Source organism: Podarcis pityusensis (assembly GCF_964106645.2).
Source record: "Podarcis pityusensis genome assembly, chromosome: 3".
Lineage (NCBI taxonomy): Eukaryota > Metazoa > Chordata > Lepidosauria > Squamata > Lacertidae > Podarcis > Podarcis pityusensis.
The window spans coordinates 45,535,671-45,607,759 of record NC_138026.1 but is presented as its reverse complement, the minus strand read 5'-3'; the positions used below and the strand labels follow the sequence as shown (position 1 = coordinate 45,607,759).

At 41.8% G+C, this 72,089-nt stretch overlaps 2 protein-coding genes across 2 annotated transcripts in view; both read right to left on the bottom strand.

The window, feature by feature from the left end:
- Positions 1-29,578: 29,578 nt before the first annotated feature.
- FHL5 (four and a half LIM domains 5) lies at positions 29,579-57,074 on the bottom strand. The gene is made up of 6 exons (XM_080997542.1): positions 56,825-57,074; positions 45,083-45,262; positions 40,008-40,182; positions 35,200-35,369; positions 33,421-33,607; positions 29,579-29,963 (listed from the first exon to the last, which is right to left on the bottom strand). The coding sequence occupies exons 2-6, from the start codon at positions 45,239-45,241 to the stop codon at positions 29,812-29,814; spliced, it is 843 nt and encodes a 280-aa protein (XP_080853668.1). The 5' UTR covers positions 45,242-45,262; positions 56,825-57,074; the 3' UTR covers positions 29,579-29,811.
- A 4,818-nt stretch (positions 57,075-61,892) lies between these two features.
- Positions 61,893-72,089, bottom strand: part of UFL1 (UFM1 specific ligase 1) — a 25,460-nt gene continuing 15,263 nt past the window's right edge. The window contains exons 10-19 of the mRNA XM_080997535.1: positions 71,960-72,089; positions 70,941-71,061; positions 69,111-69,233; positions 68,080-68,200; positions 67,183-67,349; positions 66,124-66,254; positions 65,152-65,232; positions 64,701-64,786; positions 62,919-63,099; positions 61,893-62,141 (exon numbers count right to left, since the gene is read on the bottom strand). The exon at positions 71,960-72,089 is cut by the window's right edge and continues 50 nt beyond it. Coding sequence (XP_080853661.1) covers positions 61,926-62,141; positions 62,919-63,099; positions 64,701-64,786; positions 65,152-65,232; positions 66,124-66,254; positions 67,183-67,349; positions 68,080-68,200; positions 69,111-69,233; positions 70,941-71,061; positions 71,960-72,089 — 1,357 coding nt within the window. The 3' untranslated portion in view covers positions 61,893-61,925. The remainder of the gene's footprint in view (positions 62,142-62,918; positions 63,100-64,700; positions 64,787-65,151; positions 65,233-66,123; positions 66,255-67,182; positions 67,350-68,079; positions 68,201-69,110; positions 69,234-70,940; positions 71,062-71,959) is intronic.

The following is a 72,089-nucleotide window of genomic DNA, read 5'->3' as shown; positions in this document are numbered from 1 at the left end:
AAATCTAACCTTATGATGTTCACAGTACTATCCAGTCCTTTCGTATTATTTTTCCACATCTCTTGTTGTTATTTTCATATATTTTTCCTTTCTCTTTGTGACCTCTGATAGTCTCAGCAAGCTGGTTAGAACAGTTTGTAATCCTGCGTGGATATTATTTTTTTTTATCCAGTAGCCGTATCCAGACGTTTTCCATATTAACATCACTTCCATACATCAAAACAGTCTTAGCGTCATTAATCTTCACCAATCTGCCTCCTTTCTCAAAACCTCTGAGGAGATTCACTAGGAATGCAGTCTGAAAACAAATCCGTTCTTCCTCCTGGCTATAAATCCTTTGGCAAGATGATGGCTCCGAATTAATCGCTGCGCCATTCCCAAAAGCTCTTATTGCTTCTCGGTCTCCATAAAGCATACTTTTGGTTAAAGTTTATCTCCACACAGACCTTAATCATCCTGCTTGGGTCAGTTCAACCGACGGTTCTAATGAGGAGGGGTTCTTGTAAATCACATAGAAGGAAAGTAAAAAAGGTTCCCCCCCCCCATTCAGCCCCGTTGTCAACATACCCCGCCTTTGGTGTATCTTCATCGTAAAATATTCCTGTTTCTCCAGCCTGTCGTCTTCTTTCGCAGAGGTCACTTAAATTAGCAGACTTCACTCCCCTTCTTCACTTGAAATATGTGCATTTGCTTCTTTTGTAATTAATTACTCCAAATTGCTGCAACTAGTACATGATCAGAGACAGCGTCCAGGAGAGCCGATGTCCACACGGGGGCATTCTGCTTAGGGCCCTCACCCCCTTCTTTCGAATTAGGGGGTGATTTATGGGCACAGCAGGCAAGGGCAGTGTTCCCCATTTCCTTGGGGCAACAAGGGAGGCTGCCTACTCCCATAACAGCCTCTTAATTACCCCGTGTGGCTCGGAGAGATGGTATTGTCGGCCATCTTCCAATGCGTCCCCTAGTGGCCCCCGTCTTCATTGAACTATCAGCAGTGCTCAGTCACTGCCAATTCAGATGCCATTAGTGAAATCCAGTGTATTAGGGATTTTTGTTCCAAAGTACATCACTTTGCATTTGCTTGCACTGAATCACATATTAAATGTATTTAGCAAACTTGGTCATGTCACTGCTATATAAAATATGAAACTAGTAACCCCCCCCCCTTTTTAAGTAAGTGGGGTATATCTTAATTTTTCCATGGATGTTAGTTCTGTCTCATTTCATGCTTAACTAATTTCTTTGATTACTGTTGCTCCACCTCTTTACCAGATTGCTCTTTCTTTTTAATAAATCATTTCAAAACCATGTGGTTTACTTCCGCAGTTTACTGATTGGTGCAGCTTATTTCTCACCGCATATTTTAGGTTTGCTTGGCACATTTTAGTGACATAACATTACAAACAGAGGAAGTTATAGTCAATTTCCTCCTAATGTGCAGCTGAAGACCTTTCTTGTTGCTGGTGCTCATGGCAGGTTGATTCTACACTGATCCTAATAAGCACTCTCTGAGGAATTCATTATTTTGAAACCCATGCCTAATAAGAGATGTTTTGTGCTTTTGAAGTTCAAACTAATTTCCACGAAGGCCGCCATCGCTAAGCAACAGATTCTGTTTGGTGCCTCTTGAGGGCAAAGGCTACAGTGCCTATATGATGTGAATCATAGTTAAAGAGTCCATTAAGTGGCACTAGGGCTGCTCTAGTAAGGGGGGATAAATCATCCTACAGTGCTCTAAAACCACTACAAATGATAAGCATACCAGTGAAAATGTCACTTTAAAAAATAAATAAACAATCTTATTATTGTCTCAGAAATTGTCATTGGTTGAGTTAATGTGATGTCCTGGGAATAGTCATGAATATTCTGCTAAATGGGGAAAACTAGTCAACAAATTATTACAATAAATTACTAGTATCTATTGACTTTATAGCACATCTTTTCTCCCCAATAAGCCCAAGGTGGTCATCAGATACACAATTTAAAAACAAGAACAAAGCAAAAACATTATAAAACAGTTAAAACATTATAAAAACAATTACAATTTAAAACATCTGAAAGTAGTTACAGTTAGAAAACCTTTCATCCAATGGCAGCGACATCAACAAGGCCTCACCTGCCTATCATAGGGTCCAATATGGCTGGTATTGGGGAAGGCATATACCTTCAGTATACCTGAAGGAGCATCTTCACCCCCATTGTTCAGCCCAGACACTGAGGCCCAGCTCCAAGTGCCTTCTGGCTGTTCCCTCAGTGTGAGAAGTGAGGTTACAGGGGACCAGGCAGGGGACCTTCTCGGTAGTGGCACCCACCCTGTGGAATGCCCTCCCATCAGATGTCAAGGAGATACAGAACTATCTGACTTTTAGAAAACATCTGAAAGCAGCCCTGTTTAGGGAAGTTTTTAACGTTTGATGTTTATCGTGTTTTTAATTTTCTGTTGGGAGCTGTCCAGAGTGGCTGGGGAAACCCAGCCAGATGGGCGGGGTAAAATTAATAATAATAATAATAATAATAATAATAATAATAATAATACTTTGGTCCCAAGCCACTGCAGTGCTTTCAGGAACTGTGTCACATGGTCCCATCAGGTTGCCCCAGTTGCCATCCTAGCAGTCCCATTCTGCACTTGCTGCAGCCTCCAGACCACTTTCAGGGGCAGCCCCATGTAGAACACATTACAGTAGTACAATCAGGAGGTCACTAGAGCATGGACAGCTGACGCCAGGCTATCGCTGCCAGGAATGGCTACATCTGACTAACTAGCCTATGCTGGGCATAAGCACTCCTAGCCAATGACAGGTTGGTATCCATAAGTTTACTACAATTAAAATTGCAACAACAACATGAAACCGCACTATCAAACAAAACACAATGCAATGCAAATTTCACAAAACAACAAGTAGCCTTTGGAATATAAGTAAGCCAAGCAGGAAGGTAAGTTGTACTTGAGCAGAAATTTCTAAATCAGAAGAACCTGGGGAGACAAGGAGGTCATGGAGCCATCGGCCCAGGTGAAAGGAAAAGGGAAAGGGAAAGCACTAATAAGCAGATAGCCGAGAAGAACTAACTTGATGGGAGGTGCAGTGGAAGCGACAAAGGGTTAGAGAGACTTCACATGGGATCAATGAATGAGTGTACTTGTTGAGAAGAACAGAAGAGGAGTCTAATTTCCAGAATGTAATTGGCAGATTGACATTGAAACATTGACATTGTTAATTTACGATGCACAGAACCCAACACTGTGTGAGTAGACTTCACTGGTGCAATGGGTCTTCTTGCTTTTCTCCCATCTAGTTCAGAATCCTGTTCTGGCCAGCCAGATGTCCGCGGGAAAGCAGATTTTGTGGGTACATGGGGCCTGCGGAGGGGAGGAAAGGAAGATGAATCAAAGTCATATCTATCTGCATGACAGCACAGGATACAACCCAATATCTTTATTTTTAAGATAATCTTGATTGGTAAGGTAATCTTCAAGTAGATTATTAGGTCTTTTTCTGGCACAGGAAAGGTTCCCTTTCAACTCAGCAAACAACCATGGAGAAAAATGCTGCTAAAATCTGTTGACTGGATGAATGAACCTTTTGCAATCAGCCATTGCACATAAGGACACTAAATATAGTCTATGCTAAAGAACACCCTGAATTTGAAATATTTTGAAATCTGGAGCTATTTGTACCCAGCACTGTGCTAAATAAAGTGAAAGCACTGCTGACAAATCCCAGCGAAGTATTATTTATATCTAGCTGATTCCGACAGAGTGCCAGAAAAGATGAATATCTAGGTGACCTTTTGGAAAATGTAACAAGCTGTCATCAAAACTGGCACTAATTGACAGTTTCAACAGGCGGATTTATTTGAGCTGAACACTCAGCAACCCAGCTAGCTCTAGAGCACCAGTTAAAACAAAGGTGCTGGTGTGGAGACTGCAAGGACTTTGACTGGCTTTACATCTACTGCCTCCTCCAGGTGTTCTGTGCCAGTTTTGAAAGTAAGTCAAAACTTAACATTCCCACAGAATACCTGGTTGCACTGCCAGAACTACAGGGGAAACACAATTAACTCTTCAGGAAAATGGGAACATGCTGAACTGAAAAGTTGGCTAAGCTTAAACAACTCGGATTTTAATGAATGTGAAAGCTCAGCCCTAGAAGTCATCATTTTCTGTGCCAGGTCAAACAGTGGCATGCTCTACTCTAGCAAAGGCAAGAGCCCACACTGACAAATGTCGTTTGAGAAGTCATTTACCAATTCTCTTAAGGCAAGGGGAGAATTTGCGTTTGATTTTCCTGAATATATGCTTACTGATAGTCAACAAGATACTAGAGCCATGTAGTTCAGGGATGAGGAACCTGTGGTTCTTTAGATGCTGTCTGGCTCCAGCTCCCTTCATCCCTTACCATTGGCCCTGATGGCTGAGACTGATGGGAACTAGAATACAACAGCATCAGAAAGACAGATGGTCTCAATTCCTGATGTACAATGATCCAGGATGCTGTCAGACGGTCTTTGCTTGTGTCTGTAGCTTAGTGCTCTGACGAGTCACAATTAGTCCTATTTAACAGGCAGAAGGCTTTGTCCAGATTCATACCTCTTTTACAGTGTTCACTACAGAGCACTCACAACCTTCTCAACTTCCCTTACCTATGCCCATCTACTTCCTTCTTGCTAATAGTTCACAACACCAGGGTTACTTGCTCCTGGGGTTTATAGCTTTTCACTTCCAGTGCTGCCAGATATGAGAATCAAAGTCCTTGATGGGAAGTAAAATACACCAAGCAAAACATACAAACTGGAGATTAGAGTCAGCATTCCCAAGGTATGTCCTGTCTTCTTTCAGCCTTTTTGGAAAAAATGTGTGCTGGACTCTCGCTACAGAAGCTGCTTTCCTGGCAGCCGCTTGTGCCTATTTAATTAGGATCCCAATCAGTGCAAAGTGGGAAAAATTTGACAACCTGATTGCAGCATAATGATAGCTGACCCACTTCTCCTTGCATCCAGTTGCAATAAGCATAAGAAGCTGTACAATAGCATTGTGTCATCTATATTCCATTTTCTTTAATGTATTTTGTATATTATTTATTTGATTGTAAATAAAACCTCTAAGTGGTTTACAAAAGATAGATAATGTGTATTAAAATAGTTGATAAAGGCCAAGGCTAACAAGTTGGGTTTATATTAAAAAATCAAAATAGAAATAAAACCAACAGTTTAAAATATGCATTAAAACATGTCAGCTTTACATGTCTGGGTAAACAAAAGCATATACCTTTACCTAAAAATAAACTAAATTCTGCTGCTTCCTTTTGCCTTATTGAAACAAAGTCTTCTAATATACATGTTCAGACATGGAAATTTTTAAACAAGCATTTCAGTTAGGATCGTATTACGTAAAACACATAATTGCTTTAGTTTAAAACAGCTGTACTGTCTTTCCTGGTGACATTCAATATTTATGAAACTTACATAATTTCCTATAGATTCACATCATGTAATGTAAATAATATGAGAAATAATGTAACTGAGCTTGTTGTTGTAGAAATCTTTGTGGAACTAGGTTTCTTCACAAAGATGTTTTTCACACACATAACCCAACTGCCTTATTTTAGGGTTGTTGTTTCCCCCCAGTTTTCAAGACATGCAAACTCCATTTGAATCTTGGTGAGTATGGCTAACTTTTGAATGTGAATATCTGTAATATTTTAAACTTACTTTGGAGTTAGTTGTTCTGCCACCAGCAACCATTTTGCCCTGTTTGATGGAAGTTGGAAGGAGCCTTTGCAGGTTACCTAGCAACTCTGAGATGTGCTTGCCAACCTGGAAGTAGCTGGTCGACCAAAGTATATTTTCCCTGTCTTGTTAACTGATGACTGGGGAAATGACCAGGGATGAAACAAGATGCTAGTAATGGCTCTACTGGGGACCTATCAGTAGTAGAATTACCTGACCATCTGTTTACACGGTATATTTCTCCCAACAATTGCACTTGTAGTGGCGTGCTATGTATTTACTGAGCGAGACAGCAAAAATAAAAACCTGGGAAGGAAAAGGAAAAGGGGGGGGGAGTAGATTGGATAGCTGACAATTGTGTAGGCAGAAAGATTTTAAACAGATGGTAAATTAAATATGTTAATTTCTGATTTCCTGCCCCATGGTAAATATTTGAAATCATAAAGTGATATTTTTTAAAAGTTCAAATGAAAAACAAATGTGTTTGTGTCTGGCAAAAATGGTGTAATGGTTGAACTCTCAGAATCTTATCCTGGCGTTATTGAAATCCACAATGAAATTCTGACTATGGTTGGGAGGGCAGAACGGTTTTTAGCTAAGAGATTATTTGACACACATCAACAGAATTTGCTTTTGTAATAGGAGAAGCAACTGTGAAATATATAAAAGGTTGATTGCTAAACTCAGTCAGCATCTTTTCCTTTCTGCCTTCCTGAGCTGGAATGCTGCCTTTCAGAATATAAAAGCCAAAAGTTGCATGGGCAGTGTGCCTTCCGATATGTGTATTAAACTTGCTTCAGGGCATATCTACATGGTCTGTGTAAACACTCCTGCTTGCTCTGCATCTAGTGCGTTCCCACTGCTGGTTTGGGAAGCAGTATACACATGACATTAGCCACAATTCATACCTATCTTGTACCTACCCTGTTGTTTCTTATGAAAGACAGCATTTTGATGTGTTTTCCCCAGACAAGCTTCAATATGAATTGATAAAATGAACCCACATTTTAAGCTGGCAACATGCACACAGCCCTAGGGTTCTTGTATGGAAACAATATCAAATACACATCCATTTCCCCCACCCCAAATCCTGCCAAGTCTTTAGACTGGTTTGATTGTCCAGCTATCTGTGCTGCAGTTGGGTTTTAAAAAAATTCTTTAGCAGTGCACAATGTTTGTTACCATGCAGTTCTTCCTATGTAAGGCATGGGAGCAAAGAACCAGAGGATAATACATAAGAACAGCAGGCAAAAGCCTTGGCTTACTAGGAATAGTCAAGCATATTACAGAGTGCTCAGGACATCAGCAGCACATTCTGTGCAAGTCTGGCATGAAAGGTACAATAAAACATTACAGACAGACAGTTCATCCACAATTTGCTGTACATGTCCAGAAGGGGCTAAATGTGACAAAAAGATTTCGTGTTTAATGATGTCCCCACCACTCCCTGTTTATGAAGTCACTGGTAGGAGAGGTCATCAAGAGGTCTGAAAAATAGTGTTATCAATATGCACATGAAACACTATTTCTTCCTGAAACAGAAGAGGTTGTATGGGTGTTGGACCATTGCTTAGTTCGATATAAGCCAATAAAGTGAAGATGAGTCCGGCTAAGATGGAAAGGCTGTGCATTGGTAGTTCTTGAGCCTGGGAATTAGGTAGATGGCCTGTCTTGGATGGTGTTGCACCTCCCTTGAAATAGCAGGCTTGTAGTTTGGGAGAGCTCCTGGAGCAATCTTTGTCACTGGAAGTTCAAGTGGCTTCACTGGAAAGCACTGGCTATTACTGGCTATGACTGTTTTTGGATGAAGAAAGCCTTGCCAAATGATCCATGCTAACATCCTGATTGGATAACTGTAACATGCTCTACGTGGGGTACTCTTGAAGACATAGCTAGTCCATAACACTGGGGCCATATACCAGTGGGTGGATCAGTGAATCATACCTTTGTACAGTAGGCGAGTTTTTACATACATTCACACACGTCTCTGAGAGGCACCACATCTAGCTGAGAGGCACCACGTTCAAGGACCACATTCCAAACAGGCAAACATACTCAAGGAGGCAGCAAAGCAGGTGTTGTTAGGGGTGTGGCCTGAAGAGAGAGGGTATGGCTATAGAGGGGGTGTGGCCTAGGGATAGTCCCAAGGGCCAGACACGAAAGGCCTGAAGGGTCACACTTGACCCCCAGGCCTGAGATTCCACACCCCTGCTGCAAATGATGGGTATCTGCTCTAACCCTGTGATCTGTATGATGAATAGCAGGTTTTTAAATTGAACTAACAGCATAAATGAATGAAGCATTCTCTAAAGTGGTGGTTCTTATATTGTGGGCTGGGGACCACGGGTGCTACAGTTCACCTTCTGGTCATACTTTCGTCAGCAGCAGTAGAGCCATGAATGTGCAGTGCATGAGCACCCATGAGAGTGGGAGGTGGTTAGAGAGAGAAAGAGACAAGAGTGGTGCTATAGTATACAAAGTTGGAGGGGAGGAAAGGAAAATGAGGATACTGAGGACATTTGGAGTGATCATCCAAGCACGAGAGAAGGAAGAAAAAGAATGGGAAGGAAGGAACTGAAAGGGACAAATGGACCGAAGGACGTGTTGAGGGCTGCAAATCCAGCAATTTCCACTGTGGAATTAGATTTTTAAAGAAAATGGTGTCACTAATATGATATGTGATGTGCCAATTTCTGGCCCAGGGAACCAGTGGCTTACCTTTGAGCATGTGTGCTTTCTCATAAAAAATACCTGTGCTTTCTCTTAGTATGACATTTCAGGGGGTCAGAAACCCCATCTCATTTTAGAGCTGAAGAACCAAACCCCACTGAGTCCAGCAAAAGACAACTCTCCCTCCTTGTCTCCTTTGTGAGCTTTCCAGACCACAGTGTACCCAAAACAGACAGCAGGTAAACGGGAGGCACTGAACAACTTAATAGGGCTAGATGACTCATGCAACTTTGCTACACCACTTGCTGCAGGAGGGAGAGGAAGCTATCAAAGACAGAGCAGGTATTGTGCAAAATGTTTGTGGTAATTGATAGCATATTGTAGCTTTGTAGGAGACTTTCTTTGAACCAAGGCCTTTTAAGGGATGTTTTGCATTGTACTTAAATTAACCAGTTCAACCAACCTGCGCATGGGACTTGCAGATCAAATCCAGCACTTCATACTGAAGAAACAAAAACAGCAACAGGCTAGGATTCCTGTTTGTAACTGAAAGTCCTGAACACATTTAGTTATGAAGGAAGGCCCATTGATTTCAATACAGTGATGTGCTTAGGATCATGGCCCAAGAACGGCTAACCATTTCATCAGCCAAGCTTGCCAGTGACAAACACTACAGAATTGTTAGCTGAATATACAGCTTCCACCTGCTGAATATACAGCTGAATATACAGCTTCCACCTGCTGAGGAGAAAATTGTTGCTAAGACTTTAATTACATACTTAGCTTTTATTTGTACAGTTCTCCCACTCAGTTTTCAGGCATGTAAGCAACATTTTCCTTATGACATTTGGAATCTCTTGATATCTACTTAGTAGCTATATGAATATCAGACTTTCAAGATCTTAACATTTGTTAAAGTCAATTTTAAACCAGTATGAGCTTTTTTAACAACAACAACAACAACACCATATTACCTGTATTTGTTCTTTGATATGCTTTTGAAATCTCTGGTACCTTCTCATTATTTTGTATTGATTTATATCCTACTTTTATTGCACTGTATTTCAATGCATATTTTTTTTAAAAAAGATAAAAGATAAAGTTGCATAGAAGGCCTAATAAAACCAGGCTATACCATCTTGGACAGAGGACCTTCTTACTTATTAAACTATAATTATTAAAGTTTCATTTGCACTAAAAAAATATTTTGTTTGTAGAAATACGTTATTTGCAGAATTGACCTTGAAGACTTCATCAGACATACCACCATTGGCCAAGCCTTAAAATGACTGCTCTGGATTTCTACGTTAAAATATTTCATCCGTTGAATCCCTATGATGCATTCTGGCTCATACAGCTTGGTAGCAAGTAACTCATTTTGTTGCTTAGCCATTTGATCATTCCCTCTACTCTACTCACGATTAGCCCATTCAGTGACCAATGGGAGCTGTCCTCTTGCTCTCATTGTCCACTCCACTCCAGCCAAGCTTTGTCTGCTCCAGTCCAGCCAAGCTAGGGAACAAAGACATTTGGTTCTGGCTCCTCAGGACCAATACACATTTCCCAGTCTCTTCCAGCTCTGGCTAGGTTATGGCATCTAGACATGATGAAGACTTAGTTATATATGACATCCATGCGGCTCTGCTTATGATTTTCCAGAAGACTTTCTCTGGTCTAGTCCCTCACACAGCTCAGCATCTTTACAAAGATTTCCCAAGGCACAGTTATGAAACCATGCTGAAAGTAGAACAGCCTGATTTGTACCACGCTTCTGGTTGCTGTAGCAATCTAGGTGCAGGTTAATGCCATGATGATTCACAGAGTGACGTGCCTGAAGAGAAGAAAGCTAAGTCTAGCATCCACTGCTTGCATAGTAGTCACCAGCAAAATTGCAAGGGGAAATAGACACAGGCCACATCTGTACCAAGCCACAAATGCTAATTTTTCAAGCCAGGATATCAAGCAGGTTCATGGAGTGCCTTTGCAGCCGTTTCGGTCCCCCCTTTGCGCATGTGACTGAGCAAACACTTAAGCACAGCTCCCCATTTGTGAACCCAGAAACTGCAACTAATGGCTTCCAAACATGCTAACTTTGGACCATGGGGCAATATCCTTGGTTTGTTTTGAAGCCATTAACCATAGTTTCCAGGGTTGCACATAATGGGAAACTATGGCTATGTGCTGGATTTCTAGTCCTGCTCTTTAGCCAATAAAGTTCCCAGAGCACCTTGCATCCAACTTGATATGGGTGACAGGGGCAGCTCTGTCTTAAAGTTCATGTAATATGTTGCCAGTTATAAAATGAAGTTAGGCAAAGGCTCACAGCTGTAGATTCTTATTTTCTGCATGCCTTAGGGATGTCATGAGCATTCAATCAAACATGCTTACAAAGCTGGTCAAATGCTTGCAAGGAGGATTGGTGTGACTACATCCCTGTGTGCTTGCTGAAATTCTGTGAACCAACTCCATTGCCTCCCTCTGGCTCATAGCCAGCTGCAAGGCTCCTGAAAAAAATTACCTTGATGCTCGCGCAAAGGATGGCAACAGAAAGATGAGTGAGGGAACCACAAATGCACACAAATATGTACTTTACTGAACCCAACACTTTTTGTGTTGGTGATTTTTCTTCAGGGGCACTGATTAAACAAAAAAGTTTTCTGTACTATCTCAGAGTCAGGGAAGATGCTGCAAATGAAGAATGGGTGTTTACAGTGTAGATACAGATCTGCAAAAATGTAAGATGAATGAGTTCTTCGCCCCTGTGAGTTCACCATACTGAAATGGTTATGGTGAATTCAACTATCTCATGAGCAAACAAGCATAAAATGGTAAAGATTAAAGGATTAAAAATGCAGATAAAGTAAAATGCTAGCTATGCAATAGCACTGAGAAAGGCATAATTGAAAAACTGGCCATTTCCAATTATTTAGCTTGAAAACTGGTTCCTAAGCAATTTAAAAGTTGTTCTTTGAAAGGAGGAGTAAATAATGTTGCCTTGATTAATTTTTTCTTTTTGCAGCAGCTTTATTCATCTGGCTATTTCTGACCTACCCTGTGTGGTAGGTGTGATCAGTCCTCTGAGGTAAACATTCTTTTACAAAATTACTTTTCTGCAGAACAATCAGCTGTCATTTTGTTCATTACGCTTTTCAAGATAGTGCTCAGGCTACATGAACAAAGCTTTTGTAGGAAGCCAGAAAGCATTCTACTAGATGTTTGGAAATAAACTCAAGAGAAGAATATGTGTAAGGATGCAAGATGTACTTTGAAGCTGTGATGTGCCTACCATTCAAGTTTGTAAGGCGTCGTTAACAGAATTTTGGTTTGGAGCAGAGCTAGACCTTTTTGGCCATGGGTCACAACCCAGGTGATGATATGGTTGTGTAGAGCCAAGGCAGAGCCAAGGCAGTCCCATGTAACTCCTACATTATATGCATTATATGCATGTTGATAACTGCTGTGCATTCTCATATTTACATAAAATATTGGTATGCTTATGGATCCTTTGCCTCTCATATTAAATCTTTTTTTTTTTTTTAATGATATTTATTAAGATTTTCAAAAATACAGAAAATAAAGATTAAAGTACATTCAAAACCTTATTTTCATACATCCACTTTCCGGGACTCCCCCCTTCCCCCACCCCTACCATATTCCCCTTTCATATTGTTGGCTCCACAAGCTCTCAATTCTAATTGAAACTTAATTTGTTTAGACCATTATTCGAATTTAAAATTTATACACTCCTCATCAATACCCCTAATAAAAGACAAAAGTTCTCTCCCCAGGGCCCACCCCATTTTCATTCCACAATTTCCCTTTTTTTAATGATAAAGACACCCCACACAATAGAAATATAAGAAATAAGAAATAAAAAGTATAATAGATGAAAAAGAGCCAATTCAGAAAAAAAAGTTGACAAGCCTTTGGATTTTAGTTCTCCCCCCCCTGTCCCCGGTTTAATTTCCCCCTGACCACCAAACCATGTTATCTGCCTGGAATTCTTAAAGTCCATAAATCACCTATTTCCCCCAACTCCTTGCTGGCTTTTTCTTTTTATAATTATTTTTTAAGACATTTAACTTCAAATCTTTAATAAAACTCCCCCCATTGTTCTTTCCAAGTTGTAGTCCAATTTCCTCTTGTTCCGCTGCTGAAACGTTCTAATTCAGAAGTTTAGTAACTCTACAGGGATTATTGTTATTCAGGAACAAAAACTTGCGTTCAGTCCCTTCCTTTCTTCAATAGAAAATTCTATTGTCTCCTTTAGCTGAACACCCTGTAGACAAAATATTATTTCCGTTTTGCAGCTTTCCCAGAAGATAACTAGTCCTGTAAAATTCCAATGGTATTTTTCCACTTACGACCATCTTTGTAATGTCCCGAAATTCCTCTAGGGGGATTGTTGTAACTTTGTTTTCTCTAGTCCAAAAGTCCGATTGTTATCCATATTTTCGCCATTTTGTATCCAAATTTTAACGGATTATAGCAAATTGTAACAAATTTAACCAGCAAAGTTCTCATAATAAAATCCTCTCTGCTTTCCGACTTTGACAGCTACTTTGACAGCTGTCAAAATCTCCGACTCTTTTCGCCAGGCTCTCTCTTCAATCACCCCGGTTCCCAGGGGGGGGGGGGGTTACGTTTCCCTTCTCCCTCAATTCTTCCTCCAGCACAGTTCTTGTAGTTCCCCATCGTGGAATTCTTAGTTTTTACCAGCAATACAAATCTTTTTGGACCTTGGTTTCCCCATCCTTGTTTTGGAAGGTTTACAGTAGGGAGGGGGACTGACTTCCTTTTTGGATCCCCCCCCGCTCGTGTCCAATCCGAAAAAAAATTCTTTTTTTTTCTCCTTTTGAACCCGGTTTCCAAATTACTCACGGGTTGTTGTTAAGAAGTCCGAATTTTCAATGGAAGAAGTCAGCGCTCTCCGCCGGATGGCATGCGGCTACGCTCGGCAGGGATAGCAGAGGACTCAAAGCACCACGCTTCTCCCCGGCACCCGATCCGTAGCCTTTAAAAAGGCTCCTTCACGAGTCGGGAGGGCGCTAGCGGTGCCAGCCGAGTCTCCATGTCCACGGCCCCCGTGGCCGTGGTTTTTAAGGGTCCCCGCATCGCCGGTGCGGTAGGACCCAGCCCCTGCCGAGCAGGCTCCCTCCGGAGCTCGGAGGGAGTCCGCCATTCGGCGATGGCGCCAACCCGGAAGTGCCTCTCATATTAAATCTTTATCATGTTAGCTTTATACTTCATAAGATGATAACAAGCAAAGTGCTCCCCTGTCTTTAGAAGCTCTGGGGAAGAAGAAATTAGAATATGTCCAACTTGTCATACACATGTATGACAAACTGCATCTTCTGAAATTCAGCCTGCTGTACAACAGTATGGCAGTCACTGCACCTGATCTTTGATCTACAGCTAGGATGGGGAAATCTGTCAATTTGGATTTCCCTTTGTTTCTCATTTTTACAAACTTTCATTCACTTTTCATTTCCACATCAGTCCCACCCTTTTTCACAAAAGACGTCCTCATGAAAATTCATCAACATTTTTCTGAACATTTCTCAGAAATGTTTGTATACAATTTCCCTAATATATGCATTTCTCCTCCAATACAATGCATTTTGGAATGTTATTGTCACTAATAAATGCATTTCCATGCACACTTTAATTTAGTATATGCATTTTTGTACATGTGGCTGCAGAAGTGGATACTGCAAAGGATGTCTCTGTTTTGACTTTTGTATTGCGTCAGAAAATGTGAATTAGGTAGGTTTGCTTTTAAATGCAAACAAAATCAAATTTCTCTCCCAGCTCTATCCACGAGCAACTTACAGTATTGAACACTGGGGCCAAACACAAGTCTGGGCTTCTGTCTACTAAAAAAAGAAAAACCTTTCCCCTTTAGCTGACATGATGATTTTCATCATTCAAATGAATAACTTCTGTAAAAAGAGAAAATAGGATGAATGGGAGTCATTCTAGATAGTAAACTTCAGAAGTAAATATTTAACCAAATATTTTATGGCAACTGTTTTTAAAGCAAAGGATAAAATTCTGTTTGATGCTTTTTTTCCTCCTTCAGGTGAACTACATTTTATTTTATGTTTGATTCTGCATGCATTTTGGGGAGGATGTTTATGGATCTGTTGTCAAGTACCTGGAGTGTCTCAGAAAGTTGGGATCAAATAGGCTTTTACAAACTGACAAGAATTTCCATCAATTGCAGCATAATAATAACAAGAACAAACTGGACCCCCACCCCCCGCCAATAAAGACACTTCTTATGGGAACAAGGCTGTAAGCTGTCAGATGCAGCAAAGACTTTGTGCAAACTAATGTATATTTTAAATAAACAACAAAAAGTAACTCTTTAAATAAATTCCAGCCGTCTGCCTGAACCTGTGTTAATCTGACAGCAAGTTGCTGTAACTAATTTACTTTAATTAGGCAGAATAAGGACCAGCATTTACTTTGCTTTTCCAGTTGGATCACATACCATCCTGTAGTGACGGTGTTTTAAGTACTCATCAGTTGTGGGGCTACGTTGTGTGTGTGAGTGACAGAGAGAGAGTTTGGAGGGGGGGTGCATTCCAGTTAAATACACATGGCCTCCCAAACATTGCTTGTCTCGTCAGTTCCCTAGGAAACTAGTCATATAGATGGAAGAGATTTCATCACCCCTCCCCCCAAAAGAGCTTTGCATTATTATAGTGCTGAATTGACTCAGAGTCAAAGGAATGGAAACAACCTTCCCTTCCTCTGTTTGGGATCCATGTAAACATACAAAGACCCCAAAACTTTTACCTTGTTGAGTAGATGCTGTCTGTGAGGGAAGCTGGTGTCTTAAGAACAGTGGTAGCCCATACATTGTCCTCTGGAAGTTGTTGGACTACAACTCCCATCACTCCCCATAACCTCGATCACTGGCTGTCCTGGCTGGGACAGAGTGACTGACAGGAATTTGGGCTCAAGAACACCTGGAGGGCAACATGTTGGTTATCCTAGTTCTCACTGATAAATGTAACATACATAGAAGCAGAAGTGGGGCTACTGCAAGTTCCACCCCACCTGCCAAGCTGCTTCTTACCCCACCTTTTCTTTACCTAATCGAATGTCTTCCTACCAGTGATTAAAAACAAAGACACAGCGAAAATATTCATAAAACTGAAAAGTGCCCAGTGCTGCCTGGGAATTCTAAGAAACCAAAAATATTGTGTGTTTTTTTAATGGATAGTGTAATTTGTGAGTTTTGAGGCTGTGTTCTCCCATACACATGCATGCTGATGCTCAATGCATCCACCGGCATCCAAATGTAGGTAAAAATCACCTCCTCTACCTTGGGAACCCATATACCAAGTTGGTTGGCAATATCTCGAAAGGCATCCAAATTGGCACAGTTGCAACCCATCATATCAATGTGGGTGAAGTCATGCCAAACAGGGCGATCATCTCTTCATAGGTGTCCACATCAGCACACCTTTATGCAGTGCCAACAAGCATATCATTCCTCTCATAGTGAATTCGAGTGACTGAGCATCTTAACAGTTTAAAAGCAGAATAGACAAATTCATGGAGACTATTTATTCAGTTAATGTATTTCCTTCCTCAAGGTGGTGCAGATGGTTCACCTCCCCATCTTATCCTCACAATAACCCTGTAAAGTACCATATTTTTCGCTCTATAGGATGCACCGGACCACAAGATGCACCTAGTTTTTAGAGGGGGAAATCAAGAAAAAAAAGATTATTCCCCCCCCCCCGAGCCCCAAAGAGCAAAGCTTCTCCCACAGATTCTCGGGGCTGCAGGGGAAGCCCGGGTCCCCCCCCCCCAGCCCCAAAGAGCAAGGAAGCCAAGACAGCAAGCAGGATCCATTCCGCTGGCTGTCTTGGATTCTGCTATAGCCGTGCAACCTCTCCAGCTGGGAGCTAAACCTCCCCAGCGCGGCTAAAGAAGCGTGGCTAAAGAAGCGTGGGACAGGCTGCCCAAGGCTAAAGAGGAAGCCAAGGCAGCGAGTGGGATGGATCGCGCTTGCTGCCTTGGCTTCTTTAGTCTTGCGCAGCCTCTCCCGGCTGGAGAGGCTGCGCGCGGCTATGGCAATTCCCCCACCTCCCGCAAAAGCCCACGAGGAGGGAGAAGGGACTGACGGGCTGCGTCAGTCCCTTCTCCCTCCTGGGGAAAAGCCCGCAAGAGCCGCATGAAGCCTTTTGGGGGCTTTTCCTGCCTGCCTCTCCCCTGCATTCGCTCCATAGGATGCATAGACTTTTCCCCTTAGTTTTTAAGAGGCGTCCTATGGAGCGAAAAATACGGTAAGTTAGGCTGAGAGACGAGTGAGCTCACCCAGTGAGCTTCATAGCTGCGAGGAGAATCAAACCCTGGTCTATGAGGACTATGTTCTACCTCCTGTGCTAGAGGCAGTAGGCCTCTGAATAAGTATTGCTGGGATTTGCAAGTGTGGAGAGTGTTGTGACACCTGGGTGCTGCTTGTGAGCTTCCCCTAGGTATCTGGCTGGCCGCAGTGAAAACAGGTTTTTGGGCTACTAGGCCTTTGGTCTGATCCAGCTCAATTTGGAAGTGAAAATGGGGCTGCCTCAAAATAAAGGAGCAGTTTCTAGCTTGGGATTCCACAGACATGGAAACATACATAACTCTATAACTACATAGCAAAGTGGAAGAAGTCCTAGTGGTGTGCCCTAGAAGTGCTGCGACCCCCTTATACCCTCCTCCTGTGCCCTCCCCTCAAAACCCCTTAAGAGCACTGCTCTACTTTTAGGGGCTGGAGGTATCCTACAATATATTCTTGGAGGTCCAGCTTGTTTATTCTGCTTAAACAAGAACGAAAAAGGTAAAATGTTATATACATTTCTTTCATGTACTTTAAAACTATTTGTAGTCCAGGTTTGGCTGCTAAAAGCAAGGTGGATTTAGCAACTGTGCTATCGCTCTGAATTAATTAGTTTACAGGTCACATCTCAACATCTGCAATGGTGAGAATATTCACACCCACGGTGGCAACAAATAGGCCTATTAAAATTCTTTGTAAATCCCTGTTCAGCAAAAATGGAAGGTGCGACGAAACTTTCTGTACCAAAGTTACTGGTGTGATTTTGGTAATGGGAATGTCATATTCAATTTAGGAAGCATCATAAAAGAAACAGAACAAAAGTAGATATTGAAGATAGACATTAGAATTTCCAGATAGAGATTGCATAGGGTTGACAGTGGCCTAAGAAAAGAAAAACGAACCTGGACCCTGTCATTCTCTTGTGCCTTTAAAAGCCACTTGAGCAGCAGGTGAAGCATCAAGGACCAGCATGGGGGAGCATACTGTCAAGAGAGTCCTGGATCTCTTCCTCCCTTTCACAGCTGCAACCGGATTGGTCCTTTGCCTCTGGCTCTGGCCAAGAGAAGGTGAGCAAGCAAGGAACATTGGCAGCGAGGAGGAGGAAGAGCAGCTGTCGCTGACTGCTTACTGATTGGTTCTGTCCGGCAAGCAATCAGGTGGCAGCAATGATGAGGCAGAGGAGGAGGAGCGATGAGCGGTTTGCCCAAGGGACCCCAGAATCATAGTTTGAAGTGTTTCATGGCATGGAGATAAATATGATCACTAGCTAATTCTTTGTCATTTAAGCTACTCTTAAATGCACAAGAGCAGGGTTTTGTAAAAAGAATTGGCAGCTTAACCTGGGGGAAGAATAAAGGAAGTTAACTGAAAATGGAAATGTATTCGCTTTCATGTCTTTTGCTTTCTTCTACCCTGATTTCTTTGCAGTTTTCTTTCACTGATGTTTTCTGCTGCCTGGGTTTGACTCTTGTGTGCATCCCTCCAGTTCGCTGACTAACATCAAGGTCTCCCCACGTAGTGAGTGGTGGCCATACTTACTACCGCTGCCCCCCTGGAAATGATCCCTGTCTTCACCTTACACAAGATGATAAAGATTTATGCTGAAATGTGTATGCAGTTCAAAGCTTGGACACTCTCTCACTCAGCCCTAAATCATGCAGTCAGTTGAAAGCTAGCTGATAGGGCTGATATAAGATTCTATGTCATTTCATCTTGATCCAGAGATTATGAGGCCCATGACATTTGAAATGTACCCAAGAAGGTAGACTTTTGAAAATATTATCATGACTTCCTATCAAGGACTGGGAATGGCAGTAGAGCACATTATTTTCATGTGGGGCTTGCAGTTTAGCAATGGCAGCACCAGCTGCATTTGCACCATCAAGCAGTACTCTACTCTCTTGCCCTTAGATTTATTCTCATTTGAATGTTGATGTATGCTAAATGAATGGTTAATTGTTGATTTCTTTTAGTATTTTAGTGTTGAGTTTTAGTGACAGTATGCTTTTTCATTCTGTGCTGTTATTGTACCAATATTAAAGACTTATTTTAATGTGAATTGCTTTGAGCACAGGTGCCTTTGTGGAAAATGTGCCATATAAATAAATTGACCAGGACTATGATTATGACTAACAGCTGCATAAAATGTAGAAATTTAACAGGTGCAACTTCATGTTACCTGTCGTTCGGCTGTCAGCAGTAAGAACACAGAGAGCCCAAGAAAAATGGCATTGTTTGAAATAAAGCAGTGCTGTAGCTCCAGAGTGCTTCTCTATTACAGTCTGGCAACCTTGCCTTTCACAACATTAAATCTAATTTTTGACCACAGGTGTTTCATGGTGGGAGCTTGTCACAGTAGTTGTTGCTGTACAATCAATATTAACACGGTTTATTGTGGCTCGCAAAGTGGAATATAGACATTATTTTGCATTTAAAAGCAGTTCTCTGTCTGCCTCTCAGCATTCTAGACAGTAGATAAAAATCCATTTTGCTAATGTTTTACTCCTGGAGACAATCTATAATGTCACATAGGCAGTGTGTTGAGATGTAACATTATGCCGTAGCTTAGGGCTACAAGAAAGACCCTTGGGCTCATGAGCTTCCCTTCCCTTCTCAAGTGTACCTGTGAGGACATCAGAAACATTTATTTCCCTTTTCAACTAACTGCAGTTTGCTGTTTTTCCCAGAGTGGGAGAACTTAGTTTGTCTAAATAAGCTAAGATCAAATTATGATTTCTGATTTTGACTTTGTTCAGATAAGTCATAGTTAAAACTAACCACAGTTCCTGGTTTGGATGAAATGATAAACTGTGGTTAGTTGGAAAAGGAAACATGCTCCCACTCACATGAACAGGATGAGAAGGAAGGGAGGAGTAGGCTTGTGCACATAATGCTACATTCAGGGGTAGCCCATTTGCCCTCCAGGTGTTGCTAAACTCCCATTTCCATCAGCCCTAGCCAACCATCATGGCCAACCATCGATGATGATGAAAACTGTAATTCAGAAGGGCACTCTGTTGACTACCCCTACTTTAAAATATGGTTTAGGGCAGAAGACACCTCATGATGTACTGGTACATCTCTGGATGATTTGCAAGAGTTTCTAGCTCACAACTGTTTAACAACAATAACATTAAGATGACGCTTTATTCTTAAATTAAGCTGCTGAAATACAGAAAGATAATCAGGAGTGGACTCTTTGTGTGAAATGACTTTGAGCTCAGTTTTGTTCTGGTGCTGAAAACAAATTCCTAGGTCATATTCTCAATTTGGGCTCATTTTCAGGAATGAGGTTCCACCTAACTTAAACCTAACGAAATGAGAACTGAATGTTTCTCACTTTGCTGTAAACTTGGTTTGTCCATATGCATCCTCTGAAGCAAGGCATATGGCGAGGCAGAGAGAAAACAGAATGTTGTTACTAGTGAGGTCTTTGGTCTGACCCAGCAGGGCTCTTCTTCTTATATTGTTATGTTCTTAACACTGAAAATGACTGGGGAGGAAATGTGATTTTGCTATAGTCAGGCATAGATGCAGATTAAATGCAGTGTGAAGATAGAAATAGATTCCAGTTTCCTCTCACTTCGGTGCTGCAGTATGTGAAATGCACTGTGCTCTTGTAATCTGGACCACTGACACCTTTAAAAGTGTTATTTTTAACTGAAATGTCCCCACAGTCATTAAATACGATGGTTGTGTGTACTTAGAGCTCTAGGTCCCCACACCCCTTTGCTGCAGCCTTTTGAACATCCTGAATAGCTCTTTTCGAAGAACCCTCCAGAGCAGCAATCAATACCATTCAAGGAGATGTGTTTAAAAGGAAAAAAATGGATGGCATAGCCCCCTGTGAACATGGAAGCTCTCCTGTTGTGCCACTTTTGGATCCTGGACTAGTCAGTGAGGTGCCGTGGTCATCTCTGTAGAAGATAAAAATATCTTCAAACAACCCTTCAGATAGCCCACAGATGAGCCTTGCTTTCTTTCCCTTCAAACAAGAGAGCTTAAATATCTCATTCAGCCATCCAGTGTCATTAAATCATTTTACAGATGGCTAAATCAGATGGTTACATTCACTGCTTCCTACAGGGAATACAAAAATGGCAAACTGCTTGGAAAACTAAATCTTCTGAGACCTTTAGATTGTATTGTAGAAAAGGATATAAATGGGGGAAGAATCATTGAATAATACTGTATAAGGAAAAGAAGAAAGAAAGAAAGAAAGAAAGAAAGAAAGAAAGAAAGAAAGAAAGAAAATCCATCACCGATGGGTACATTCTTTAACTCTATTCTCCCTGATTCTGTTGTACATGAGAAGAAATATGGGGTTGTGTCCAACTAAATCTTATGCAGAGTACTCCCATAGAAATTAATAGAAATAAGTTACTCATGTCTATTAATTTCAATGGATCTACTCTGAATAGGGGATACGGGTGGTACTGTGGGTTAAACCACAGAGCCTAGGACTTGCCATTCAGAAGGTCCGCAGTTCGAATCCCCGTGACGGGGTGAGCTCCTGTTGCTCGGTCCCTGCTCCTGCCAACCTAGCAGTTTGAAAGCACGTCAAAGTGCAAGTAGATAAATAGGTACTACTCCAGTGGGAAGGTTAACGACGTTTCCGTGCGCTGCTCTGGTTCGCCAGAAGCGGCTTAGTCATGCTGACCACATGACCTGGAAGCTGTACGCCGGCTCCCTCGGCCAATAAAGCGAGATGAGCGCCGCAACCCCAGAGTCGGTCATGACTGGACCTAATGGTCAGGAGTCCTTTACCTTACTCCGAATAGGGCTTATATTGAATACTATCCTAAATATATGTTTCCAGAGGTTTAAGTCCTGTAGTTTCTTCCATTTCTGCGCCGAATAAATTCTCCCAACCATGAAGGAGTTCCTTAGATTATAAAATTGCTGTATGATAACCCAAAAGGTTGAAAGAGCAAGTTGTAAGGACACTTGGATGGGCCATTTGCATTCTTTGATGCTAAAATTTTGATGCCAGAGGGCATTAACACTTTTCCATGGCAGCTAGAAATCTTCTTTGAAAATTAGCTAAAAGTTATTTTAACTTCCTTTTTAACTAAATGTAAAAATAGTATTTCTATCTGTGGTGGCAGCATAGGCACACTCCCATTGCACTTCAACCAGACTGTGTCACTCTTTTATCGTATTAAACAACAAAAAGAGAAAATACACAAAAGGAGAAAAACAACCACAAAATAATATATGTTCAGCAATAAGGAGCTCTTGACAAGGTAAAAGTAAAATGAAAAAGTCAGGTAAATGAAATGAAATGAATACAATTTTTAAAAAATCAAAAATATATAAATAGGTATAAAAAACACACTTAAGTTACTTTGTGCAATGAAGAAAACAGGAAAAAGATGCCATGAAATCATATTTTGAAGGGATCGCGTCACTCTGAACACCCACTTCCTCAGAGTGAGACTTGGGGAAACACCTGGTGAGTGATCTCTCTGGCAAGGCAAATGAGCAGGGGCATTAATCCACATAAGGCAATTTTCTTCCATTTGTCCTATGGAAGCATTAGCCCTGATATGCTTGTCTTGTATATATCTTAGGGGTTCTGTGTTGACAACAGGCTATTATTTTAAGATAGACTCTCGGTTCCTTCTTATGTCACATTCCTGTGCAAATGGACGGCAGGACCACCTTTTGACTTCACCAATACAAAGCAAAAGCTAGTCCTTTTGCACCACATCCCATCCAGTTCAAGCATCCTTTTTCAGTGGGTATGAACAGGCTGCTTGGTTGCCCTCAACAGAACAGGAAGAAGTGATGCATCAATAAATTATTGTGAGGCTGAGTAAGCCTTCTTTGACTCATAGAATGATGTAACAGTCTAAATCAGCAGTAATTGTTTCAAAAGCTACCTGCCAATCTTAATTCACCATCTATTAAAAGAAGGTGAGAATTAGCAGCCAATCTTGGAAGGAGCAATGGAGTATAGAGAGAAAGTACTGTAGTAATAATGTGGTAGCCTCACTTGAGGCACAAATGGAGCAGAAAGAAATACAAGGAAACAACTAGGGATGAACAGATTGCCCATTTCAGTATTTCTTCTTTTCTTGTTTTTTCAGTTTTAAGGTCAGTTCTCCAAATTTCCACATCAGTCCTCATGAAAATTCGCCAGCATTTTAGTGCAAATTTCTCTTGATATAAAGAACTCTTAACTTCTGAGGCCGCCTAAACACAAATCCCCCCAGTTTACTATCCCTAATACTTCAAGACTCCCATAAAAGTGTCTGGCTTAAAACCATCTATAAAAAACTTCACTCTTGTGGCCTATCCTCACAACACCTACTCAATATGGGCCCCACTAAAGCAAACAGTCTAACTGGTCAACATCTAAAAGATATTGAGCATCAGAACAAACTGGCCACCATAGGGAAATTCTGCCCTTGGTATGTTTAGTTTCCACCTCTCCATTTTGATTCTATGGCCCCATATCTGCACAAACTTATTATCCCAAAATACAGACATGCTTTTACACTTAAAAGACTGGATGTTTTGCCATGTGCGGTACTTGAGGGTCGATTCCAAAAGATCCAGCCTGAAAAATGTCTTTGTCCCTGTGGAGATGGTAGCACCAAAACAGCGGCACACGTCCTCCTGTCCTGTACTCTCTACAAAGACCTGAGGAACGAGATCATCACCCCACTCGTACTAACCATCCCAGGGCACTAAACCACTGCCACAATGTCCTTTCTTCTATCAGATCAAAATGAGCAGATAGCAGCAAAGGTTGCTAGGTTCATAGCAGGGGCAATCAGAATAAGGGCCACTAACTGACTGCTGATTCAGGACTTTAAATTGTGCTTCTATATCAAATTTTCTTTTCTGCGTGTACTGTAATGTTTTACTGTTGCTACGGCCATTGGCTAATGCAAATAAAATCTCTCTCTCTCTCTCTCCATATTTTTATGTATGTTTTTCCCCAATATGCACATTTTTGCAAGCAATTTCTCATGATATAATGTATTTTTGAATGCTATTTTCACCAATGCATGCATTTTAGTGCACATTTTTATAAGGTTTCTTTGCATATTACTGGATGGGAGAACTGCAACACAAAATTCAGAGAAAAACAACACTATTCAAAGGACAGCTGTCTTTCGGTTTGTGTATTGTTTCAGGAAGTGAGAATTAGGGAGTTACATACTAAATGCAAACCAACCTCCCCTCCCCCCCCCAATTCCTAGCAACAAACTCCTCCTCATCATCATCTTGAATCCCTTTGCCCTTTATCCAAAGCCAAGTCCTGCCCAGTTATCCCAAAATTAGGTAACAGTTGCATGCAGCTTTGTTGAAGGGACCAATATGTAAATATTTTCAATAAGATAAGTAGGTGCTTGAATGCAGTTCTGGAAGAAAACACATACCTGATTAACTTTGTGAGGGGAAAGAAAAACATGCGACAAAATTGAAAAGGAAAGGAAAGGAGGGAGGAAGGGGAGAGATATCTGTCGAAGAGGGAATTTTTCTTGACAAAAGAAAAATCAAAAACAAATATTTAATGGGAGAGATAGAGATGGGAGTAATAGGAGCATTTTACCCTCCTGACATCATCACTGACTCTGAATCAAAGTATTTTAATGTGATGTTTATCCACTTTTTAAAAGAGCTCTTTCTGACAAAATGTCTAACATCTTACATATTTTTGTAACATCTTACAAAATGTGTAACAACGTACATACTTCTCTGGAAGTGCAAAAAGCTGTTGTTTTTATTTCTTTTGTTATAGAAATTGAACATACAATAAAGCTGTTTAGCTTTTATATCACCTTTTTCTGTCATAATATGAACATATTTATTAATACTAGAGCCTAGTGATGCTGAAATCCCTATGATGCATAATCATACTTCTGTTACAAAGCATAACAGGTAAGGGAGATCAAATTAGGCCAAGGACATTTGGAGTGACTGTGTTTTAAGATGTGGGGAGGAAACCATTGGCAGGATTCCTTTAAAAACACACACACACACACACACACACACACACACACACACACAAAACCCCAGGGGAAAACATAGTTATCCTTCAGGATTCTCAAAGTGAAGAAATAAACATCTAGTTCTGACAATTGCTTAAAGTTTTAAATTGAAGAAATATGAACCCATATATTCACTTACTGCATAACCTCCATGAAAAGGCCTTTTTGAGGACTCTGAAGGAAAGAGATCGTTTCTGAAGTTTAAGATGCTTGCGATTGCAAAACAAAAGCTTCGTTTTCTAGGAGGAAGGACTGCCTTAAACATTTTCTTCCTCAACTAATTAGGGCATGTAAATAGTACCTCTACCATATACAAATGCTTAAGAATAAACAAGTTCAAGGCCCGTGAGTGCTGTGGGAAACCCACATTGCAAAAATTTGTTGATATTGATTTCATCTAGCTTCTGTTAACTGTGGTTCTTCTTGTGTGCTGTCAAACTATCAAGCATATTTGTTGTTCAAAGGAATTGCATTGCTGTTTTCCAGTTTTTGAATTGGTTTAGGGAATTGTTGGTCCCTAAATTCAAGCCTCATCAGAAACAGCCAGCCACAACTGGAAACAGGTTGTTATTCCTGGTGGACTATTGGTCTGAACCAGGAAAGCATTTGCTTTGCTCCCAGTTTGTTCCAACTTTGCATTGGCAGTTCTACCCTATGGTACATGGAATGCATGGGGAAAGGGTTGTGGTAGGAGGGTCATTTGGAAGCACAACAGCAGGAATCATTCAGTTAGGTAACTTAAGGGTTAATTCTGTTGACATCCAACAAGAAGATGATGGTGTTGCTGCCTGGCAACCAGTCAGATTGGCATGATCCTTGCTGAGGCAATGAGTTCTGGCTGGCTGTTTAGTTCCAAGGGTGTTTTTCCTGGTTTGCTTAGTTGCTGAATGTCTTCTTGCAATTAAGACGGCCTGAAGGAAAGACAGAAGCCCTCTGCTTATATATTGCCATATTATGTGATGTTTTTTGTTAACTTTAACTAGTGAATTATCAGTTTCTTTTCTCTTTGGATTTCATTTGTTTTATTTAAATGATGTTGCGTGTGACCTCTGCACATTCACACCAAGATTTGCAAGAGACTCTGCACATACAACTTGACCAGATGTAGGATCTTTCTCAATCACCCTGATCATGAATACAAAGCTTATATTTGTCAATCCTGTACAGATTTTTTAGTTGAATGCATGGAGACCCTTGGAGGAAGGTGGGTCTGCCACTGAGCTGCCAATCACCCCTTCTCTGCTTGTTGGGTGCTCCCTGTTTGTTGTGTGAATGAGGCTCCCCAGATCACACCAATACTTTCCACCTGAATGTCTCCTGCCATGGGTGCGGAAAACAGATAAGAGCTGTGCATCCATTTTAAATACCTGCCGAGATGACAGTATGATCCCTGATAGAATCAGGTACACTTTCAAGAGTTTTGTGTATCAGTTTCCATAGTACCCAGTCACGCTGTATTAGCAGCAGATGAATTATGAGGGATGCTCTTCAGTCCATGTGATAAATTGCATAATATTGAAACACGCTGGTTGGATTTTTTTCCAAACAACGTCATCAGGTCAGTCGCACGGCTGGCATAAATCAATATTAGCAGTGCTGAAGTCAACACTGTGCCTGTTTATTCCTCTATGAAGTTAATTTTCTTTTTTTGTTTCCTTTCTCCTATCAGCTTTCTTCTGATACAACACTGATGAAATCAGATACTGTATTAAGGACTCTCCAGGCCTGGACAGCAGCGATGTTGCGCCACCTAGTGGCTGAGAGGCAGAATCTGAAGAGTGCACTTCTGTGTCCAGTTATGTATACTGCAGTCCATTTGTTGCAATGGCATTAAAACGCATTAAAGAACAGATTTATTAAGGGCCTGTTCTCTCTGCCCCTTCTGCTGGTCCCTGGGCTCTCACAGGGCTTGTGCTATCCCTACTCCAGTGGGAAGCCACTGGAGAAAGAGAGAGAGAGAGAGAGAGAGAGAGAGAGAGAGAGAGAGAGAGATTGTGCTTGAGACCTTATGCATGCAAAACAGATGCCCTATCATTCAGCAATGGGCCTTGCCAGTGCTTGATCCTATATGCTGACCAGAGAACTATTGTTGTAGGGTCAGTGTTGCAGTCGGGCAATTTTGAATTCTGGGTGTAACAGCCTTAGGACTCCTCTCCCCAGTTTAAAAGATAACGTGCATTCACTTGACTTCCTTCAACATTTGGAAAGGTGGCCCTGCCACATTTGGAAGCTCACCAGCTCCTTCTGCTGAGTAGGGCCCTGGGCGCCTGCCTCAAAGTCCTATCCTGATGACACCCATTGTGTCAGGTGGCTTATAAATCATTGAAAAATAAGCTAGGTTTCCAAAAAGAGACTAAGTGATAATGCCACCTATTATTTACATTTTATGCAACTCAACAGATGAAATAATAGGAAAAGAAGAGGCTATTCCCAGATGCTCCAACTTTTTCTATCCAGGACACTCACCCCCATCATGCCACCGCTGCCGCCACCACACCACCCACCTTGAAATTGTGCCCGTGGGCAGGATTACAGATGCACACCAGAATCAGTTCAATTATACATAAATATATCTACTAGCACTTGTCAAAATCAAAATCTCTGATCCAGAATGCGCAAGCTTATGCCTTCCCTCTATATTTTGTCACCTAGAACAGAGATGCATGGTTTTGGTACTTAACTGGAAGTTCCTTAAGAATCTGAGAAATACATATCAAATTGGCTTCACTTTCATAGATGTTCTACAAGTCTGCTTTTCACCCTCCCAGAAGTTTAGGTGAGAAGTGATACAAAACAAGCACTTCAGATTAGCTCTAATTTTTATTTTAAGATAGTTCAAACCACCTGGCATTTAACGGAGCATTCATTTCTGAAAAATCCTTGCACATATGCAGTGCGATTTTTATTTTTAGGCCTCGCAACCTAGTTCTATTTTTGACAACTTTAGCCTTGTAAAGAGGAAGGTGCGGAATGTAAGAGAAATGAAAAGCAGGCAGGAGAAGTCAAGTGGGGGAGAATGCAGAGATGAGTGGCTTTGGAAGCGACAAAGGGGAAGAAGCAGCACTATTGATGGAGCTGGAATTCTGCTACATACAGCTAAGAAAAATAATGCTGGTCATATGAGTGGGCTGAGCAACCCTGACCTTTTGATGGCAGCACATCATGCTCTCAGTTAGGAACACAGGAACATTGAAAGCAGTGTTATACTGAGTCATATTATTGGTCTATCCAGTTCAGTGTTGTCAATACTGGTTGGCAGTGACTGGCATGAGGCCTATGGAGATGTCATAGAAGGGATGGTTGGATCTCGAGGAGCAATGGGAGGAGCTTAGGGAGCTGGAGCTGGATGATCCTGAGGAAGGTCCTATAAGGATGGGGAAGGTGAAATTGGGACCCCAAGAAATGTCCAAGCCCAGGACTAGAGAGCTTGATTCAAGGGTGGGGCAAACTGGGTTGGCAGTGGAGTCTGCCGCCCCAGTGATATCCAGCACCCCTAGTCACCCCAACACCTGGTGCTGGGGAGCTGCTTCTTCCTGCCAGGGAGGAGCGTCTTCCTTTGGGGGAGGCAACTGAGAGTAAATTGGAAGCTGAACTGGAACTGGCATCACCTCCACCTCCAGGGACACCAGGATGCCAATGCTGGCACAAACAAACCTTGCAGGCACAGCCCGCTTGAAGGAGTTCTGCAAGTAAAGCTTTGGATAATATCTCATGGGCCTGGACAATGTTTTATTCCAAAAGGAATCAGTTTTTATGCATCCAGTTGCTTCATGCTGCACAGTATCAATATCTACAATACTAACTGCAGCAAAAGACCTAGGGTGCTTCCACATGGCTTCCACCTGTTGTAGAAAGGGCATACAACCCAGCCCTTCAGCATGCTGAGAGCAGGCTGTGAATCGGGCTCTGCATAGGAAGGTACAGTACTATAACGCTTTCTCCAACTCCCTTCCCTTCAAACCCACATGTCAAATGTGTTGCCATTTATGGAAAGCAGAGACCTTTCCTGTGCTTCACACTGAGAAACATGTAGAGAGACCTGCTTCTACTTCAACTGCCAGGGCCGGCCCTACTCTTAGGCAAGGGTACATGGGAGCAGCTGTGACATCCACTTGGTTGTCCTTCCTAGACTGCTATTCTTCTCAGGACACAGGACAGAGCTGTGTATGTTCTGGTTCCCCTAAACTAGGCTGATGCTGGTGGTCATTATCATGTCAGCAGTGTTGAAGTAAGATTTATGAGCTAGACCAATTAGGTGATTTCAGCACATGGAATGGGAAGAGAGGTACCATCTTGTTCTTTGCCTCTGACAGCAAAATTCCTGTACTCCATATGGGTACCTACAAGATCTGTGTTAAGGAATCAGCATGGGGAGAATGGTTAAATCTCCATATATTTCTCATCCAAATCAAGGCAGCCAATGTGACTTTTTGAACACAAATTCAAAAACACCAGGAGCTCCAATGTCATGTTTAGTGCGGCATTTTTGTAATATAAGATGGAAAAGCACCTCTAGGAGCAGCAAAATAAAACAGAACATCCCCATTACTTTCCTCACACAACTTTGTTACTGTTTGACAGTACCCTTCGTTGCTGACCTACATATGCATAGAAAGGGTCGCAGACAGTGATAAACACTGTGCTGTCGGAAAAAAATCTCATTTTGGTGTTTCTTAAACAGAGCTGTCATGTATGTTCTTTTTATTAGAATTTGAGCACAGTATTGGTTTGTGTTGCAAGCTTGCACACTCTTGCACTCCCAACAGCAGAGTGCACTCTACTACAAGGAACATCCATCCAACCAACCAATCAGTTAAACAACCAAACATGCTTTCAGGTTAATATATCTTTATAACTGTTTCCTAGCAGAAACCCTGTTATTTAAAGTGGTTATACAGGATGAAAGGGACGTCTGCCAGCTGTGTCAGAAATGCTGTCAGGAAGCAATTTGCACAACTGAACAATAATTATACTTGTTAGACAGATTTTTGACCACTGAGCAATTATGCATGTGATACTTAAAGCGCACGGAAATTAACAAGGTTTGCTTTCAGGTCTTGTGAGCTATGCAGTGCTCCCGCACTTGCAGCAGAGGATCTCATCCTGCTGGGTTAGGAATCCTTTCCCCACCAGTGAGCTGGAACATTTCCCACACTTAAAGCAGTCACTGTGCCACTGGCGATCCTCAAATGAGATAAATTTGGCTTCACCGAGAGCTATGAAGAGAAAACATGGAGATGAAAAGTGGGGCTGTGAGTGCCTTTTAGCAGATCACAAAGGCAGTAACTTATGCTCTAATAAGCAAAGTCCCTTCCTTCTTCCTTTAATAAATGTCAAAACCTGAGCTAAATGAAGTGAAGCTGCCATACACTGAGGCAAATTAGTTCCATCTAAAAATCTAAATAGGACTCTCTCACCACTTATTATGTCATGTCCACTGAGGGCTCCCAGATTAAATAAAACTCTCAGTTATCCTAATATATGGAAACTGGAGAAAAATTGGATCAATGAACACATGTGATTCATTCAGGGCCAGTCCTACCATTAGGTAGAGTGAGGTGAAATGCTGTGATGAAAACACAGCAAAACATCAGATACGTAATATTCTTGTTGTATTCTTTACTACCAGGTATGGAGACAATGCTTTTGGGAGTCTCTGTCTCATGGCGCCAAAATAATTTGATGGGTCTTTGGAACTATGCACCTTGGCCTGGTTGTGGGAACACCATTTGCAATTCCACCTCAGGCAGCAAAGTGTCTAGGGCCACCCTCAATTCACTGAAGGGTCCATGTTTTGACATGCACTACAACAATAGATGCTGACATAGCTGCCATATTGGCCCAAATATGAGCTGCTCCCTTAAAATTCCGCAGGCACTCATACCCATTCCATTTTACCACTGTTTCAGCAGCGATATCATAATAGCCAATTTTTGTAAGGCCACGAATTTAAGCCACGCTTTAACTTTTCATGGTCGGAATTCAGGGGGAAAAGTGAGGCTTATATTCGGGCCAATATGGTATATATTTCTGAGATTCAGAATTGGCCACTATGGGACCAACAATGTGCACATTTAAGCCAGCTTCCCTGAGCTGTCTTGTCCGTTTTAATTCAGGATGCATATCCACAGGTACACACTGCTTTGTATACGTAAGAAGATAAGAAGAGTCCTACTGGATCAGACCTAAGGCCCACCTAGTTCAATACTCATAGCTTTATCCTACTATGGATTTAACAGTTCACCATATTTGTTGGATACTGTGAATTATAAATATAAAAAGCACATTTTTATGGAGCTGTGGAAAGGTGGTGCTTAATTGCTTGCAATTAATTATGCCTGTAGAAGAAATTCCAGGGTCTGCTGTGTGTGAACTCACATACACAATGGAGAGAAAGGTTATGGCTGATTGAATTTCCCATCAGTTTTGTTTCTTTCTTTGAATGACGGGATCAGTAATTAATTGGCAGTGTTACCCCTCAGAACTGGGACAAGAGGTCATTCAATTTGTTTTTAAAAGGATCCAGCTAATGGTCTTAGAGTACTTTTAAATAGCCTCTGTGTGTTTGCCAAACATTTAATTATAAGCCATTTAAGCACAAATCTTGAAAGCAGTGTTCTATTTCTGGCAAGATCTGTTCTTCAATTCTGGGAATATGAAGGTGAGGCTAAATGATTCAAGCATGACACACAGAAAATGCCTTCTACGTCTTTCACTGCAGAGAGAATAACAGACACACCTGCCAGCCAGAGTTTCATAGGATGCTTGGCAATGCTAGGATTCACCAGATCACATGCTCAGGAAGTGGGTGAACTCTTACCATGGCACCCTTAAAAACAATTCCAGCTGCTGCTTAATGTGTTTGTGTGTACTAGAAATTGGAAAGGGGAGGACGACTCATTGAGATTTTGCTTTGCTTGAAACAGTTGTGTATTTTGTTGGTTATTTTGATTTTCAGAGGCTGGGAATAGATGCCTTTCCTCTTGCACTCATACTCTTTGACCCAAAATGTGGATGTAAACAAGGCCATGTTCGGAGTCGCCACTTACTTACCATGGTAACTGCATTGGTGTTGCTATTCTCACAGCAAAATGGGAACTCAGGGAGCTGCCTTACACTGAATCAGGCCATTGGCCAATCTGGTTCAATATTGTCTACAGTGATTGGCTCACCAGAGTTTTAGGCAAGGTGTCCTTCCAAGCCCTGTCTGGAGATGCTTGGGATTGAACCTTGGACCTTCTGCATGTAAGACAGATCCCTGACCACTGAACTTGGGCCCTTCTCCTAAAGAATTCATCTTGGATTTGACCTTTCCCCAAGATGTTCAGAGTAACATAGGCAGTTTCCTCTTCATTTTTATCCTCCATAACCATCTTGTGAGTTTATTTTTAGTTTGTTTATTCATTTGATTTTTATATTACTCCTTCTCCCAACTGGGAGCCCAGAGCAGCATGAAATATAATTAAAATCATCTTGTCATCACTAAATGCTTCACAGTGCCATAAAAAAATCTAAAACCATCAACTAGTGTACTAAAATTACAATCTAATATTTACAATTGGTGGGTCCCTGGCCATTCAGTTCCCAAAGGCCCGGGGTGAATTAATCGTTTTTTCACTAGTATCTATCTATCTATCTATCTGTCTGTCTGTCTGTCTGTCTATCTATCTATCTATCTATCTATCTATCTATCTATCCATCTATCTATCATCTATCTATTTGCAGTTAAAGTGAATACAATCAGAATAAAACTAAAAGGGCGAAAGTCCTGGGACAAGGTTCTCAACTCAAGATAATTCCTCCAGGTTAGTGGAGTTTGTAACCTGAAGCGTTTGTAACTCGAGGTACCACTGTAGTTCATACAACATGCAGACACCCATTGCTGACAGCAGCAACATAGCTGTCAACTTTCCCCCTTTTTTAAGGGAAATTCCCTTATTCCGAATAGGATTCGTCGCAAGAAAAGGGAAAAGTTGACAGCTATGAGCAGCAACTGTATAGCTTCTCCCTCCCTCCCCCTCCCTAAAATGTAGTCCAATGTATCCATGTTGCAAAATCCTGTATTTTCCCATTCCAGCTGCCAATTGTTGACTACCACTGGTAGAGTCACTAAACATAGAATAGTGTATTCAGCACTGCTTGTGTGGAGTTATGCCTGTGTAATGGGACTTCTGCTCCTTCTCTTCTAAGCACCTTCAAAATCTGCTCCAAAGGGTCCTCTAATCTCATGGGACAGATTTTGGGAGTATTCAGGGCGCTGCAGGGGAAAGGGCAGAAGGGGGGAAATTCTGCTACATGCACCAGAGAACAGCAGCATTGGATATGAACCAGGGTGCTGTGATAGCAAATAAATTACGCAAGATCTTACGGAGACGAAAGAGGGAACTAGGGATGTGGCCAATATTTTGTTATGTACCGTAACATTTTGTTTGAGCCTGAATCTCATTACAGCTCAAGAATTGTGGCAACAGGGCCACTTTCTCATGATCATATAAATGTCCTGCGGTAATAGTACTGCTCTCCAATTCACCATAAATAATTTTAGCACCCTGTGCTCATCCGTCAGCAATAAGGAGCACAAATGCTGCCAATGATTATATAGGAGGCTTGCTTCTGCCATAATGACCATCAAAATATGGACTGTATTTTGTCAGTTGGATAGTCAACAGTTACCTGTAATAGACTTGGTGCAGGCCACACACTTCTTTGCGTAGCGCCTGCTGAAGCACTCAAGGCAGTAGGGGTGTTCATCTTTGGAAATGAACCGCTGCCCTGCCAGCTGCTTCTCACATCCGGTACACAGAAAGCATTCTTTGTGCCAAGGCTGGTCATGATAGGTCACACCGCCAGCAGTTATCACCTATTGGATGATAAAGGAGCATTTGTAGCCAGATGCTGAACTTGGGCATTAAGTACAAAACCAAAGGTCAATAAGCACCACACTTCCTTGGTTAATTTATAAAAAGAGAGAGATGCTGAATATCCAGCGTACTTTGGAGTCACCCCACGATCAAGGAAAATGTCACTCCAGGTCTCTGTAGCAAGGGGAAAAGGCACTCTACACATGCTCAGAAGAATTATTTTCTTTTTTATTATTAATGTCCAACAGGGTTGGCTCTGAGACTATTCCTACAGAAACAGCTGCTGGTTGTAAAGGGGAAATGGATAAGGGGCTGCTGGACTGCCAACAGGAAATGCAACATTGAGATTTTTAGAAATACGGTATACTTAAACAGAAGGGCTCTGGCTTGGTGTTATATTGTGGAATTGCATGGGTGGATGGACAGCTGAAGCATACTTTCAAGACCATCCAATGTATGCCAATCAGAAGTCCCACTGTGTCCAATGGAGTTCACTTTCTAATAAGTGGTCTTAGGACTGAAGCCTTCATATGATTATCTCTCTAACAGTACAATCTCATATATGTCCATTAAAGGTAAAAGGTAAAGGTACCCCTGCCCGTACGGGCCAGTCTTGACAGACTCTAGGGTTGTGCGCTCATCTCACTCTAGAGGCCGGGAGCCAGTGCTGTCCGCAGACACTTCCGGGTCACGTGGCCAGCATGACGAAGCTGCTCTGGCGAACCGGTACCAAAGCAGCACACGGAAACGCCGTTTACCTTCCCGCTATAAAGCGGTGCCTATTTATCTACTTGCACTTAAGGGTGCTTTCGAACTGCTAGGTGGGCAGGAGCTGGGACCGAACGACGGGAGCTCACCCCGCCGCGGGGATTCGAACTGCCGACCATGCGATCGGCAAGTCCTAGGCGCTGAGGTTTTACCCACAGCGCCACCCGCGTTGTCCATTAAGAAGTCTAATTGTGTCAAATGGGACTTATTCCCAATAATGACACATCTGTGCCTCCTAGATTAGGCTTTCCCAACCTTGTGTCCTCCAATGTTGTTGACTACAACTTCCAACATCCCTCACCACTGGGTCTGATGGCTGGGACCCAAAGTTGGGAAATGCTGCACTAAATGATGACTTGGGGGGGGGGCACCCATCTTGTATCCCATAAGGTGCTCCTGAAATGTAAAATGCACCATTTAATGCATTGTTGGTGCTATTAGCATTCACCTTCTGCGCACCTGTTCACCGCGTGTAATTTTGACAATGGAAACAGATTCAGAGTATCTGCTTCCTCCCATCTCTTGGCAGTGAATTCTATCAAACCTGAGGATGTTTGCATCAGGGTCATTGTAAGAAAGAATATTTTTTGGTTTGTTAACAAACATTATACTGCTTAATATGAAGAGGGGTTTAAAGGTAATTATGGTCTCATGAATTATCTGAAGGAGTGCATTGCAGAGGGTGGCTGCTGTCACCAAGAGTGTCTGCTTCTCCTTTGTGGACAAATGACAACCCCCTGTTTGTGGAATGGACAGTGAAGTTCATTGTGATCACCTATCTCTCCACCCCCACTGCCCCAGTATTTTTCATTTGCTTCATTACCTTTTTGCAGGAGTAACAACACTGAGCAAATTGCTTCTCAAAACAAGGCACACAATAATTGTCGTTGTCCTTGGTAATCAAAGGCTTTGTCCCTAGCGGCTGCCGACAGTGCTGGCAAACAAAGCAAGCTTCGTGCCAACAACTTCCTTTAAACTCCATTTTGCGAGAACCTGCAAAACCAATCATGAAACCTGACAGATTATTGGCCGGCTGGGAATGCTGTATTAAAAACTGTGCTAAAACAGTATGGTTAGGACATTATTTCTTCATTATCAATAATAGCACAACAGCCCCAGTTCAGCCAAGCACAGAAACTCATGGTTAAATTCAAGTTTTAATGTCAAAGTGAAATGGCCATCTCAAAACTAATCAAAGGACATAAAAATAAGATATAGGGAGGTAAGGTATTAATATGTCCGATAGGGAAAGACATAATAATACATGTGGAGGTCTCTGCAGTTTGCCATATTTGTTTCAACAAATTTTCTTCTAAGTCTATGTAAGCATTACTGCTTTATTCTGCCTCAAGTATACAACCAACACAGGTGTTTGAAGCTGAGGAAACTTGACGTCAGCCACAGTCCATAGGTAACCTGCAGCATCTTGAAAAACACTCTGGTGTGATGTGCTTTCCTTCAAATCAATTTCTGCAGAAGCCCTGGTTATAATAATAATAATAATAATAATTTATTATTTGTACCCCACCCATCTGGCTGGGTTTCCCCAGCCACTCTGGGCGGCTTCCATAGAAACAAAAAATACAGTAAAATATCACAGATTAAAAGCTTCCCTGAACAGGGCTGCCTTAAGATGCCTTCTAAATGTCAGGTAGTTATTTATCGCTTTGACATCTGATGGGAGGGCGTTCCACAGGGCGGGCGCCACTACCAAGAAGGCCCTCTGCCTGGTTCCCTGTAGCTTTGCTTCTCGCAATGAGGGAACCGCCAGAAGGCCCTCGGCGCTGGACCTCAGCGTCCGGGCAGAACGATGGGGGTGGAGACACTCCTTCAGGTATACTGGACCGAAGCCGTTTAGGGCTTTAAAGTTCAGCACCAACACTTTGAATTGTGCTTGGAAACGTACTGGGAGCCAATGTAGGTCTTTCAAGACCGGTGTTATGTGGTCTCGGCGGCCGCCCCCAGTCACCAGTCTAGCTGCCGCATTCTGGATTAATTGTAGTTTCCGGGTCACCTTCAAAGGTAGGTCCACGTAGAGCGCATTGCAGTAGTCCAAGCGGGAGATAACCAGAGCATGCACCACTCTGGCGAGACAGTCCGCGGGCAGGTAGGGTCTCAGCCTGAGTACCAGGTGGAGTTGGTAGACAGCTGCCCTGGATACAGAATTGACCTGTGCCTCCATGGACAGCTGTGAGTCCAAAATGACTCCCAGGCTGCGCACCTGGTCCTTCAGGGGCACAGTTACCCTATTCAGGACCAGGGAGTCCTCCACACCAGCCCGCCCCCTGTCTCCCAAAAACAATACTTCTGTCTTGTCAGGATTCAACTTCAATCCATTAGCCGCCATACATCCTCCAACCGCCTCCAGGCGGTTAAACTGAGTTAAACTGAGGTGCGTACATTTGAGACAGCCATTGCACATGTGCGAATGATGATGCATGTGTAGATGAGAGCAGACATACAGATGACAGCTTCAGTGAATTGGAGTTTGTTGCAGGGAAGCAAATAAAGAAATGGACCTTGGGTGTAGACATCCCTGTCTCCCTTCTGGTCTGTACAGCAATGTTTTAGGTAAAAATCAGGAGCTTAAGTAAATCAGCAACATTTTGCAGCTAGTTTTTCTAATCCTGAGCTGTTTTCTAAGTTTACCATAAATGGAATACTATAACACTTAATGGAAAATATTTTCAATTGACTATTGAAAATAAATGCAAAGACATTAGTTAACCATGACTTTCTAACACCTTCAAGGACTTGAAATAGCATGGTTTGAAATTGCAGCACAGGGGAAGCTTTACACAGAGAGGAGGAAGGCAGTTCAGGAAAATAGCTGTTTTGTACAAGTGGTAATTGAATATAGGGTAAGTATAATGAAAACAATGAGGTTCTAATTAGCTCCAAGTCCTGGGAAGCATTAAACTCCTATAGCCAGTGCTTGTGTGAATTGAGCACCTTTTCAAGACTCTCGTATCTTATGCTGGAAAGTGTCAACACTGCATTATTCCATTTTAGCTTCATGTTGGGTCTACAAATTATTTCATTACTGCACTTTACCTGTACCAGTAAACAATTTTTAGCAAGCCTATTATCCTCCTTTTCTTTTTTTTTAGTTGATTATAAGTAGTAGAGGAAAATTGCCATATATATGCGATAATCTGAAATAAAACTCTGCTGTGAAACAAGCAGCCAAAAATAAGGGTGCCATCACATCTCTGTATCAGAACCAAGCAACAAAGAATGCAGGAGACCAAACCTCCCTGCATTTTTTTAGTAGTTGTGGGGGTTCTCTGGGGTTTACTGGAGAAGTGGCACAGGGTAGATGGAGGGTCTTAGTCCTTTGTGCCTACACCGCTCCCCCAACCTAAATGTTCCCCTGAGGCTGGTACTGGGCTCATGGTGGGGGTGTATGGGTACCTCAATAAAATTTTGAAAAGTTGTGAAATCCAGTGATGGTTCTATGCCAGACTTTATGGTATCACGTGTAGTTTGGCTCTCACATCTCTGCACTGCCCACTGTCTCTGTGACCCTTCTGATTGCATCTGACTAGGCTGCATGAATTAAAAGAAACTAGCTACCTATCCTATCAGTGCTTCATACCTTCAACCATAGTTTTCTAAATTCAGCTGCCAAATCCCATTCCTAAATCAACTCACAGGACTCAGCTATACAGCTGCAAATATAATGTCTTAGGTGTGTTTTAAGTGCATTATACAAATGTGACGTTAGATGGTGATGGTGAGCTTATGGCAAATTCAATATATTTTTCAAAACACTTTTTAAAAAAAGCATTTTCACAGTGTTTTTTTAAAATATGTGCATAGATTCCACCACAGTCACATTGGTCTTCCAATTTATTCAGAAGGGACCATAAGTACAGCTTAGACAGATTTAACATTAAGTAGACTAATTTAATTGTGTGACTGCTACTAGTGTCCAGCGTATTAAAATTTAAAATACTGGATCTGTCACACTTGTTTCCCATGCTGAGGAAATCTTGCCAAATGTGTTAACATTTATTTATTAATTTTGGTAAGGTGGATTGATTTGTGAATCGGATTTCTGAATTGTTCTATAGATAATCAATATCTTGAACATATAACTTGGCATGTTATTAGACAAAATAATCAGAAATTAGGGCCAGTTGTTTGGATAATAGCTTATATGTAGCAGAATGTTTCAGCGCCCATCTGCTAGAAAACATTCACTCTCTCCAGTTGCAACCTTGTAGCACCACCACAAAATAGTTATGTAACACAGAAATGGCTATTTTGGGACATGATACAAATAATTATCATAGCATGCTCTACTACTGTGGGACAGTCAATGGTATTCGCCAGATGTTTTTGGACTACAAATCCCATCAGCCCCAGCAACATGGCAAATGGTCTTTGATGACAGGAGTTGTTCACAACATCTATTGTTTTGTTGTTGTTAATTAAATTTCTTAGTTGCTTTTTCTTGCCCAAGGCAACCCAAAGTGACTTATAAGCAGGCCCCACCTTGGCTACCCCTGCACTAGGGCATCTGTCTAATATTTTTGGTATAGGCAAAATTTGATGCAAATCTGGCAATTTAGTACATAATTAAAATTTCCATTTGGGACACCTGGCCTGCACCCTGGCTTTGAATGGGTCTGAATTATTCAGTGACAGCATTTCAGTCTCAGATGCAAGTCTGAATTTGTACTCCCACTCTGCATAGCAGGAATTGCTGATTGCTGCCTATGCTCTGGCTGAATAAAGAACTGTGGCAGAGCACCTGTTACTCACAATTGTCAGAGCTGGCGGATAGGATCCAGAGCCCCCACAACTTTTCTTCTGGAGGAAGTGCAATGGGGAATGCATCAGTCTTATAAAATAGAGCGACAAGCCATGTGTGAGATGGGTGGCTCAACTGACCTCCATGAGGTAATTGAAAATGCTGCTCAAAAAAAGAAAAGTTGAGAAAGAATCCACCTGCCAGTGGTTCCCTGGGACTCCATTTTGTGACTGAAAGGCATGCCCAGAATTTAAGGTAAAAAAAAAAAAAAAAAGTTTTGGAGGCACAAAGAAGGTTTTGCGATTCCGAATAAGAAAACCTTGCCGCAGGAAACAGCCAGGCTATGGGATCCCAATGTCTATTTGTGTCACAAGTGGAATAGTACAACACCCAAAAGCATTTTTGGAGAAAAAAAGGTGTATTTCCTTTTTAAATTTAAGGATATTTAGGATCCCACTGGAGTGGTACAATGGGGAGTGCTCAGCTCCTGGGAAAGTAGCTTTCATTTTGAAGCAAATCTTTCAGGAAAAAGACATACAGAACGATGTGGATCTGCATAAGTAGCTATCCATAAAACTCACCTAATCACATTCCTAAAAGCTAAAAGAAGAAAGGGGAGGTAAAATGGCAAAAGGTGAAATGGCAACAGGTGGGTGAATTGGACAGTAAATAGCAAACTGGCCTCTGCATAAGGAATGTGAAACACGTGTAAAAATGAAGCATTCATCTGAAAAGGCCCTTGGATTAAAGAAGAGAGTTTCACCTTAATCGTACTTCTGCCTATTGAGCTCCACTAGACCAGTGTTCAAAATTAATTAAAACCGCCATGCGACCCTATTTATTTCGTTAGCAAAAGCTCCTTGTTATCTTACCAGGCATAATGGTCCTCTTGCAGTGGAAGCACTTTGATGAATACTCATTAGAATAACACTCTGTACACAGCAGGAGCTCATCTTTGGCAGCGAAAGGCTTTTCTACCAAAGACTGATGGCACTTGGCACACTTGAAGCACGCTTCATGCCAGTGGCAGCCTTTGTAAGCAAGATCCTTTGAGAGACAATGAATGCATGTTAATAAAAAGCAGGTGCTTCCTTTAAACACCGCCCGCCCGCCTCCAAACCACCAGTTGGATACAATCAAATCAGAAGGCGCTATGAGCCATTGGTTTCGGAATAATTGTCAAAAATGACCTGCAGGGCGACAGAATATTCTGTAGTTTAACCACATCGGAGGAAGTTTTCTGACCTTTTCTTCCTTGTCTACCCTCAAGCTGCATACTTTATCTGAGGTAGCACAGGATGAAAGGAACTGTTTGGAAAAGCCTGCAATCTGAACCACGTCTCTGCAAAATTGAATTCAGTGGGACTCACTCTCAGGTCAATGGAGTAAGAAAGGCAAAACTGACTCTTCTATTTGTGCTAGGGAAATGGGCTGTATATTGTCTTGTAGAACCCAAAGCCTATCTCCTCACCAGTGTGAGTTGTATGTGGCTTTGTACCATAGGTGCCTCCAAATTTTTGTGTCTAATTCTGGACATACGTTCTAAAATCCTGATTCGTATAGAATGGAGAGTCATACCCATGTACGTATGTATATAAGTGTATAAATCACACCCATACAGCAGACCGGATGTAAGAAAAGTTATGTTGCAATTGGAAGTCAGATGGATTTTCCATCTGAATACAGTCATCCCCAAAGGTCTAAATCTCAGTCTGGATTGGAGTAGTTTGTAGTTTCTTGTGAGTTGTTCCTGTGATTTTTACTGTATGCTATCCCAGAGTGTGATGGAATGCTATGGTCCCTTTAAATCTCCACCCCGGGAGAATTAGTATCCGAGTCAGCATTTCACCAGGGGCTGAGTGCCCTCGCAAGGTGGGAGCTGACCTAATTGTTGAGCATTAAGTTGCCTGCATATATAAGTGAAACACTTGAATATTTTGGATCATATTAGGTGGGGGGGGGGGGTTCATATAAGATTGTATTATATGAGTCATTTACAGCATGTCATGTATCATTTAACAATGTACTTAGACTGCCTTGATGAAGGGTGCCAAGATTTTACCTGGATATTTCGTTGTTGGAGTCCTCCTCATACAGTTTTTCAACTACAAGATTTAACACAGAGAATCTACACTCTGGACTTCAGTACAATATAGTTGAACTTTCGGATGCGGAGACATTGAATAGTACCGTAATTTGTAGGATTATATATATCACTTCAAGATTGACCAGAAACTGTGTGTGTGTGTAGAGAGAGAGATCTCATACCAATCAGAGTATTAGTACATGTCATTTTGTGATATTTTGTGTACAATACATTTAATATACTCTTATTTTTCCTATACAGAGTTGTGCTTTATGAGGAATTAAAGGAGGAACAAATCTCTATACACACATCCCACTGTGGTGTGCATAGTTTTCATGAAAAGTTCTGCCTGAGTTCTGAGAGAAAAGATGAAACCCAAAGATGTGAAGTTTTGTTTCCTTTTGATCATCCCCATTTGCCACTAAGATGCTATTTCTGTGATGAGTGAGGAGGCATTAGGAGATAAACAACAAAATGAAGTTGTCATTTGGCGAATAAAATATTTTAATCCAAACACATCTTTTCTTGAGATATCTTGCTTGCGGAGACAGTGTTATTACATAAAAATGATGAATGCCATTTATTTCCCTGCGAATCTTAGCAGTTACAGGGGAGGCTGTCTGTAATACAGACCAAGGGGAAGTCATTTTTCACTGGTTATTTGTCAGTGGAATTTATTTTAAGGTTTCCCTCGATCTTATCAGTTGAATTAAGCCCAGGCTAGAAAAGGAAATCTCTCTGGAATGAATTGTTAAAATAATACAACTAACTGGGTCCCCCCCCCCCCCCACTTTTTAAACCCAGATATTAAAGAAGAGAAGACATTATTCTGAGGGTTAATGCAGTTTAAAATCTCTATATTAAGCTGCTGAATTCAGATGATGGATGAAACCCATCCCATTGGGTCTGTAGGGAGCCTGCAAACTATTAAAAACCTGCATTTATCTGCAGAAGTTTAATGTCACAGGTTATATTGTTGCGCACCACCCCAATCTCTGAGCAGTGCAAAATCCCAGGGGTTCCAGATGCTTACCCAGGGTTCGTGTTTCCTTTGGAATGAGGGACAGTGGAGACTGTGGTGTTATTTTATATGTGCTTTATTTATACATATATACCACCTGAGCCTACACAGAGGGGTTCACAGCATTAAAACCCCAAGGGGGTCTTGCTTCTCCCATAGCGACAACCTTGGATTCCATGGTTCTGTCTCCCAGCTGCCCTGTCTGCAGCCGTACTTGTAGCTTCTAGCTTACAAAAATCAACTCTCACCTCTGGCCTTTGTCTTTCTACATACCAGCGAGTTGAGATAGCCCCCCCCCCCCCATTTGCCACTCTGTTGTCTAAACCACAGAGCCTAGGGCTTGCCGATCAGAAGGTCAGTGGTTCGAATTCCCGTGACGGGGTGAGCTCCCGTTGCTCAGTCCCAGCTCCTGCCAACCTAGCAGTTCGAAAGCACGTCAAAGTGCAAGTAGATAAATAGGTACCACTCCGGTGGGAAGGTAAACGGCATTTCCGTGCGCTGCTCTGGTTCGCCAGAAGCGGCTTAGTCATGCTGGCCACATGACCAGGAAGCTGTACGCTGGCTCCCTCGGCCAATAAAGCGAGATGAGCGCCGCAACCCCAGAGTCGCCCGCGACTGGACCTAACGGTCAGGGGTCCCTTTACCTTTACCTTTACTTGTTAGCTTATGGCCCATAATTAGTGGGCCAGTACTTTACCAGGAAGCCAGCCTGGCTATGCCAGGAATTGAATCAGTGCTGGGTCCAGGAATTAGAAGGAGGCTCAGACATACAACCTACCCCTCCACCCAACTAATAATAATATACTCTCTTGTTTTTGTTCCTTCCTGTCTATATCTATGGATGCATTATACCGATCTATGGATTTGGGTGTGTGTGTTTGTGTGCAGGTAATCTGGTGTACATATCAATGCTTCAGCCTTATTCTGTAGACAAGCACTTCAGTCAGTTCACCATTCAAACCTCATCTCCGATCTAACAAGAATGAATACTAGTGCTATATATTGGGCAGCGGCGAGTCACAAGCAACACAGGAGCAGTCAGAACCCCTCCAAACAAAGTCTCTACTTCATCTGCTGCCCCACACTTATGTCAGAAAAGGAGCATAGTTTCATGGCTCACAATCATTAGTTGTTGATCATGATAGATTCATGTCTGAGTTGAATTAAAACATTTTTTTAAGCCTGTGGGTGGTTTTCAATAAATGAGGAGCCCCTTTCCTTCTTTCCTGTCACTTCCAACATGACAGGCATGAGCAAATGAAGTTTGCTAGGAGGAAGAATCCTGAAGTTTTCAAGGTAGCAGGCCTGAGGCCAGACCCCTGGACCTGACTGCTTCCTAGTAACTACATAGTAGTAAATAAATAAAATATTTTTTTTAACTGCTTCTATAGTTAACTGCTGATTTTGAGCATTCAGCAAACACCCAGAACTCTGCTTCATGTGGAAAGTGTAGCTCTATTTAGGTATTTGAAGGCCCCAACTGGGCCAAAGGTGCCTGGCTGTGGGAAGATCTGTACAGCGCAGTGGCGTAGCGTGGGTTCTCAGCACCCGGGGCAAGGCAAGTAATTTGCGCCCCCTAACCCGGGGCAAGGCAAGTAATTTGCGCCCCCTAACCCGTGGATTTTAGCACTCGAGTCTCTTCCGCACCCCCTCCAGATGTTGCGCCAGGTGCAGCAGGCCCCCCTGCACCCCCCACGCTACGCCACTGCTCCCACCACAAGTCTTCAGGACAGCCATCCGAAGGCTGGTGCGGGGAGAAGGTCTCTCCGCCCGACCGCCAGGCTTCGGAGCAGCCTTCCGAAGGCTGGTGCGGGGAGAAGGTCTCTCCGCCCCACCGCCAGGCTTCGGAGCAGCCTTCCGAAGGCTGGCGCGGGGAGAAGGTCTCTCCGCCCGACCGCCAGGCTTCGGAGCAGCCTTCCGAAGGCTGGCGCGGGGAGAAGGTCTCTCCGCCCCACCGCCAGGCTTCGGAGCAGCCTTCCGAAGGCTGGCGCGGGGAGAAGGTCTCTCCGCCCCACTGCCAGGCTTCGGAGCATCCTTCCGAAGGCTGGCGTGGGGAGAAGGTCTCTCCGCCCCACCGCCAGGCTTCGGAGCAGCCATCCGAAGGCTGGCGCGGGGAGAAGGTCTCTCCGCCCCACCGCCAGGCTTCGGAGGAGCCTTCCGAAGGCTGGCGGTGGGGCGGAGAAACCTCCTCCCGCCGCCAGGCTTCGGAGCAGCCTTCCGAAGGCTGGCAGTGGGGCGGAGAGCCCTCCTCCCGCCCCCAGCCTTCGGAGCAGCCTTCCGAAGCCTGGCGACGGGAGGAGGTCTCTCCGCCCCACCGCCAGGCTTCGGAGCAGCCTTCCGAAGGCTGGCGCAGGGAGAAGGTCTCTCCGCCTCACCGCCAGGCTTCGGAGCAGCCTTCCGAAGGCTGGCGCGGGGAGGAGGTCTCTCCGCCCCACCGCCAGCCTTCGGAGGAGGTCCGAGGACAGTGGGGTTCCTGCTTCCTCCAGGAGGGCCGGCCAAACGCGCCCCCCCCAAATGTTGCGCCCGGTGCGGCTGGCACCCCTGGCACCCCCCACGCTACGCCACTGGTACAGCGTTCTTTCAGCATTCAGCTGAACATGCCTATGATCCCACCCTCACGATCACTGCAGGCTTCCCAATTGCAGGAAAGTTTCTAAGAACATTCAGCTGATTGCTCTTAGAAATATCTTTCAGGCTTTCCTGGTTTGGGACGGGGAGAACCGACTGGGACACTGAAGGCAGGGTAACACATGTGCCCCTATGATCTCTATATGTACTATTTCCACAAAGCTTGGAATAACACTGGAACAGTGTTGCTTCTGAAACAAATCAACACTTACCTTGAAGTCGCATTCAATGGGCTTCTTGCATTCTTCACAGATGTTAGCAAACAGGCTGTCATAGCACTTCACACAGTAAGCATTGTCTTCTTTTGTGGCGTATCTCTTTCCACAAAGGGAGGCCATGCAGTGATAGCAAGCAGACTGATCACTTGCCATTTTCAATTTTTCTTGATGTTTCTAGGGAGAAAATTGTCTATAATGAGTCTTTGGAACTGCAGCACACATGACTCTCCAGAATTTCCACATCCTTGCATTAAAAGGTCTTTGTGAATAATCTCCTATGAAGTAAAAGTCAGTCAATACAGCACCTAATAATATGCAGATTATCTTTTTTTAAAGTGCTATTAAAATCTACACCAACAGAGTATGCATTACGTCAAATCATGGGGTGGAGCTGCCTTGGGGCCCCCAATATCTTTTGGGAGCGGGAGAGGAAGCTGAGTGCAGAGGTGAGTGTGGCATAGCTTCAGTAGCCAGCTCCTCCTCCTCCTCCTATCATGGAAGGAGGCCAAACATGAGAGAGGAGCCACCAGCCATTGGAGCCATGCTCAGCCTCCTCCCAGTGACGTGGCATCACACATGTGTCATCACAAGCACACCTCGCTGGGCCCCCCCAATCTCTGGTGCAAGTTGGCACCTCTGGCATGTGTAATGGCTGTCTCAAGTGTACATACCTCAGCTTAACTGTCAAGTGAATGTGGCTTATTTTTCCTTTCAGATTGAAGCTGGTTTGGGTGGAAACAAACCAAACAGCAATGTTTCTCAAGAAACTGCAGGATACCTCTGCATCATGGGTAACACCATGTGTACACGGACTCAAAAGCCAGGGGTAGGAGTGCTCTGGAGTCACAGCAAACACCAGTAATGTGTACACAGCCAAAGAGTATGTCTTTTGTACCTGGCTCCAGTCAGTGAATTCTAGGATTCTAGAAAAAAACAAAGCCAATCCCACAAGCCTGAAACCTGATTCTGCTCATCCCTCTGTGCTTGGAAAACTCATTTGAATAAATACTCAAAAGTTCAGGATACAGCAGAAAAATCTTCTCAGGTTTGTAGGCAAGCTATTTTGGTTTGTTATATGCCCATTGGACCCAGAAGGACTTTACTAAAATTAGGACATGGTTCCTGAGAATCAGGGAGATCAGAAGCCAAAGAGTTCCCAGTGAAGTTGACCATTAAACATCTGCTGGATTCATTGAATTCTCTCTCTATTCATGTTATTGTGCAGCTCATGTCAAGAGTGCATGGTTTATTATGGACTCGGAGAAGAACTATGGAGGAGTGGGGGAATCCTTCAAGCCGTTTTTGAAAAGAAAATTATATATCATTGGTACGACAGTAACACTTTCCTAGCATATATGTCTCAGCATGTAGTAACTAAATGAGAAGGATAACCCAGAGTATTAAAAGTATTGGTTAATTTTTTTATGCTACGCACAGCTCCCAATTCCTATATTCAGCTCCATATACTGAATCACAGGCCGTAATGTGGTGTATTATTTTGTCTCAACATACATGGCTGTCTTATAGTGTGAATCAGATGACTGGTCCATCTAGTTCCAGTTTGTCGGGTCTGACTAACAGTGTTCTTCAAGGTTAGAAAAAGGAGATCTCTGCCCATTTAAGATCCTTTAAGTGAAGATAGGGTGGATTGAACTCTGGACCCCAGGCATGCAGGTCATGTGCTCTCCCACTGAGCTATGACCTCTTCCCTACAAGGTTTGGTGTCTCTTTCCTCAGGCCCATGGACTGGTCTGGGAATTTGTTCAGCTTCTTTCTTGCCCAAAGTGAAAAATCATGTCCCAAGGTAAATAAGTCTGGTTTCTCTTTGCATGCAGATATAGATATAGATAAAGATATATAAACAAGCTTCATTGGTTGAGAAAATGTCTGTGTTACAGAAGTAGAACCACACAGCACTGGTATTTCAGCTGAAAGAGCCACTGTGTGGTGATTTCCCTCCCAATATCTGTGTGGCAAAGTAAGTATTGTGAAGTAGTGTCCGCTTCTCAACACAGAAACATAAGAAGCTGCCTTATATCAAGTCAGACCACTGGTCCAGGTTTCTCAGTACTGTCTACAATGACTGGCAGTTCTCTCCAGGGGTTCAGGCAGGAGTCTCTCTCAGCCCTACTCAAGCACTACCTGAAGATGTCAGGGATTAAACCTGGAACCTTCTGAATGTACTGCATATGCAAGCTATGGCTATTCCCCAAATGGTTAGCTCCCAAATCTGAAGAAAAGGAGAACCAGTGTGGTGTGGTGGTTAGAGTGTTGCATTTGGATGCAGGAAAACCAGGTCTTCAGACTCACTCATCCAAAAAGCTCATTTGCTTACCTTGGAGCAGTCAATCACCCTCAAACTATTTCCTCACAGGGTTGTGGTGAGGGACACCCCACCATGCCCCCCTCCCCCAAGTTAACTCCATTAACAACTACCTAACCTACTGATAGCTGGGATAAGCTACTTCTATAGTTTAAAGAAATGGGGTAGAATATAATGTCAAACAAAGTGATTTTCATTATGCAGTAGCTTACACTGTTAACATGTGGAGACACTTTTATCATTTTAGTCTATGCGTCATGAAGGGGAAAATGACCAATAACAACTTAATTTTTTTGTCACATAGTTTGCAGGTGTCCTGATGTTCATGTAAAGATGGCAAGTAAATAGTGGGTAATTATCAGTGATTAAACCCCTGGTCCATTTATAAGCAACATAATTGACCACTGTTTGGAAGGAGGGAATTCAAAAATAACTCGAGTTCTGTTGACCAAAGCAATCCCATGCCCAGTTTTGCTTTGAGATGTCATTCTGGCCAAAGCAATGAGTCAATATGTCATGAATAACACTAAGCGACTAGCACTTATGTAGGAGAAAAATACCAGCCTTGAGTGCTTTTGACATCTGCTACTGTTTATTTAGCTGCAAGTAATGGGTTTGGTGCCAAGAATCATAGGAGGCGGCATAATCAGAAACTGAGGGTGGGTTTGGATGAGTTCAGACAACCAACCCACCACCAGGTTGGCCAAGTAAATGCCAGGAAACCTTACTTGAGATCAAAGGCTTTCTCAAGTAGACTAGAATCTGCAGCAAGAAATAAAATATCACCAGGTTTCCATCAACTCAGACTGAACAATTCCATGGTGGAAAGCCTGACCACTTGGCCAGTTGGTTTTCTGTAATGGTCTGACCTTTAAATAGTTCAACCCAACCATTTCAGTCTTGTTTATAAAGAGCATGAGCGTGTATGTGCTGCTGTGTGTAAAAATATAAAGGGCATTAGTTCAGGGCTGATTCACTCAGGCACTGGCACTACTTGACATCTCATTACTGGCTCACGCAAACCTCTGCGTCCTTCAGCTGAACCGGTTAACTGCCTCAGTGGGAGATGGGCACAACATTGTGTGCAAGGGATGTCAGGTAACAGAAAGCAGTGCTCTGTGGGGGCTGATTTCTTTCACATATGCAAGTCCTCACCTAATGGCACATTCACCAGATAATGGGTGTTCAAGTGTAAAAATATTGGTGAAACATACCCAACGACTAGAAAGACTGCAGAGAAATCCTCTGTGTGTTTCAACATTTTTTACCACCCGAAAAACATTTTATTACCAGTAAGTGTCAGGATAAAATAGATCTACTTTACATACAAAGAAGGTATCTGTCAGATTAATTCAGCCTCTTTTCCCATATGTATATCTCTCTCTCATTGATTTTGTCTTAAAAATAAAGGAATACTAAAAGCAACTAAAAACAACAACAATCCAGGTAAACCCTACAATTCCCAAATCCAGTATCTTACATAAAATCTAATTTTACCAACTTGCCATTGCACTCATGGTATCTTATTTGAAACTAGACAAAATAGAATGAAAAGCTTTTCATGTGTGGTAAAGAAAGAAAGAAAGAAAGAAAGAAAGAAAGACAGAAAGAAAGAAATATACTACTCAAACTTAGCTTTTAAATCTGATAATACAATTCATCCATTTACTCCAGTGAATCCAGGTGAATTATTTTTGAAGTGTTACATTCCATTATCATTCCTGTTGCCTGCAATTTAAATACTTTGTTTCCATTCAACAAGGAAAATGCCAGCAAGATTCAATTAGCAAGATGCTAATTTATTTCCGGTTCGGAGAAAGTATCCACAAGTTCAGCACAATCCTCTCAGGTATGGACTGTAGTGCTATTGTCCTACCTGTGGTGAGGATGCAATATTTGACATGGTTGATGACAGTGTGCAACCTGAACTTTCCGCTTTACCCGACTGTTTCCCTTTCACAGCAGAGCTATATTTCTGCCAATTACTTTCTGCAGTGCCTTTCATGATGGTCAAGTTCATTTTTCAGTGCCTTGTTAACATTTTGTTTTGTTAAAAAACAACACAGCATAATGAAAGAGCTTAAGAAGACCCCTGCTGGATCAAGCTGAAGACCAACCTAGTCCAGCCAGATGATCATGGAAAGTCTGAAAGCAGATCTTAGTACAATAGTAGTCTCTCCACATGATTCCCACCAACTGGTTTTTAGAGGCTTTTAGAGGCTTCCTGCTTCATGAGATTTCCTTCCCCAAATGGTGGAAAGAGACTTCAGAATCAGAGCTCTCCAATTCCTCAGATCTGGTCCTGAGCCACAATGGTGGCTCCAAAGCAACATGCATAGATTTTTATTTTTAAATCAGCTGATCAGGTGTTTGGTTGGAAAGAAGGAAAGGGAACTGAATTCAGCTCCCTGTTCCTAAATGAGTGCTTGACAGAATTTTAATCACATTGATGGGAATTCAACTCAGTTTTACCCAGAGTAGTACCACTGGAATGAATATGCCTAAATTAATTTCAGTGGCTCTACTCTGAGCTGAATACCAGACTTTGAAAGGACTCTATGCATGTTGCCCCAGTTGTGAGACTGGTTGAAGAGTAAGAAAATATAGGGATGAAAAGTTAGGAGAAAATGTGTGTAAAGTAGCTTGTATACTTAAAAAATGAGCCCCTTTGTGGGTACTAGAAAACAAGAAATTAGTGCTGACCAGTATAGAACAAAATGGAAAGGAAGAGGGCCAATCCAAGATAATTTGCTTCCTCAGATGGAACCTCAAATCACATCTCCCCAACAGGACTGACTCTACAGTTAGGCAGAGGCAGATGACTAATTTTCTGTATCATGAAGGGCAGCAATGTGTCCATGACTTAGCTTTTAGTTACAGTATGTTTTACTTCCAAAGAGGAGGAGTGAGAGCCTTGGGAACCATGTACTTAGACTGGAGAGGTGGACATCATTTTCTGTTCCACCTCAGGCAGCAAAATGTCTTGGGCCACCTCTGGTTCCCTACAAATCAATGTGCCCAGGTCCATTCAAGCGATGCTGGCACCCATAGGCCTGTCCCTGGCAGTAAAAATGTGACAACAAATTAAAACCTAACAATTTGCTGCCTGTTCATGACACCCCCAAGTCACCTGCTTGAGGTGACTGCCTCACTCTGCCCTAGATATGGCACTAGTGTACTATCTTGTCACCATGTGGATGCATCCCTTGTTCCAAGCACAACTATGTAGCTACAGCTGCTATGATTCACATACCCTCACACATAGCATCAATCTGGGAACATGGTGCTATACATTAGCAACACCCTGGATGCAGCAGACAAGTGGTTGGTGCTTTGGAAAAAGGAGGTGAGGATTTTCTACCAATAGGTGATTGGTGACCATTTGCCAAGGGAACCCCTCCTTCAAGGATTACCCTTCATGATGTCTGGCTCCCAGAAGCTGCTGTTTTTGTTTTTTAATCATGCACACAACCCTTTCCAGTCCACTAAGCAAATAAATCAGAGTAATTCATGAGAAGAAAACCTTGAAGGATCAAAATGAGCAGAGCCGTAGCCAAGATAAATCTGACCCACCTCGCACAATCCACTAGGCTTCCCCCCCCCCCCACATACCTTATTTTAGCCTTCACTGACCTGATGCCTTCTGGATGTTTTGGACTCCATTTCCCAACAGCTGTGGCTGATGGGAGTTGGGAGTCCAAAACATCCAGAAGGCACAAGCTGGGCGAAAGCTGCCTCACTGGAGATCCCACTCATTTCAGTAGGGCATATGCAAAAGAGCCTTTTGGTGGGTGGTGGAAGTTGGAATGCTATGGGCAAAATCAATATGTACCAGCATGGGTTTGTAAATGATTTTTAATGCTGAGAAAAACTTCTGAATTATATAATGCTTGGATTATTCCACCCACTTTTCCTGTGTTGAGCTGGTTTGGGAATAGAATAGTTTATGAAATACCAACTATTATCTAGCCCTCAGTTCACACACACAGATATGAGAACATGTAACTAATATATTAGACTCTCCTGCTAAAAATGAGTGGATGGCTGATAACTCTTGAGTTTTTAATTGTATTCCCTCAGGGTTTGTGGAATGTCAGAGAGGAGGAGTATAAGAAGAGGAGGAGGATGGAATGCTGATCTCAGACCAAAAATAGTGACTACTTTATTTGGCACAAGCAGTGGAAAATTCCTTGTCTCTGCATACTACAAAACTTCGTGTCAAAGTGATTTGCTGTGTCTACAACTGTGTCAAATGGCCTGCTATCTAAAATGACCGACAATACAATCCATCAAAGCAATCCCAGAAATGAGTGAGCATCTTATGCTGAAAACTATAGCCCATTTGCTTTTAAGTCATACAAAAGAGGGGGGTAGATAGATGTTCGAATGGGGAACACAAACTAGCACTCAAGTTAGTTGAGGGACCAAAGTGGTGGAATATTAAACTATTGCCCCTAAGGAAGATCATCTTAAGAGTTTACACTGTTAGGTACTGTGTGCATAAGATCTTTGGTTCAATCCCCAGCATTTGCAGCAAGGGCTTGGAAAAACTGCTGAGCCCCTTGTCAATCAGCATAGACAATACCAAGTGAGGAGAACTAATGGTCCTGGTTTTAAAAAGGAAAAGGGAAGAAAGTAGGTCATATGAAATTGATGGAGCATACTGGCTAAGAGGCTGTGTTATGAACCAGAAGCTCCTCAGTTCCAATCTTGTCTCTTCCATGGACTCACTGGTTAGCTAGGAAAGCCACTTCCTTTCAACCCCAGTCCTCTTCTCTGGAAGACTTCACTTACAAATTTGTTGTGAGGTTTACAACTAGGAGCACACCACCATGTATACTTAGGTGGGGTCGTGGTGGTGGTGAATTCTCCCCTGATTCCTCCCTAGTTTTTGTTTGTTTTGATGCAAACCTAAAGGCTCTCTCTTAGGTCTTATAAATACCTCCCTGCACCCTTGAGTGTGTGAGGCTGTTTTGACTACATAAGCAATGGGAAACACGGAATGCTGCTTGTGTCTGCCCTGTAAGGAGTGCCCTGCTGCAGCTCTGTCCACTCTATTACTGTAATCTAAAATGGCACCCCTGTGGAGTGGTCCAATCTTGTACCTTTCCCTGAACCTTTGTGAGACTCAAGAGAAAACAGGGAGTAGTGAGTGACTCATTAAAGGCTCTGTGGTATAAGATTTGAAGGACTCATCAACACTTCTGCTTTTCCCATGCTTTCTAGGCACAGGTGTGAGTGTTTGTTTGTTTGCCCTGCAGCTTGTCCTGAGAAAACCCTCTGCTTTCTGCCTAACTGTCGCAAGTATGACTTTTTGGATTGACATTTGCTCCGATTTAGCGGTAAACAGTGAGTTTCCTTGGGGAAAGTGGTGGGGCAAATGAAAAACCTCTCAGACCTGTGCCTAAAAAGCATGGAACAAGCAGAAGAAAAAACGAAACAAGTGGAAGTGTGGACAATCTCTAAGACAACACATCAAAATGATTAACAGACATCTCCCTACACTTGCTGTCTTCTGACCCCCAACCCCCAGTTTATAGATAAGGGAGCGAACATCATGCTGTTGAAACAGAATCTTTTCCACTGCTTTGATCTTAATCTCTAGAGAAACATGTTAACTTTAATTTTGCTGGAAGCTATATTTTGTGTTTGAGTAAATCAGATAAAGAAAGACTCCAAAGACCTGGTGCTACGCACATTAATGGACTACAAAGGTTGTCTGGTTCTTTCATTGTCTGCCTTATTTCCAAACACAGCGAATGTACAGTGAGTCACTGAATTGTTGCTTACACATGTGTAGAACCAGTGGCTATAAATATTATTCTGGGTCAGTAGCCCATCTGATCAATTGTTCTCAGCCTTTCTAACCTTTTATATCAGATCTAGAATTGCCATGTTAACAAAGCAACCTACTAGAATGCAGCCCCCTCCTAGCATCTGCTGCCATGATTTAGATGTTCCAAATCCAAAGGATGCTGCAGCATTAAGGTGGCTGTGTCGAGCATCCTTGATCCTTCCTGCTCTGTGACAATTCTAATCCATTTCCAAGTGTCTGTTCTCTTTCATGCCTTTGATCTTTAAAGCCTAATAACCCCATTTTAACAAAACTTACAAATTGTTGAAAGGGATGTGGGTGGCGCTGTGGTCTAAAGCACAGAGCCTAGGGCTTGCCGATCAGAAGGTCGGCAGTTCGAATCCCCGCAGCGGAGGGAGCTCCCATTGTTTGGTCCCTGCTCCTGCCAACCTAGCAGTTTGAAAGCAGGTCAAAATGCAAGTAGATAAATAGGTACTGCTCCGGCAGGAAGGTAAATGGCATTTCCGTGCGCTGCTCTGGTTCGCCAGAAGTGGCTTAGTCATGCTGGCCACATGACCCAGAAACTGTACGCTGGCTCCCTCGGCCAATAAAGCGAGATGAGCGCCGCAACACCAGAGTCGGTCACAACTGGACCTAACGGTCAGGGGTCCCTTTACCTTTACCTTACAAATTGTTAAAAATAGACTGCTGCTTTTAAAAAATATTTTTGAGATGAACCAATCATTTTGGGTGACCTAATAAAACCTTACAAAAATAGAGCATAATATACCAAATAGTGTAAAGCCCTTAAAAGGTTGCTTGGTGGTCTTCTTTCCCACTCTATTAATCTTGACCTAGTTTTGTAAAGAAAAACAGAACCCTAGATTTTTGAAAGTCCAGTTACACTACGTCAACCAGATCACCAATATCTATATGCTTGCTGACACTCTCAAAGACCTCTAATAGGTTATATGAGAAAGAATTACCCTTGAAGAAACCATGCTGGCTTTGCTTCAGCAAGGCTTGTTCTTCTATATATTTTATATATGTTTTACTGTGGTTTTATAATGGTTGGAAGCCATCCAGAGTAGCTGGGGTAACTCAGTCAGATGCGTGGCATCTAAACAAATAAATACTTATACGCTTGCATATTTTATTTTTAATATTATATTCCACCAGCCTGTAATTTCCAGGAACCCCCTTGGATCCTTTTTTAAAAATTGGTGTTACATTGGTTACTTTTCAGTCCTTAGAGATGGAGAGTGACCTGAGTAGCACTACATATTTTTGCTAGAAGATCAGCAATTTCACATTTGAGTTCTCTGAGAACTCTCAGGTAGACGCTGTTCTTTTCATCTGGCAGGCTTCTTGCCTCTAATAGCTGATAGCTGACTGTTAACTATGCTGGCATCGTTACTTTTTCATGTTGTTGTCTTCCCCCATGAGTTTAGTCTTGATAGAAGAATCTTGAAGAATCATACAATAAAAGTCTGCATATCACAGGAATATTGCATACAAGCATAGAGGCTCTGAAGCCTATAGAGCAACCAGGATTTCCCCAGTCACTTCAGTGTGAGAGGCAGAGTCTCTAGCTGGCAAATGGATGCATTCATAGAACTGTCCCTTCCCAGTTAAGTGAATGGGAATGCTTGGGTGCTCAAGAGTTCTGTGCACACACACAAAACACACAGAGCAGTTGGGACCCTCAAATTGGGAGACTGAGTATTGCATAGGTCACTGACGATCAGAGCCATCTTCAAACAAGCTTGCTTTTTCCTTAGGTCAATGTCACAAAGCAAACATTTTCTTTAGATTTCTACAGATTACGCAGCCTCAATCCTAGTGACCTGCATGGCAGCAAAATGAAATTCTTAGCAATGTGGTAACAGATTTATGGATAGATTTGTTCCAGCCAGCTCGGGGGGGGGGGGGGATATGTTAAGAAATGTCAAGCAATCGTATGGTATGACGAAAAATACGAGAACGAACATCAGATGGGAACAGACCAGATGTGAGAAAATGGTCTTCTTTTCAGTGAAAGTATGTGAACAGCTGGGGAAAAAATATGTTGTTAAAACAAGGAAGACTGAAGAAAAAATAATGCGGGGCATCAGTTCCAATGCTTCACCATCCTAATTGATAGTTTTAGACAGATTCCTAATGCAAAATGAGTATGGGATTTTAAATAGTACAGTATAAAATGACCTTCAGTTATAGGAAAGTTTCCTTTGTATGTTTACTGATACAAGATGGGCATAGCAATTGTGTGTGTGTCATGTACACACATTGTGTGTCATGTACACACATACATGAGAGGGGCAATGAGAATGAGAACACATACATGGTGAAGAAATTGCCACATTGAAAGCCCTGCTGACTCATTGCAACCAGGTTGGAATGAACCATTTCCCCCTTCCCCATTGACTCTAATGTGAGGGAATTTGCTGATTCGGGGTGGGGTAATGTTGGGGAAATAAGGGCATTAGGAATAGTGATGGTGGCTGAGCTTGCCACTGTATGGGGTGGAGGCGAGACTCCTGTGTCAGACCTCTCTCACCACTAGCACATCCACAGTCATAAGCACAAACTGATCAAAAGGATCAAAATACTATGGGTGGCCAGCACTGATTTAAAGGCTCATGCGGCCAGAAAAAGTAAGGGTGGAAAGTACAATAGAAAAGAGCTGAGTAACAAGGAATGAAACATGCCTTATAAATCTGATTAAACACATTGATGTACCATTCCATTTGAATGGAAGTTTCTTCCAGATAGTGTATTTAGGACTGTAGCTTTATTATGTGTTTTCACTGACAATAGCCTAGGAGGCTACATTATTTTGCACATTTATGTGCGACTAAGCCCCATGGAGCGCATGGAGGACTTGAATCTGAGAAAAACGTCATAATATTTCTTTGCATAACAGATATGTTGAATGGAAGGGTAGGCTGGAGAAAATGGCAGGTGAACTGTAAATATAATTACTTTAACTTACTTTAATTACTCTAAGAATTATACCATTTAGCAGACACACCACCCCTCCAAACAACTGTTTCAGTTTTTTTCTTTTTTGGTACAAGTAACTGAGTTTGCTTGAATTTGCTTCGTTAATTTTGCTGTTATATTGGCAGCACAAAATAGTATATGGAGACTTTTTTGAAAAATTACACACACACACACACACACACACACACACAGGCAACATAGAACATTTAATAATAGGAATAAGTATGATTCATAATTTTCAGGTAACCCAAATTTCACAACATTGACAACGTATGACCTGCTAGCCAGTAGGCAAACTGCAACTTCTGTTAGAACTACTACCACCCACATAATCTCTCAGCAAATCTTAATACCGGTTAGTTCTCCCAAGTTTAAAATGTGCATCCATTCTTTATTCCCCATGTGAGTTCCTTTCTTTGGCCATATAGCGAAATCTTAACTTTCATACGGTACATACAGAACTATAGGGAGGAGAGGAACCTGAAATTCTCCATTATGTTCTCTCATTATGGCAGCTGTGAGTGAGAATATCTTTGATATTGCTGTGAACAACTTTTTAAATCATCAAGTTTCATATATTAAAGAGCTAGAGAATGTAAGTTACTCAGATACTCACATTTTTCTACCAGTTGCCTCTTCTGATGCTTGGACAGGATGAGGAAAGATTGTAGATTTTCAGAGAAAGGGATCCAAGAGAAACAAGCAAAGCCTGCCAGACCTGTTTTGTCTCCTATGGGATTCCTTGGTTCTGCAGTAGGCAGCCAAGAAGATTACTCTGTTTCCTTTAGACCTCAAACAGCTGGGTCTCTTGCTGTTTTGTCATATACTGTCTGTGTTGGGAGTTAAACACAGAGCATGTAGGAGGACCATGAAGGGCTCTTATATTTCAGAAAGGAGGAGGAGATGTTTCAAAATCTGAAAATATTAGCAGTCACAATTGGCACACAAGAACAGCCCCACCCCTAACTGTGCTTGCCATGTTATGACAGCTGCACATCAGCAGAGTACCATCCTTTGTAGCTTAAACTTGGAAGCTGACAAGGCTGATTTAATCTTCTAGAAGCATTAATCCAGGATGCTTTAATGCTGGCTTAAAAACAACAATCAAACATTGTTTTGTGAAGAAATAAAAGTAGCCTTTACTTACATAATCTAGGTCTTGAAGCAGCAATTATGGTAGCAAAATGAAGGCAGATTTATAACTACTAAGGTAAAGGTAAAGGTACCTCTGACCGTTAGGTCCAGTCGCAGACAACTCTGGGGTTGCACGCTCATCTCTCTCTATAGGCCGAGGGAGCTGGCGTTTGTCCGCAGACAGCTTCCGGGTCATGTGGCCAGCATGACTAAGCCGCTTCTGGCGAACCAGAGCAGTGCACGGAAATGCCGTTTACTTTCCTGCCAGAGCGGTACCTATTTATCTACTTGCACTCTGATGTGCTTTTGAACTGCTAGGTTGGCAGGAGCAGGGACCAAACAATGGGAGCTCCCTCCGTTGCGGGGATTCGAACTGCCGACCTTCTGATCGGCAAGTCCTAGGCTCTGTGGTTTAGACCACAGCATCACCTATTAAGTTACGAAAGTACAAAATGTACATTCAAAAATGGTGTCTGAGCTGCAGAGCTGACATGCCTGGTGAAGTCAGCTTGGAAGCATGAAGAAGAGAGAAATGCCTAGGCAGAAAGTATGTAGTGTTAGGGCCAGCTTCCTGCTTATACAAAGGAAGTGATCTCACAGAGTTCTCTGTAGTAAATTTTTACAGCTCTGTGAGCCTCAGGCCCTTCACGTGCCTATCTGGCAAAACATGGATTGTTCATTTGACTGCAGTAATGTCCCACACTCCATAAAGCGTCCTTGGGACTCGTCTCTGAAGCAACAACCATCAAGAGGAAACATTCTAAGCAGATATACGATAGGTTCCACAGCCTTGAGATTAAATTATAGCTGGGTAAATTGGGATAGTAGTGGGAAAGTATAGGTAATATTTGCTTCTGTTGCACCTGAAGTAGTGCAGGTCCACATATTGGGGGGGGGGGCATAGGCCCCTTTTCAGCTCCTGCAGCCCACACACCAGCCAAGTGGGGGGGGGGGGGCTAAAGTGAAAGGATGCTAAAGATACCTTTGCACAACAAGCTTCTTTCTGCGTGCTCTCTTGATCCTCCATTCAGGCAAGCAAAAAGAGCAATGAGAGTTAAGGATAAATTCAAACTAGGCAAAGTAACCCTCAAGGAGGTTGCAGTGTAGAGAGAGCCAATGTGGTGTAGTGGTTAAGAGTGGTAGACTTGTAATCTGGTGAACCGGGTTCGCTTCCCTGCTCCTCCACATGCAGCTGCTGGTTGACCTTGGGGTAGTCACACTTCTCTGAAATCTCTCAGCGCCACTCACCTCACAGAGTGTTTGTTGTGGGGGAGGAAGGGAAAGGAGATTGTTAGCCGCTTTGAGACTCCTTAGGGTAGTGATAAAGTGGGATATCAAATCCAAACTCTTCTTCTTGTTCGCTTCTTCTAGGGCTCCTGACCTAGGATTTTGAAACCCAGGTAGAGTCCTCAAGGGCCACATTTGGCCTCAGGGACTGAAGTTGCCCACCCCTGGTGTATCATGTTGGCTCGCCAAATGGTGAAAGCCTCACTAGGCTCATACCTGGGCCACACCTGGGTAAATTTGCAATATGCTCTAATGCAGAGGTAAACACACAGGATTATGCTGACATTCTGTCTCTGATCTCTTGCCTTGCCTTATCAATTTACAATGGATTCATTTCTAGACTTGAACCTCTGGACCAAGTATATCTGCTTCTCCTCTCTGCCAAGTACTCCCCGTTCTCCCTACCCACTCTGGCAGGCATGCAACTTTTTAAGGCTGTGGCCATAGTCCAAAAGTTAACAAAAACCTGCCTTCATCGTTTGCTTTATCCGCTGAACCAAAGCTGGAAATGGAGGCTCAGTGAGGGACAGCAGTGGGAAATCTGTTGTTGGACTCCTAACTCTAGCCACTATCATTCTCACTATTATCATTACTATTAAATTTATCATCTGCCATTGACTGGCAGATCGCAGGGCAGGCTACAATTTAAAATTCAATATGTGTCCTGAAAACACCAATCTCAGGTGCCAAATGCCAGGATAAAGAGGTGCATCCTTAGCATACATTAGCAACTCGGGATGTGGTAGATTTGGAAAGCCATTGTGGGTCACTGGTTAACCCGCTGCCACTCCCAGTTTAGAATTCCATATAGGCTGAATATTGTAGGTCATGGTGGTGACACAGGGCATACTGGAGACTTCAGACACCTGCTTCTTAGCTTGCTTGCAGCTTCCATGTGGTTCTAAAACTACTGATTTGTGATTCTCAGTCATCTATTGCTCTCCAGTTTCTGATGTAGGAAGTCTGCTTCAGAATGGATCGTGATTTGTACAATTACATGGTGTAAAGTAAAAGGAAGTCCTGTAGGTTAATATAGTCATTTAATGAGTTCATGTAACAAGAGCTACATAAAAACAAACAAACACACACACCGCACAACTTATTTCAGATGGACTACAGGTTCCTGTACACATTTGGTTGAAGTATGGTCCCCTTTGGTTGCAGACATCATTGTGGAGATATTTTTTTATCATTCCAATTTAACTGGGCACCCTGATGAAGGGGCTTGAATTTTTGTGTGCATCAAAAATTCATGTGAGAGAAAAACACTGTGATTCTTTTGAGAGGAGTAACATAATCTTCAATCTTACTGCCCCCATATTCCCATTGCAAACGTTCAAAATCATTTTCCATTTTACAATAACAGTAGTAACAGAAGAGAAGCACGAAAGGTAGAAGGGTTTCATGGAAAAAAGCAGAAGTACTGAGCAAGCGGAGCTTATGTTAGAGAACTTGAAGGAAAGAAAAAAAATGAACAGGAGGAGATGGGAGTAATACAAGGTGAACAATGAATAAATATTAAGAATGGGAACCAGCATGGAAAATTCTGTGGGGATGCAAATGACAAAGGGAGCGAGGGAAAGACTAAAACTTGTTCTAGTGGGGCAGATATTCCTGCCATGATTTCAAACCAATCACATTTTAAAGGGATCCAAGTTTGCTTCCACTTCAGACCCAGCTGCCTTGCCATAGCTCCCTTTCTCTTGTCTGGCTTGGAGCCAATCTGCACAAGTTAAATCAGAAAGCTGGCTTAAGGGCAGGCAGAACCTGGCATCAAAACTTGTTCGCAGTCAGGCATCCACAACAGAAACCCAAAGTTGCTGCAAAGTAACTTAATACAATGGAAAACAGCAATGCTATTTTGTTGTTGTTAAACCAAATGTTCCATATATAATGGAAATTATGATTTCACTTATACCCCTAAGAGGTATAAATGCATCTAAATTACAGCAAACAGCAGGAACAGCAATGAAAAGAGTTACGCTGGCACAAACAATAACAAAAATCTCAATGAATGGCTGTTCGGGAGAATAATTTGCTCAATAAAACCAAGACATGTACAAAGACCTGACATAGGAACTAATGATAACCTTTTCCTAGCTTTTTCTTCTTTAAATGGATTAAATATTGTGTCTCATAATAAATGTATTACAAAGTTATAAACACCAGAGAGTGAAATACTATTAAACATCACATGTATCTAGCAATGGGACACCACAGAGTGTGTTTAAGAGATCACTTTAATGGGCATTTGTCAACATTTGTCCTCTAGCAATGATCTTAAACTGTGTCTCTGACACTGCCCCCCCCTCCATTTGAACAAACTGGAAACTGTTATATATGCTAATATTAGGACTAAAATAATTTGGGGATGCTAACTTTTTTAACCACAACAATTTCTCTCCATAATGTTAAAATGACACAGAGCACTGTGTATTCCTGATACACAAACACACAATTAATTTGTGTGCAAAAAAAGCTCTAGTGACATTTCATTTTTAAGTGGTTAGTAATTTGGAAAGGAAAAATACAGAATACAGAGATATATGGTTGACTCCTGAGTAGTAGAACTCTTACAGGTGAAAATTTAGCCAATTGTTTCTTCTCTCTGAAGCCCCCTATACCTCATAGAAATCAACTCTGGAGAGTTGGCAGGTCTCTGTAGCAAAGGACGGAGAAATGCAAAGGCTGCTCGGGGGAGGGGGTTGTTTTCTCCCCTTCTATCTCTGAGAATGTCCCGTTAACAGAAATGTAAGGACACCTTCCATTTGCATATAAGCAACAACCTTTTGAATAAATGGCATCTCTTTATGTAAGGAAAACACAAGCATTGTGCGAGAACATATTTGGTGAATATGTAGGCTTTGAGATTTCAAAGAACTCATCAGATCAGACAGAATTCTATGAAACGCAAAAGCTTGCATAGTCCTACACCAAGTTCCAATCCAACAGTTTAAAAAAATATGCTCAACGTCTTCCATCGTTTGAGACCAACACTGTTTCTGTGGCCTACAAAACTGAGAATTCTTAACTCTATGAAAGCTAAACAAATGCTTTGTTCAGTTGCCAGATATTACAAAAATATTTTAAGAGACAAATTCTCCCTTTGGTTATGCTGCCTTGCATTTTCAATAAGCATTTCAGTACTTTTCGCCAACCACATGGTTGCTGTGCTGTAGTATAATTATTACAAACACAGCTTCTAAAAGCCAAGGCTATTTCAAGCATTATCAGAGTTTTCCTCAAAGAAAACATCCCGACTCTTTGAACATCCTGAATGAGTTTTATTAAGAGTATCATTCCTCTGTTACAGAAGATTTTCTGGGCCTGAGAACAAGGTCTTTGACAGAGCCAGCCAGCTCCTGGAGTTCTTTCCGGATTGCCTCTATGCTTTCTTCTGCATTCAGGTTGTTATCCACTGAGTCGTCGTCTCCTTGCCCAATCTTCTTATTTTGACTTATCAGCTGTTTCACTACTAACCCCTGGTATTTGACAAGAAGAGAATGCTGATCCTGCAAAATGAAACAAAATGCGGCTACTAAGAAGGCAATATGAGCAACTTATAATCAGATGGTGGTTGTGTTAGTTCATAAAGAACCCGCAGTGAGAAAAGCAACTTCCTTCAAGCATAATTATGATCCCATCTCAAAGAATCAAATCAAATCAAATGAGATCTGTTTTAACATATTTTACATACCGCTTAGTCATCAAAACCTCTAATCTGTTCACATAAAATATATACCAAGATTAAAATCACATTCAAAAAAGATAACCTTAACATTTCTTCAAAATACAAATGAGTGAGTTTATTTTTGTCTAATATTAATGGGCAGATCATAAAAAAAATCTATTTTAAATATTGCATCCCGTATTTACAGCTTTCCCTGGAAGACCATTGCACTATAATATTGCACAGTAGTTGCTTCCCTTAAATTCAGTAGACCACATGCCTAATTTTATCCCTTGTTATATATAGTTGACACACATAGTTCCCTATATGTGCTTAATGAGAATTCTATGTTGTGGAAATTAATTACTGAACCAGTCACAGAAATGTCCACTTTCATCCCTCTGCATGCACATATATAATCCTATACATATTTACTTTTACTGATTTCCATACAATTTATTCCTAGAACCTGTGTACAGGATTTCAGTCAAAATAACTAACTAACTAACTAACTAACTAACTAACTAACTAACTAAAGTGGTTTCTGTGAATGCCAGCATTTTCTCAACTTTTGAAAAGAGCAAATTACAACACTTCTTGGTTTTTCCAGTGTAAGTACCTCTGGGATCTTTGTACTTAAGAAAGTAATGATCTGTGGCACGCATCTTCCGGGTGCATGAAGCATGCAGTGTGTTGAGAACTGGAACAGCAAGACTGATGTCAGGTGAAGAACGAGAGCTGGATCTTCTGTGACTTTCAGCTGTTCAATCAGAGCTTGTCTGTGTTGGAACAGGATTTGCCTGAGACAAGAAACAGGATGTATGATGAGAAAAGGCTTTTACCTATTTAATTACTTGCAGATTTGGATAACGGTGAGTTAATCTGTAAGACAATGTTCCTTGAAAACAAAAGTTTTGGACTTGGACCACAGTTCAAAACTATAGTTCCACTCTCCTCTTCTGGGAGGCCATAACTAGAAACTCTCACCTTCCCATTTGTATGATCTAAGGCCTTTTAGAATGGGTGGCATGTTTTTAATGTTTCCTCTCTCCCCATTCCCGCTTTTAATAGATGTACTACTATTGTTTTGAGCTGCTTGTGGCAAAAAGGAAACGAATAAATAATAATAATACTAGTACAAGGATAATGACGGCAACTTCACAAATACTTTAAAAAGCTGAATACTATTCTACCCATTAACAGGAATGAAAAAGAGCAATTTACTGGTGCATAATATTACCAAGAGGTATAGATGCCACGAAATCCACTCATTATACCTTTCTTCTATCATGGAAATCATGGCGGCATATGTGGGTACCAGGCAGTCTCCTACCCAGGTTCTGACCAGGCTTGGCTTAGATTCCGCAAGAGTCCTGTGAACTTCAGGTCATGCATTGCTACCATCCCATATATTTCTCCAAATGCTGTTGGAAGTGCCATGAGGTTAAGCGACTCTATTGGACAGATTTAGGAAACCAAGACTACAGTACAAGAACATTAATTGCTACTGCTTGCAGAATGATAAAGGGCTCCTATGATGACAATAAATTATGAATACTGCTATTTCTAGCTAGTTAGTTATGACTCCACCAACTCGTCAATGTGTCTTTTCTCTTAAGTGGCCATAATGTTAAAGCACCTCCCCACTGGTAGCCACGTGGTAGTAAAACCAACTACCTTTAATGGGGACAAGTATGTGTAAACACACTGTTGAAGTATCTTTCTGTATTTTTTAACGGATGCTGTTTCCTATTCCAGTTTAATAAAGTTGAAAGCATTCAATGTTAAATTTAGGACTCATAAGCTGGAAGTTTTTACATGTGCAATATATATACAAGTCTATTTAGAAATAGAACCCATTGTGTTCAATGAGATGGATTACCAGGTAAGTAGGCAGTGTTTTCCCCCTAAAAAAATGTTTAGGGGTACTCTCATTTTCTTACTCCTATTGAAATACTGCCCATCAATGAGGCCAAACTCAGATTCACAAAATGTTTAGGGGTATCCTGCATCCCTCCCAGAAAAAAAGCACTGTCAGTAGGTATATGTATTCTTAATATAAAAGGATTTTAAACAGCCACAGAATGAAGATGTGTAACTTGTCAGGAGACTTGAATTTAACTTTTGTCCTCCATAAGCAGTTCCTAGCTGTGAAGGATCTTAAATGAGCATTTTTTGGGGGAGGGGGAGGCATGGCTAGATCCCACCAAGAAAGCTTAGGTCATAAGCAAAAAGCTGGAAAGTATCATTTCTGGAAAATTAACTTACATTAAAACATTTTTATCTCCCTATTCCTTGGAGTAGCAAGACTAGTTTGCCAGCAACGAAGCACCTATCATTCTGAAAAAGTGATCACCTGTATAAGCCTATGGAGGGAAACTATGTATTGCAAAAATATTACCTTTCTTTCTTCTTATCACCCTTTTTCACCATAATATCACAAGCTTCTGCAGCAGCATCGAGACAGGAAACAAACTCTTCTAAACTCTTCAAAAAAAGCAGAACAAAAAGAATAGCAAAGCTATTATCTCCTTTAAATTCAGTGTGAGGTTTTCCACAGGTTGAGAGAAGCTCACCTAATGTGGAGTGTCATGACTTCCTTCTACACACAGAGGTATCTGATATTTTGCCTATATTGTGACCTCCACTGTTTCCCCCATCCCTCTTGCTTTTTTCACACCTATGAATAAAATGCTCACTCTCAGTTTATTTTGCTTACAGTTTGCCTATTTCGAAATTGACTATTAAGGGAAAAGTGAAGAACAAAACCCATTACTAAATTAAGAATGACAAACCAAATAAAACAACACTTCTTTAGGCAAGTGGGTGCAGATTGGATGCCTGAAACTTACCTTGCCATTCAGAGAAATGTGGAGTTTTGTTAAAGGACCTCTTGTCTCTTCAGATAAAGTACTCAAAATCTTTTTCCTCATCTATTTGAAGAAGTGTGCAAATCAATGAAGGTAATTTTAGATTCCAATGAACAACATGTTTTGGTCAATAAACTCAAAAGAAAATAAGAAAGTAGTCTTAGAAACACTAATCTCATATTGCAGGGGTCAACCTTATTGAGCCTTGTGACATATTTGCAAACCAGAGGAATGGTCATGGGCACCTTGCACACTGGACAAACCACATTTAGGCAATTTTGAGGGGGGTGCATAAGAGAAAGGAAAGGAGTAATCCTTTCCTCCCCAGCTGCAACCCCCCACTAACTCAGAATCACCCTTTCTTCATGTCAATAAGGCTTTAAAGAAGCCTTGTATTGTTGCAAATAGAAGGGCTCTGTGTAATTTAATTGTGTGTGTACAGTGAGGTCAGTAGGGAGGGTCACAACCGTGGGCCGAGTTTATTGTACTGCCATGCCCCCCAAAATGCAATTTGCTTTGAAATAAATCAGCTACAAGTTGAAGTTTTCTTCTAAGCCTAATTTCAGCAGGGGGAGGCATGTGGAGGCAGGACTCTGTGGTCAGCAGAGAAGGTTTCTGCAGGCACTGTGCTGGAGACCTACAGACAGGGCGAACCACTGGAAAAATGTCTGTAGGGGTTGTGGAGATCTAAGCTATCTTATAAGCACAGGAACCCATGCCCTACAACAGGGTCTAGGAACCAATAGACAACCAAATGTTGTTGGACTACAACTCCCATCATCCCTGACCACTGGCCATGCTGGCTGGGGCTGATAGGAATTGGAGTTCATCAATAACACCTGAAGAAGCACAGGTCCCCCCTCCCCCTTGTCCAGCTCTACAATGAGGGGGGGGGGGATATGAACTAATTGCTTTAAGAATCTGTGAAGATAATAGGAAATAGTATCAAAGTACCTCAGTGGTAATGGCAGTGTAGTCTTCTGCTGCCATCATTTGATCAGCAGCTAGGCAGTTGAAGATGAGGTTAGTGATGTCAGTGCAAAACGTCTTCAGCATGTGCTTGGCAATGTTACTTTGCGTCTCATCTGCAAAACAGAATTTCTGCAATAAAAAAGACAATTTGTAGATATTTGCATATTACATTAGCCAATCTAGAGAGGCCTCGGCCTTTTTTCCAGCCACAAAGCATCTTACGCTCTGCTTCCAGCTGCTATTACAGGTGTTAAAATGTCCGTGGCATCACAATGCATGAAAGACCTGCAAATGTTATTGGAAAGGTCAGACAAGATGTTTCAAACTAGGCCATCTTTTGCTTCAAGCAGAGAAAGCAAATATTAAACTGACTCCTACGGGCAGTTCTGTGCAGATCACAAATGGTAGAATTCAGTGAACATCCACACAAAAATATCTGTGGTAGACAGGGGGAGAATAGAAACAAAAGATGTAAAAAAGAAAAAGTTTAAGTAAATGGATGGGCAGTATCATCACAGAATTGGTAAGAAATAAAATCCAAGTCTAGTCTTTAAAGTTCTTTTTGAAATCAGAAACTGCCCAGCAACAATGTGTTAAACCATAAATTCATTCTGAAGATAAAAGTGTGGCATCCATTTCTGCAAGGATATATATACAGTACTGAGCAATGAAACTTCCCTTTCCTCCCTCCACATGTGCCCTGTGCGCTCCCCAAATCTGCTCTAGAGCACTGGTGCTTCAATGGGTGGGCTGGGACCCACTGGTGGATCGCAGCCTGCTCTAAGGCGGGTTGTAAAAGGAGCACTACCACCATGGGAATATATGGTAAAAGATTGAGAAGCAGATCCCCAAATGCATGTTTAAATGGGAAGGTTGGGTTTAAAAAGCTTGAAGATATTTGCTCTAGTGGGTTGAAGAAACCCTCAGAACAGATTTAAGGTGTGCATGGGGAGAGGGTAGGAAGTTCTGTTGCTCAAGCAGAAATCTAGTGCTACTGGAACTAGTTACCTAGCACTACCTTAGATACAATCCAAGCTGTACCTGTAAAATGCTTTGCTCCTTTTTCAAATAATCGGATATTATTATACAGGGTGGACACCTCTTCCTGCAAGTCCTTGATGGTCTTTTTCCTGCTAGCTCCAGAGTAAGTAGAAGTGGAGGACATAAATACTGAACGCACAACTTCCTGATAACTCTTGGTCAAGGGCCTAAAGAACGGGGAGGGGGGGATACATTAGCAAGAGACTAGTATTTCTCCAAATACTACATAACCTCAAAACAACAAAATAACAGGCTTTCCTATCAGAAGTTGAAAATTTAAAGCCAAGGGCATTTTAATAACGTCAGCTGCAACTGTTTTTTTGTACACAACACAATGGCTAGAATAGCAGTCACACAGGCCGCTCACATAGCCTGCAGATGCAGTAGTTAACAATGGCAGTTGGCAACAGAGGAGGAGGAGTCTGGTCTGTGTGACTGCTTTAAAAATTATTTCTTTTGCTGGCTTGGAGCTGCTTTTTGTGAGATCAACAACTTTCTGCTGCAGACACATCAGAGAAGGGAGGGTCAGCAGGCTATTTCTCAAGGGCCCAACAAGGCCTGTCTTTCGAACTTTGAGCTGTCTGCTTTCATCACACTTGGTTAATATGGGAACCTGGTAACATAAGTTTGCTTGATTTCATCTTCCCTTCCATTTTTTATGGGTTGTAAATTTTTTACATTGTAGTCGTTGATAGTTACTGCATTTCTTTTATTGACACATAAGTGACTCGGGGAGCCCTTCTGGCTGAAGAGTGGGATATAAATGCTGTGAATGAATGAATGAATGAATGAATGAAAGCCTTGCAAGATGGAACACCGGAATTCTGATTTTTCATTGAGCTATAGGATGTGTTAGGCCCTGTTTAAGTCAAAACTGAGATAAATCATTGAAATTACCTTATTAGGTGGTCAGCGAGCTCTGTTATAAGCTCTTCAGGACAGTCCCTTACATGTTTTCTTAAAACATCCTCAATCTCTTCTGGTGACAGAAAAGGGATCTCGAGGTGCTTGCTCTTATCTGCAATGACCATGAGAAACATAATTAATATCTTCAGTTTTCTTGAAATCTCCCGTGTAAGAACACAAAATACATTCCTCTTAGTATCAGGACTCCCACAGGTCACAAAAAAATAAGCATGTGCCGACTACTGCTATTCACGTTATTCAAAATTGCTACTGTATGTTTATCACAGAGCCCTAGTTTTTTTTCCTCCCCTTGTTTGCTTTTGTGATTAGATTAATTCAGGAGTCATTTGGAAATATCATGGTAAAATGGGATTCCCCCCCAAAAAACTGCTGTTAAAATTATATGGATACACCATTGCCATTTGCAGTAAGTAATGTTACCAGACACATATCAGAAATGATGCTCTAATGTGAAAAGGTTATACAATTTAAAGCATTCAGGTAAAAAAAAGTTTATCCTGGGCTGCATTCAACACTGTGCGAGTGTAAGGCAGATAATGCAACTGATCTTCCTTTCCCTTCCTGTAGCTCCCCGTACATCCCTGAAGAACTTCTCCAGAGGGCTGGGGGAAGCTGCCAAACATTGCCAGCTATGACGTGCTGGGCTACAGTACATGGAAATCACCTGAAACCAGGTAACGGAACTTAGCACTACCAGAGCGCTAGCACGTTCCTCCTCACACCTGCAGCCCCATATTAAAACAGCTCACTAAATTCTCTTCATCATATTTTTTTTTTTTTTAGTTCTGTGCTTAACCTTGATTTTTGCTTGAAGTAGCATTTCTGTGTTACCATTAAAAGGCTTCGTGTCACAATTCAAATAATTATCTTAGAAAAAAAGATAACCATACTAATATATTTGGATATCTTATAGGAGAATATTTCATTACAAACTCAGGGCAACAGTACTGCATTTACAAAACTACAAGGATTAGGTTACTATAGTAGAATAAACTACAAACTTGAGCTGCTTGTTTGTGATTCCTCATCACTGTCAGCGTCTTTTCTTCCCTTCTTCTTGGCTTTCTTGATCTTAAATTCTCTGGCGTTTCCTCCACCGCTACTTTTCACACTTCCAGTGCCCTCTGGTGGAAAAACTACTTGATTAGCATGTGAAGTATTACTAAGTCAAGTGATGCTTTGACAAATATAATGAAATGAAACCAAAATCCTTATAAAAACAGAGAAAATAATAACCCTGACTATATTATGAAAGGAAACAGGAGTTACTATACCTGGGTGCATAATAAAAGAACGACAGAGCTAAGAGTATAGTATTTCAATATTTGTTCTAATTTCTACTTCATCAGTAAAGCAAACTGATCCTTATGAAAATGTGACTCAGACTTAAATCAAATAAAAGATAACGGTAAAATGAAAGAAAGCAGTGTCCACAGCAAGTTCCAAATCAAGATGAAAGGAAATGCATTTAAGCTGACTGACAATGAAATTAACACAGTTCAAGCAATGCTGAACAGGAAATATTCATGATTACTGTTTGCCTTTTGAACAGAACTATCATCTGCACATTTTATTTCAAATGACCCTAAACCAACTAATTGTAACACTTGGGCTACAACCCTATGCTCACTTTGCTGGGAGTAAGCCCCAATGAAATCAATGGGTCTCATTTCTGAGTAGAAGACAATTCTATAATTGCAATTTGTGAGTGTCCCAATCCCATATGTTAAAACAATAATGTAAAATTCAAGTGTAGTTTTTATTTTGGCATACACTGGGTACTCTGTTTTGAAAGAAAAGCATTATATCAAACTTTGATAAAGTTTGTTAAGAGCCACTCAGCATAAATTCCACTATACAATCACAACTCTGGTTGATCACATTCAGGCTATTCTAAAAATTCAGTGTAAATAGTTTCAAAACTCTAGCAAATCCTTTTCATCCTCTCATTTGTAAAATGAAATTACTCAATTAAATGAATATTCCTTACTTTAGACTGCAATCCTAGGCACAGCTTCCTCTGAGCCCCACTGAATAGAGACGAGCTTACTTCTGAGTAAACATGCATCATATTGTGCTATCAGAACACAATCGTTAACATCCTGACCAAAGCCTTATGGTTTGATAAACAGACTAAGCAATGGTAACATTAGGTATATAAACGTGTGACTTGACATTTGCATTAATTACACGTTCGGGGGTGGGGAATGCTAATAAATAAGAGAAATGGCTATAAAGACAACACTGGTATAAATTCCTTCCGTCTAATTACAGCTTTAGAGTCTGCCTTATATAGTGCTGTCTAGAGAGCTTCTATAGCCACCATGCCCTAGAAAACTCTTGTTCTCTTGGGAGCTTTCCCCATCAATATGGATTTCTTGCAAACTCAATACTGAGTTCTTACTGTACGTGTTAATGTTCTTCCCCACAAACACAAACAACTAACATGTTAATGTTCTTCCCCACGAACAACTAACCAATGTTTCTCATTGTGTCTTACGGTGGGCCAAGACTACATAAATAAGCTGTGAGTGGTGGTGATGATGATGAGAGAGAAGAGCTGTTCTGCTTCCCATGTCCAGCTACAGAGTAAAATGGCAGTTACCCTGCTCCCTCCAACAATCTTTTTCTTTGCATTTCCTTGAGCAGTGAAAACTTGACAGTAGTCAGCAAAGAAGAGAAGCAGTACTCTTTCTTCCCAAAACCTGTGTCTCTATTGTCAATGCTGTAATGTGGGAGAAGTCCTTGTCATGCCAACAGGACAGCTGCCAAACTAACAAGAAGAAACCATGCAATCAGTAACCAAGTAACTTATGCCTCCATTTTCTTACCTGCTGCTTTCTTTCTTCTTTCATCTTTCTTATCTTTTTTACTTGAAGAAGCATTTTCTACAAATGCAGACTGCTTCAGGTCCTCTTCTGTGATTAAGTGCACAGGGTTATTTTTCATCTCCTAAAATGAAGATCATACATGCACCTGTTCATGTGAGATGCACTGGAACGTACTGCAAATCCTTAAGGTTTCTGATACTATCTCCCCTCCTGTTTAGCATGGACGTAATGTCCCAGACACTCATAAGAGAGTGCAACACACGACAGACACATACTCAGCTAACATCTGCATGAGGTATCCCATTTGTCAGGTCCTAGCAGAACACTATTACCTTAAACTTAGCCACCATCCACTGAGCTGTGCTGGTTTTGATAGGAAGAAGATATGCAAGAAATATAAACAGAATAATCCCATTTTTTGCTATTTTACTCTGAAATGCAGCAACATATCTCCGTTTTCTTTGTTGTACTCTCACCTAGAAATAATCACTAGACAACCTTTCCTTGCCACCTGCTGTTTTGTTCTTGATTATCACAGTAGGAAAGCCAAGAATCTGACAGTGACTGGCTTGAGATATGGAAAATGGATGTACAAATTCAAGGAATATGAGCCAAATGTGATGGCATCCCAATATTCTCCCAAAATGTGTTGCACAAAGCTTACAAAACAAAGGTGTCATTTTTAACTAGAAGCAAAATTAAATGTAAAACACAATGATGGACAATGCTGATTCCATGGGTAGGTAGTTCAGCTCAAAGACATAAAAACATCATTAATATGTGCTAAAGACAGGCTTGCACAACATGGGACTTATCAAGCTGAATGCAGCCTACCAGCCAGAGATTAGTCTATCAAGGGCTCAATGAATATATTGATTTTGCTTGAATCAAACTGCAAAGAGAGCTGGGGAAGGAGAGAGCACCTGACAGGCCACACTGCATTACTGGTGAGTGGCATTGAGTTTGGTCGGCTGTAACTCATGCAGTCCTTTTCTAAAACAATGCGCCCAGAAACAAACCTTTTCAGCTTTCTGGTGCATCAGATCACCAAACAAATCAGCACAGCTGTTGATAAATTTCTCACTGACAACATTAGTGTCGCCAAAGACCAGAGTTGAAGGTTGTTTACTGAAGGATCTCATCACTTGC

Bases quoted from the DNA above. Each gene is read 5' to 3' on its own strand.
- FHL5 (XM_080997542.1), bottom strand. From the start codon at position 45,241: ATGGCAAGTGATCAGTCTGCTTGCTATCACTGCATGGCCTCCCTTTGT. The intron at 40,183-45,082 runs GTAAGTGTTGAT...TGTCTCTCAAAG, and splicing joins CCATTGAATGCGACTTCAAG to GATCTTGCTTACAAAGGCTG. The intron at 29,964-33,420 runs GTAACTGTTGAC...TTCTCTTCATAG, and splicing joins CTGCACCAAGTCTATTACAG to CTCTCGGTGAAGCCAAATTT.